This window comes from Eptatretus burgeri, chromosome 5 (assembly GCF_056783735.1).
Source record: "Eptatretus burgeri isolate ZD-2024b chromosome 5, Ebu_testis_v1, whole genome shotgun sequence".
Classification (NCBI taxonomy): domain Eukaryota; kingdom Metazoa; phylum Chordata; class Myxini; order Myxiniformes; family Myxinidae; genus Eptatretus; species Eptatretus burgeri.
In genome coordinates this window covers 30,793,045-30,865,133 of record NC_140965.1, presented here as the reverse complement: position 1 = coordinate 30,865,133, position 72,089 = coordinate 30,793,045, and the positions used below count along the sequence as shown (strand labels likewise).

The 72,089-nt window shown below is 43.6% G+C and overlaps 1 protein-coding gene and 1 long non-coding RNA gene across 2 annotated transcripts; both read left to right on the top strand.

The window, feature by feature from the left end:
• Window positions 1-28,400: 28,400 nt before the first annotated feature.
• LOC147026153 (uncharacterized) lies at window positions 28,401-29,062 on the top strand. Its single transcript, XR_015057907.1, has 2 exons — window positions 28,401-28,609; window positions 28,706-29,062. It is a non-coding gene; the product is annotated as an uncharacterized LOC147026153 (long non-coding RNA).
• A 39,293-nt stretch (window positions 29,063-68,355) lies between these two features.
• LOC147026152 (neurogenin-1-like) lies at window positions 68,356-70,237 on the top strand. The gene is made up of 2 exons (XM_085880290.1): window positions 68,356-68,472; window positions 68,957-70,237. Exons 1-2 carry the CDS (start codon window positions 68,357-68,359, stop codon window positions 69,489-69,491), a joined length of 651 nt encoding a protein of 216 aa, XP_085736416.1. The 5' UTR covers window position 68,356; the 3' UTR covers window positions 69,492-70,237.
• Window positions 70,238-72,089: the final 1,852 nt, after the last annotated feature.

The following is a 72,089-nucleotide window of genomic DNA, read 5'->3' as shown; positions in this document are numbered from 1 at the left end:
CCTCATCATCCCTTAAATCTCATGCACGTTCCATTTACTCTACGTAGCTAAGCTACGTCTCCACTACACATTTCCAGTCTGCCCGTGTCTCCAAAAATCCAAAAATTCCATTTCCTAAATCTAAACTAAAATCCCTCTATCTAATCCATTCCACGGGCTCCATGAGGTACAACCCATGTCTCCATGAAGCCGGTCTTACTAACTCCAACAACATCCTCCTAACTAGTACTTTCTGTGCCCCCAAACAAGGGGGTCTTCCACCCCTTGCCTGGGAATCCTGTTCACCCGAAGCGAGGCTTGCTTTTCTCAACTCTTCTTTTTTTCATAATGCGCACCACCAGCGCGGCAGTTCACAGCCGCGCTCTTTTTCCGTGACGTCATGGCAGCTGCTTGTGCCCCGCGCACCTCGTCCCTCTTGGAAGGTACCGTCCGGCAGGAATTCCCTTCTGCCAGATTCCAAACACACGTGCAGCCATGACGTCACTCTGCGCATCTCAAAGCAAGCCCCGCGTTTCAAGGGGTTCCCCATGTAGGGCTTTTGTTATGTAGGGCTTTTACCTAGTTCTTCAATTCCCTATTCTTTCACTTATTTTATTCGATTAATTTTATTTCACACATGAACCCTGCCATGCATGCACGCACGCCAGATCAGTGACGTTACTTGCGGAGCAGGAGTAACAAATATCACCGCAGCCTCATTTTCATATGCGTGCCGTTTCCCCGTTCAAACGGCGTGACATTAACCAACCGATGCCTCACCTCAGACCCTCAGCATGCTCACCATGATGCTACAATGCTCACCATGATCGCAACATCGCCTCCCAAAAATCTCCACAACAACCTACGCCTGACCTCTTCACCACAAATTCCACAAACGCTACCAACCACTTCAATCTCATCACGATAATCACCTCAATTGCTCCTAACACTTCGACAACTTTACCGCAGTCACCACAGCACTTCCCCCACCTCACTATAACTGCCATCAGCTTCCTGGATGCTCACAACAGTCAATGGGAATGTCCATCGGAGAGACAGCATACACACATTGATGAAACACCCTGCCAGTGAAACACTGGGATGACAGTTTATAGCTGGCTTGAGATTCAAATCCAGGCTACACAGAGCGAGCATGATTACCTCTCGGCTTTCCTGCCGTGATGTGGCGATTCATTACTTCATAACAACTGAAAACATTTTTTACTCATTGTGATCATATTATAAATTTTGCTTTCCTTCTTCTGGTATCGAACTGCAGTATCACCATTGAAACTTGAAGAACACGTGCCAAGTAGCTTCACCAAGCACACCACAAAATGGTTGAAGAAACTTTTAAAAACGAAACGTTCATTTTATTTATATTTATCAATGTTGAAGTGACAAGTCATTTAATGGAAGAGAGTAAAAAATGGGGAAACATCAGAGAAAATAAAATTTCACATTTTCAGCGAGCTCGCCAACCCCTGTTTCACTGCAGAACAACACGTGGCCAATGCAAACGAGTTCCCATGACCTTTGTTCAAGTTGATCGACATACAGTATTCAGTGATAGTACAACTATTGCAGAGGCTTGCCAAGTGGCTGAAGCACTCAAGGAAGCACTCCACTGAAACAGTTGATAATGAGGGGCTGGCTTGGCAAGCAATGATCTGTAATATTAATTAGACATTATTAGACAATAATCGTTAATATTAGCCTCCGAATTAGACAAATGAACACTTTTTTAGGAGTCAGAACTGTTGCTAAGTTCAATGCTTGAGCTTAACTTTTTAATTCAGCTTCGTTTAAGAGATTCCTCGAGATTATGGCATGTGCGGAAATGAAATAAAGCCACAAACGCTGGTGTCTCCGCGCTTTTATAAGCACTGCAATGTATTATGCGATTCGTAGTTATGATGAACAGGCATTTGATAATATGAGTGAGGAAAGTGGAAAAAAAAACGTTTTCGTGAAGAAATCGTTTGGCCTGTTCCAAGTCAAGGCATGGTTCAGCAGGCCAAAATAAATGGTGGTTTTAGACCCTGGTAATGTAACCCAAGAAATGGCTTTTCTTTTTGTAAACATTGCTGAGGCTTGAATGAGAGCTAACAGACAATGCACAACAAGGGAGGGGGGAGGGCAGGAGACAATAGGGGTGGGAGAGGGAAGGACAAAACAGTGGGGAACAGAGACATTAGGAGTTCTGTGGAAGGGAGAGGGATGGAGCGGGAACATGGGGTATACGAGATGGACACAACAGGGACTTTCAGGAAGGAAAGCAGGGAATTTGAAGGAGGTCGGATTGGGGTGGATTAACGGAGGTAGAAAAGATCGAGGATTTGGATGGGGGACGATAAGAGGTGGTGGTGAACAGCTGTTTTGAAGGCCTGGAGGGAAGAATGGGATTGAAAAGAGTGTGGGAGTTTCTTCCAAAAGCGGGAGAAAAGAGGAATGAAAGAGTGAAGGGGTTGCTGGCAGACTTTGAGCACCCAGTGGAAATATGAGGGGGGGGAGGGGATATATCGCAGACAAAGCAGGGGGTGAGACCAGAGAGGAGACGGTAGAAGACAGAAAGACCACCAACCTGCCTGCGATGAGAGAGTGAGAGGCCCAAAGACTCAGCCTCACCGCGGGAGATACCAGTACTCCTAAATGCCATGGTTTCCACAGTGTGAAGCCGAGAAAGGTGGGAGGCAGCAGCACCAGCCCAGAGTGGAGAGCAGTACTCCATCAGGCTATGGACAAAAGCTTTGTAAGTGGTCAGGAGCTCAGGTGGGCCGAGGAAGGAATTTGCACGACGGAGGATTCCCAGTTAGCGTCTGACTTTGGTAGCCAGGGTGGAAATGTGGCTTCCCAGGAACGATCATGGCAGTTAGTGAGACCCAGAAGCTTGAATGAAAGGAGTTCTTCCAGAGGATTGTGGAGAAAGTGGAGAAGGGGGTGGGGGTTCCAAACGGTCCTTTCGGAGAGATATAGTGAGAGTGTGAGACTTGTCCGGATTGAAAGATATGTTCCATGTGTTGGACCAGTTTGTGATTTTATCCAGATCTGCAGGGAGCAAAGAAGCTGCTGCTTGCCAGTCTGAGGGATGACAGATGGTACAGCAGAGGGTGGAGTCATCAGCAAAGAGATAAAGAGGATTTTCCAGAAAGTCCGAGAGATCATTGATGAAAACCATAAAAAGAACAGGGCCCAGAACGCTGCCTTGAGTAACTCCAGCCTCGACAAGAAGAGGGGATGAGAGAATTCCATTTAGGAATTGACCCGCAGTTGGGTTTGCTTTCCATGAAGCAAAGGCAAGTTGTTTCAGGAGAACTTAAGAGCCCATTCGGAGGGTGGCTGAGGATGCGCCTGATGAAGGATTAAATTAAATAAGGCTGTTAATTATCTTCAAAAAGGGTGTTTCAATTTTACAAATGTATACATATATATATATATATATATATATATATATATATATATATATATATATATATATATATATATATACATACATATATTATGGACACCTTGTTGAGACTCGTGTAAGAGCGAATACACTTTTCATATATCAAGGCAGGAGAGGGAAGCACAAAATAGTGGGGAACAGAAACAATTGGAGATCTGCAAAATGGAGAGGGATTGGGCAGGGTACACAGGGAAAACAACATAGGAATTTAAAGGGTAAACTACAGGGGCCAAATGGGGTAATCTACAGGGAATTTCAGGAAAGAACACAGGGAATATGAAGGAGGTGGGTTTGGGGTGGATTAGCGGGGGAGAAAAGGTCAGGATTTTGGATGGGGGAAGACAAGCGATGGTGGTGAACAGCTGTTTTGAAGACCTGAAGGGAGGAGTGGGATTTAAGACAGTGTGAGAGTTTGTTCCAGAGGCGGGAAAAACAGAGGAATGAAAGAGTGAAGGCGAGCAGTGATTCTTGATTATGACAGTTTCACCAGAAGGGGGTTTTTTGTGGACCTTGAGCGCCCTGCGGAAATCTGGAGGGGACAGATCACAGACAGAGTTTGGGGGGGGGGCGAGGCTGGAGAGGAGATGGTGGAAGAGAGAAATACCACCGACCTGCCTCCAGTGAGAGAGTGAGAGACCCAAAGGTTCAGCTTCATCACCGGAAATACTAATGATCCTAAAAGCCTTGGTTTCCACAGCGTGAAGTCGAGCTTGGTGTGAGGCAGGAGCACCACCCCAGAGCGGAGAGCAGTGCTCCATCAGACTGCGGATGAAAGCTTTGTACGTGGTTAGAAGCACAGGTGTGCCAAGGAAGGACTTTGCATGACGTAGGATGCCCAGCTGGCGACTGGCTTTGGAAGCCAGTTTGGAGATGTAGCTTTCCCAGGAAAGCTTAGGGCAGATAGTGAGGACCAAAAGCTTGAATGAAAGGACTTCTTCAAGGGGATTGTTGAGAAAGTAGATGTGGGGGGGGGGGTTCTAGACGGTCCTTTCGGAAAGATGCAGGATTGAAAGACATGTTCCCCGGGTTGAAACCGCTTTTGAATTCATCCAGATCTGCAGAGAGGGAAGAGGCTACTGCCTGCCGATCATAGGGATGACAGATCTTCAAAAGGGTGGGGTCATCCCACCGGAGAGGGTGGGGTCATCAGTAAAGAGATAAAGAGGATTTTCCAGAGAGTCTGAAAGATCATTGATGAAAGCCAGAAAAAGCACATGGCCAAGAACACTGTCTTGAAGAACTCCAGCCTGGATGGGAAGAGAAGATGAGAGAACTCCATTCAGAGCCAGGCGTTGACTATTACAGGAGAGGAAGTCTGTGAGCCATGAGTGGAGATTGCCTTGGATACCATGGGAAGAGAGTTTGGTGAGCAGAGTGGGTTGCCAGACCATATTGAAAGCTCGCTATATGTCGAGGGAGATGGCTCTTATCTCATGTTCGGCATTTAGGACCTCCATCCATTGTCGGGAAAGCAGAAGCAGCATGTCCAGGTTTGAGTGACCTCGTGTGAAGCCAAATTGATTGTCAGAAATTAAGCCATTGGAGAAGAGGAAGGATTTGATGTCAGAAGCGATGATAGATTCAATGACCTTGCTGATGATTGGGAGCAGGCTAATTGGTTTGTCGTTGCAGGGATCAGTTTTTGCACTTTTTTATACAGAGTGGTAATGTTTGCTGTTTTCCAAGCAGACAGCAGATGACCTTGAGTAAATGAGAAGGTGAATAGAACATAGAGAGGGTGAGAAAGCACAGCAGAGCAGGATTTTAGAACATAAGGGCTCATGCTGTCTGGACAGGATGCAGAATCTGAGTCAAGGTTTGGCAGCAAGCTCTCCACCTTATCAGGAGAAAAGCACACAGCATCCAGGAATAGCTGGGTGCGACTGGGTAAGGTGGGAACAGAAAGCGATGGGTTTGGGACACAAGATTTAGAAGCAAACAGTTTAGGAATTCAGCCTTTTGGTGTGCAGTGTCAGCTGTGCAGCCATTTGAGGTAAGGGAGGGGATGGAGGGGTAACGTACACCAGAAACAAACTTAATTAGACACCATCAGGATATGGAGGAAGGAGACAGGTTCGAGAGTTCAGACTTGAGATGAGAAAGATGTTGTTTTCTGGCTCTCCTGAGGGTAGATACACACTTATTCCGTGCTTTGTGGAAGGAACTGAGATTGCCTTCAGTAGGATTTGCCTTCTATGAGGTGAAGGCAAGTTGTTTCAGGACAATAGTCTCGCCACAAGCTTCAGTGTACCATGGGCAGGAGGAAGGGTAGGACAACTGAAGCTGAGATGGGATAAATCTGTGCATGAGAGAGAATGAATTGATGTCAGTGAGAGTAGAAATGGGAGACAAGTCTAGAAGTTTGATGGCTGCTTGAAGACCATGCCAGTCAGCCTGAGTGAAATGCCAGACTCGTTGGCGCTGAGGTGGTACTCTAATAACAGCCAGAGATATGATCATTTTAACAAGCATATTGTCAGAAGAACCGATTGGAGCAGAAAAACAGCAGACATTTTCTGGGAAATTGGTCCAAATAAATTCCAGAAGAGATGGAGTACCATTGGTTGAGATCCGGGTCGGGAAGTTGACAGATTATGTCAGTCCAAATGAGTCGCAGAAGTCCTTTGCTGAAGTGCCATGGCAGGTGAGAGATGTACACACACCCAGCCAACTGGCATGAAAGTAATTGAAGTCACCACATATGAGGAAGAGAGAGTTTGGAGGAGTGGATAGAAGTTGGTCCATGTTTTCAGTGAGTGAGGTGTAAATGGAGTCATCACTGTTTGGTCGACGGTACAACGCAAAGATAAACAAGAGGTGGGAGCGGAGTGGAAGCCGTAGCCAGAGGTATTCCTGGGGGTGTGGAGGAGTGAGGGCAATGCATGGAGAGTGAGGAATAGAGTTTTTGATAAAGGGAGCAACTCCGCCACCAGGATGAGGTTCAGGTCTATCATACTGGAGGCGCGACTTACCAGGGAGAGAAACTAAGGAGCCAGAGATGTCTTGAAGGAGGAAAGTTTCTGTTTAGCAGATTATGTCTGCTTTGTCAGTGGCAACCTGTATGGAGAGATCAGTTAGGTTAGAGCGAAGGCCCTGGATATTTTAGGTCCACACTCATAAGGAAGAGGGAGGGAAGGAGGCTTTGGATGCAGGGAAGGGGAGGGGGAGGGTAGTAAGAAAGAGGAGTGCTGAAGGTAGTGATAGTTGTTGACAGTTGATGACAGATTACAGAAGAGCTAGGGAAGAGGGTCAGATGGGGAGGAGGACAAAGGGTGAGGTGCTGAAGTGATGAGTAGCAGTGGGGAGTAATAAGAGATGGGGCAAAGGGAAGTGGATGATTGGAGGAGGTGGAGGAATGAGCTGAAGGAGAGGGTGGGGGAAGGAGGCAGCTTTGTGGATGTGAATGCAGGCAGCTTTGAGAAGGGGGAGTAAGGGGGAGATTTGAAAGAGAGGGTTGTGGGGGGAGAATTGAGGGATAAAGGTATGGGGGAAACTTTTGAGAAAGGTGAGGTGAAAGCTTGGGGGGAGAAGAGAGGAGTTTGCTTTGATGAGGGAGGAGGCGATTGATTTGCAATGGAGGGGTTAGAAGGAAGTTTTGAGGGAGAGGGGAGACGATGAGAGCAGGCACGGCCATGGGGAAGGAGGGAGAAGGGAGGGGTGGGGAGAGGGGAAGGATGAGACTGAGTAGAGGTATTGTGGAGATGGGAGTAGGTGGGGGAGGAACAAGATTTGAAGGGGTGGGAAGATGTGGAGATGTGATGACAGGAAAGCGAGAGCATGTTTGAGATATTGAGGAGTGTGCTGAATGAGAGTGTGAGACATTTGTTTGGTTGGAACAGAGAACAGAGATGTTTGAAAACCATACAGTTTGGGATACCAGATGGGGAGCTGTAAGCAACACAAAGGACAGGGAGAGATGCTAGGATGGTGGGGAAAAACACCCAATTTTCAGTCATGCATTTTCTTGGAGTTCCCTGAGTATGCATGCAAAGTTTCAAGCTGTTCGGTTTCATGGTTTTGTAGTTATGGATACGACAAACACACACACCCTGACATTTATTTAAGGATCTGACAGTCTTAACTTGGTCTAAATCTGAACAGTTAATTTTTTTACAACAACTTATATAATTACACTTTTTTGCATCAACAGAAAAATAGACACAGGATGGAGAGTAAGTGGCTGAAAGTAAAGGGTTGTGAGGTCGTGTTTTCTGGGATTCTTCCAAGATTAGGAAATGATATAGAAACTAGAACGGGCACTCATCGAGCGCATACCTTCGCCGCCACTACTTTTTTGTTCTTGGTAGAGTGTGGGGAACTGGTTTCATATGAATGGTCTTATGACACAAACCACATATCTATAATGTCATGACCTCCCCCCCCCGACTTTCGGGGGCTACGGACTAAACAACAATCAACTCACGTCATTTTGGCGAGTCTTCACTCGCAAGCTCGGTGAATACAACGTTTCAACAAGAGAAGGTAATCTCGTTTGATGCTGGTTTCATGCAAATCGAATAAGAATTGACTGAGTTATGCCGAAAACCGCATATTTTTCAAGGGCGTGACTCCCCCCCCCAACATTTTACCCCAACCGGTGACATGTGTTATGACGTCATTGTGTCACAAGATTGGGCATTAAATTCTGAACATTTTGGTGCTGGGTTCATGTAAAGCGGACAAGAATTGGCCGCGTTATGACAAAAACTGCATATTTTTCAAGGTCGTGACCCCCCTGACCTTTGACCCCTAACCGGCAACAAGAGTATGGGCGTCATTGTGTCATATTGCATATCACAAGATGAGGCGTTGAATTCTGAACATTTTGGCGTTAGTTGCATGCAAATTGAATAAAAATTGACCGTGTTATCGTAAAAAGACGATTTTGACCTTTTCGTGACCTTGACCTTGACCTTTGACCCGAACGATCCCAAAATCTAATCGAATGCTTCCTGGCTAATAACCAATCATCCCACCAAATTTCATGCAATTCGGTTTAATACTTTTTGAGTTATACGAATCACAAGATTACAAATAACTAAATAAATAAATAAATAAATAAATACACGTCGATCAAAACATAACCTTTCGCAGAATGCGAAGGTAATTATGAGCAGAGCAATAAATGTCAACCAATGGCTGGACGGATGGTGTCGGGAGGAAGGTTTTACATTTAAGAAGCAGTGGGAATCATTTCAGGGACAAAGGGAGCATTTCCAGAATGATGGTCATATGCTAAATATAAAGGGGGCAACAAAGTTTGCAGTGTGAATTGAAGAAGGTATTCAGGCTATTTTTTTTAGGTCAGTGGATGGTGGGGAAGCTATTAGGGAAGAAACTGATGATGTAATTGTGATGAGTAAGGCCTGGCAAGAAAATATAATTTCAGGAAGGGAAAAGTTAAACATATTCTCTACCAATGCCAGAGGTTAAAATAATGATATGGAAGAGCTTGAGGCCAAAGTAGAAAGCGAGTTGTATGATATAGTTGCAGTGAGTGCGACATGGTTTGATAAGGAGATTAACTGGAGGACTGGATGAGAAGGCTGCAAGGTGTATCGGTGTGATAGGAAGGAGAGAATAAGAGGAGGAGTAGTAATCTGGGTAAAAGCCTTTTACACAAGAACATCAAGAGAAAGGGGTGACATAAAGGAGGGAATTAATGTAGAGGATTTAGTATGGGGAGACGAGAGATTGTAAAAACAGTAAGATACTGGTAGGATGGTTTTATAGGGCTCCAGGTATGAAGGAAGAGTAGGAAGGAGAAGTACATGAAGAATTCAAAAGGGCATGTAGTAAGGGAAGAGATATTGATTATGGGGGATTTTAACTCACCAGGGAGAGATTGGGTCCAGGAACAGGGAAAGGGCAAAGCACATGAAGATTTCCGAGATTTACTCTGATAGCTTTTTAACCCAGTTTGTATATAAGTCTACTAGGAGGAGTGAAGTGTTCGACCTCCTTTTAAGTAACAATCCCAATATGGTGGAGGAAGTGGAGGTGGGGGAGCATTATGGATCAAAATGTTAAAAGCCCCAGTTTGCTATCAGGTCAGGTATGGGAGCATGTGCCAGAACAGCGCGTCGCTGCGTCCACTTTCCGCCGGTACTCCAGGGGCCTCCGTCTGGCCATCCCCCAGGCAGATGCCAGGCCCATCCCCATCTCCTTGAGATGATGGTCAACCTGCTGCAACCACGAGGCATGTGGTCGGCCCACTGGCCTTCTCCACTCATGAGACTCCCTCGCTGAGAGAATCCGGTGAGCAGGATCAGAGTCAGGAAAACGAGCCACATGTCCATACAGCCGCAACTGATGCTCACGGACTATGCAGGTAACAAATCTCATCCGAGTCTCTCTCAGCAACCGCTCGTTGGACACAAAATCCGACCAGCGATAGCGAAGGATTCTCCGAAGAGACCTGGTACCAAAGTAATTAAGTCTCCGTCTCAGATCATTGGTCAGAGTCAAAGTCTCGCATCCATAGAGCAAGACTGGAAGTACCAAGGACCTGAAGACTCGGACTTTCATGCTCCCGCACAGGTACCGGCAGCGCCACACCCCATGATCCAGTGAATCCATGACTCCCCAGGCCTGACCCAGATGTCTATTGACCTCTGACTCACAGCCAGCAGAGACATGAATATCACTGCCAAGGTAAGTGAATCTCTCCACGACCTCAACATCCTCACCACAAACAGACACAGACAGGAGAGCAGCAACCAAGATGTCACCGAAAGCCTGGATCTTAGTTTTGACCCAAGAAACCCGTAATCCCAGCGGCTCCGACTCCTCATTCAGCACCTCGAGGGCCCCCAAGAGGATGTCTAAAGTCTCTGCAAAGATGACTGCATCATCTGCAAAATCAAGGTCCGAGATCTTGACATTCCCAAACGATGCACCGCAGCTTGATCTCTCCGACATCCTCCCTAAAATCCAGTCCATACAAGTGCTTAAAAGTCTGGGGGCCAGTACACACCCCTGACGAACTCCAGTAACAACTGGAAATAAGTCAGAGATGGTACTACCACACTTAACAGCACTCTCAGTACCAGAGTAGAGTTCAGACATCAGATCGATCAGTTTTGGTGGCACCCCACGAAGACCAAGAATCCTCCAGAGGACATCCCGATTCACTGAATCGAACGCTTTACGGAGATCAACATAGGCTGCAAGCAGCCGATGTCGAAACTCTCGTCTGCGTTCGGTGAGGACATGAAGAGCAAGGATACGGTCAATCGTTGACCTCTTTGGTGTAAAGCCTGACTGCTCTGGACGCTGGTGCTCAAGCAGATGGTGGCGAACCCTATCAAGAATTATCCGAGCAAAGACCTTGCCCGGCACTGAGAGCAGCGTCACCCCTCGGTAGTTGTTGCAGTCTGAGCGATCACCCTTCCCTTTCCAGAGAGGAACAACAAGGCCCCTCTTCCAATCAGTTGGGATGATGCCTGTGTTCCAGGCAGAGCACAAAACTGCAAGCAACGACATGAGTGCAGCATTTTCACCAGCCTTGAGAAGTTCAGCATGGATGCCACAGATCCCTGGAGCTTTACCCCGTTTCAACCGGTTCACTGCAGCCCATGCTTCCACAAGCCAAGGTGGACCACAGTTGATGTGAGTGTCAGCAACAGGGATTGTAACACCCTTGACGTCCAACTTGACAGCTGGGGGATCAGCCTGGTACAACCGCTCAAAGTAACCGGCCCAGCGGGCCTTCACTTCAGACTCCTCTGTCAAGAGGCTACAACTCTCTGCTCTAACTGCAGTGCTCCGAGGGATGGGCTTGGATGAACGCAATGCGCAAATTCCCCTGTAAGCGGGATGAGAATCACCTGTCCACAGGTGATGCTCTACCCCATCAAAGATTGCTCGCACATAGGCCTCCTTATCCACCCTCAGTGCGCGTACAGTTTTATGCCTCAGCTCCCTGAACAGCTCAGCTCTGCCATTCAGCCTGGCCCTGCGACTCTGGTCAATGGTATCCAGTGTCCCTTGAGAGACAAAATTCTTCTTTGCCCTGCGGTGAGTTCCACGACATCCACCAGCAACATCAAGGACGGTGGTCTTGAAGGCACTCCACAACTCTTCAGGACCCCCCAAAGCACCCAGACCCCCCAAGTGTCCACTCAGCCTATTCGCAAACTCTTCAGCTACTCTCTCATCCCTGAGCTTGGCAACATCCAGCCTAGGCTGGGATGGTACCATTCTCCAGGATTTAAGGTGCAGCTTTAGAGTTGCTACAACAAGCCTGTGTTCAGTATTGAGGAACTGAGCACTCCGGTAGACCCTGCAGTTCTGGATCATCCTCCAATGACCATCAATGAGGACATGGTCAATCTCCTTTGTCACACCACCAGCGTTGGAATACCAAGTCCAGCGATGAGCTTGTGGGCGCTGAAACCATGAACCAGCCACTCTAAGTCCATGACTTCTTGCAAAGTCAAGGAACTTAGTGCTATTCTGGTTCATAGTTCCTGACCCATGGGGACCAACACACACCTCATAACCATCCCTATCATTTCCAGTCGATGCATTGAAATCCCCCAAGACTAGAAGTGTATCTCGTCTGGGGCACTGATCAACCACAGACTCGAGCGTGGCGTAGAATGCATCCTTCACGGTGAGATCACTCGCCTCAGTCGGAGCATAAACAGAGACCAGGGAAATGACACCGAAGGAGTGACGAATCCTTAATCTCATAATACGCTCGTTGACCAGTGTTACCTCAATTATCATTGGGGTCAGCTTATTGGACACAGCTACAGCAACTCCTTGGGTATGGTAACCATCAGAGCGACCAGACCAATAGTAGGTGTAACCACCCACCATTATCTCGCCGCAATCTGGTCTCCGAACCTCAGAGAGAGCTGCAATCCCGATGTCCAAACGCTTGAGCTCAGATGATAACAGAGACAGGTGATCATCCTCTCTTAGGGATAGGACATTACAGGCACCCACCCGAAGGGACCGCCTCAGGTTAACCCAAGGAGACCGCCGTCCGGTGGACGACACCTCAGCACCACTCCGACACACTCTCCCGCAATCTGACCCAGGGATGTTACCCCGTGGTTTCCCTCCTATCATCAAAGATTGGGGGTCCCGAAGGCTTTGCCCCAATCCCGTCATCTGGTGAGCTGCCCTGCGAAGGGAAGCTGCACAGGAGGTACTCCCATGGAGTGGGTTTTCAGATTTTTTTGCGTTTTTGTGTTTTGCGGAATAAAGGGTTTTACGGTGGCCGGAGTGCAAATCCTGCCACCAACCTCCTAATAAAAAAGTAACCCAACTGCAGGAGGACGTCCGCAGACACAGTTGGGCACTAGTGTTCACTCTCCATAAACCAGTCTTTCTTTTGAACTTCAGTGCCAACTTACCCCTCTCACCACTCCCTCTCAAAACAACCATCACACTCTTCTCTCTCCAAGCCTCCCTCTCACCTTTCTCAAAAAACTCCCTCACCTTTCTCCCTCAACTCTCCCCACTCACCCTTCTCTCACAATTCACCCCCCTCACTCACCCTTCTCAAAGTTCCCCCCCCAACACTCATCCACAAAGCTGCCTCCTTCCCCTGTCCTCTCACCTCCATCTCATAACTCCACCTCCTCAAATCCTCAACTGCCTTCTGCCCCCTCTCTTGTCCGGCCCCTCTCCCCCAGAACCACAGAGCCTTTTCTCCTCCTCATCCAGCCCCCTCCACAAGCTATTCTGCAACCTCCATACTCTTTCAACAACCCTCTTTACCTCCACCCCTCCTCCCTTGTCCGACCCTCCCCCTCCCCTCCCATCCCCTGCACCCAAAGCCTCCTCCCCTCCCTCTTCATTAACAGTGTGGACCTCAAATATCCGAGGCCTTCGCTCCAACCTTACAGATCTTTCCAGACAGGTTGTCACTGACAAACCAGACATCATCTGCCGAACAGAAACTTTCCTCACTCAAAAAGTCTCTGACTCCCAAGTATCTCTCCCTGGTTACTCCCTCCTCTGGTATGACAGACTTGAGCCTCGCCCTGCTAGAGGAGTTGCTCTCTTCATCAAAGACTCTATTCCTCACTCTACATGCACTGCCCTCACGCCCCCACACCCCCAGGAATATCTCTGGCTACGGCTTCCCTCCACTCCCACCTCATGTTTATATGTGTACTGTACCATCCACCAAACAGTGATGACTCCATTTACACCTCACTGTCCAAAACATGGACCATCTTCTATCTTCTAAACCAAACTCTCTTTCTCATATGTGGTGATTTCAATTGTCATCATACCAGTTGGCTAGGTGTGGGTACCTCTCTCACCTGTCATGGCACTTCAGCAAAAGCTTTCTGCGACTCATTGGGACTGACTCAATCGGTCAATTTCCCGACCCGGATCTCAACCAGTGGGACTCTATCTCGTCCTGGATCTGATTTTGACAAATCTCCATGAAAATATCTGCTATTCTTCCTCCACTCCAATAGGTTATTCTGACCATGTCCTTGTCAAAGTGGATATCTCTCTGGCTGATATCAGAGAACCACCTCACCGCCGTCGAGTCTGGCATTTCACTCAAGCCGAGTGGCAAGGTCTCCAAGCAATCATCAAATTTTTAGACTGAACTCGATTGCTACTTTCTACAACATCAACTCATCCTGGGAATTCATTCAAAGAAACTTGCTCTCCCTCATGCATAGATGTCCTACCCTTCTCCTACCCCCCTCTCGTCTTCAGTTGTCCTACCCTTCCTCCCACCCATGGTGCACTGAAACTTGTGGTGAGGCAGTTGTCCTGAAACAACTTGCCTCTGCCTCATGGAAAGCAAAACCCAACTGAGGGTAATCTCAGTTCTTTTCATCAAGCTCAGAACAAGTGTGTATCTACCCTCAGGAAAGCCAGAAAACAACATCTTTCAAAGCTCAAGTCTGAACTCTCAAACCTCTCTCCCTCCTCAAAATCCTGGTGACATCTAATCAAATCTGTTTCTGGTGGATGTTCCCCCTCCATCCCCTCCCTTACCTAAAATGGTCACACTGCTCATACCGCAAGTGAAAAGGCTGAATTCCTAAACTCGATGTTTGCATAGAAATCTTGTGTCCAAAACCAATCGCTTTCTGTACCCACCTTACGCAGTTGCACCCACTGTCTCTGGACTCTGCGTCCTTTTCTTCTGACAAGGTGGAGAGCTTGCTGTCAAACTCGACTCAGATTCTGCAACCGGTCCAGACGGCATCAGCCCACGTGTCCTAAAAACCTGTTCCTTTGCTCTTGCTCTCACTCTCTCTGTTCTATTCACCCTCTCATTTGCTCAAGGTCATCTGCCATCTGCTTGGAAATCAGCAAACATTACTGCCCTGCATAAAGAAGGTGCAAAAACAGATCCCTGCCACTACAGACCAATCAGCCTTCTGCCAATCATCAGCAAAGTTATGGAATCCATCATCGCTTCAGATATTAAATCCTTCCTCTTCTCCAATGGCTTGATTTCTGATCATCAATTTGGTTTCAGACCAGGTCACTCTACCCTGGATATGCTGCTTCTGCTCACCCAACAATGGATGGAGGTCCTCAATGCCGGACATGAAATGTGAGCCATATCCCTGGATATATCACGTGCTTTTGACACGCTCTGGCACCCTGTCCTGCTCACCAAACTCTCTTCCCATGGTATCCAAGGCCATCTCCATTCATGGCTTACAGACTTCCTCTCCTGTCGCAGTCACCGTGTGGCCCTAAATGGAGTTCTTTCATCCCCTCTTCTTGTCCAGGCTGGAGTTCTTCAAGGTAGCGTTCTGGGCCCTGTTCTTTTTCTGGTTTTCATCAACGATCTCTCCAACTCTCTGGAACATCCTCTTTATCTCTTTGCTGATGACCCCAAACTCTGCTGTGCCATCTGTCATCCCTCAGATCCACAAGCAGCAGCTTCTTCGCTCACTGCAAGTCTGGGTAAAATCACAAACTGGTCCAATATGTGGAACATGTCTTTCAATCCGGACAAATCTCACACTCTCACTATGTTTCTCTGAAAGGACCATTTGGAACCCCCCCCACCCCCTTTCTCTACTTTCTCAACAATCCTCTGGAAGAAGTCCTTTCATTCAAGCTTCTGGGTCTCACTATCTGCCATGATCTTTCCTGGGAAAGCCACATTTCCAACCTGGCCTCCAAAGTCAGTCGCCGATTGGGAATCCTCTGTCGTGCAAAGTTCTTCTTCGGCCCACCTGAGCTCCTGACGACATGCAAAGCTTTCGTCCGCAGCCTGATGGAGTACTGCTCTTCCCTCGGGGCTACTGCTCCTGCCTCCCACCTTTTTCGGTTTCCGCTGTGGAAACCAAAGCATTTCAGATCATTGGCATCTCCCGCGATGAGGCTGAGTCTTTGGGCCTCTCGCTCACTCACCGCTGGTAGGTCGGTGGTCTTTCTGTCTTTTACCGTCTCCTTTCCAGTCTCGCCTCCCCCCACACCCCCTTGCTGTGTCTGCGATTTGTCCCAACCATATTTCCGCAAGGTGCTCAAGGTCCGCCAACAACCCTCTTCTGGTTAAACTACCAGAATCACGAATCACTGCTCACCTTCACTCTTTCATTCCTATTTTTTTCCCGCCTTTGGAATAAACTCCCTCACTCTGTTCAATCCCATTGTTCCCTCCAGGCCTTCAAAACAGCTGTTCACCACCACCTCTTATCGTCCCCCATCCAAATCCTCGATCTTTTCAACCCCCGTTAATCCACCCCAAACCCACCTCCTTCAAATTCCCTGCTTTCCTTCCTGAAAGTCCCTGTAATGTCCATCTTCTATTCCCCATGTTTCCCGCCCCACCCCTCTTCCTTCCACAAATCTCCTAATTTCTCTGTTCCCTACTGTTTTGTCCTTCCCACTCCCACCCCTCTTGTCTCATGCCCCCTTGCTGTGCGTTGTGTGTTAGCTCTCATACGAACCTCGACAAGGTACACAAAAAAAAAGTGACCAAAACATCGTGTGTGCAAGGATTCTCTTCAGTGGTCGAGTTCAGGATAGTTGAGTAAAGAAAATTACATTTCAAGAAGGCAAACCTTGAGGATATGAGTGGAGAGTTTGGTGATATAGATTTGGAGAATCTATCCAAATAATTTTAGCTCTTTCACAAGCCTTGAAATGGTATACAAAAAAGAAAAAAAAAAGCTAACAATAGGACAATTCGCATCAGAGAAATGGGAAACCTTCAAGTAGCAAATGTGTAGAGTGCAGAGGAAGTACATTCTGATGAGGTGTAAAAGTAGAAGCAGAAAGAGACCAGGGTGGATCAGCAGTGAGATAAGGAACGCTATTAAGGAGAAGCAGAAGGTATTTATTAGGTTTAAAATAACAGGACTGGAGCTAGATTTATATCACTATTGGAGTAAACAGAGGCAAGTTAAGAAAATAACTTGGCAAGCCAAAAGAGAGGATGAGAAGGACATGGCTAAGAATATTAAACATAATAGCAAGGCTTTCTTTAAGTAAATCAGGGGAAAAGAACAGGTGTGGACCAGTGTGGGCCCATTGAGGAATAGCACCGGGAGAGTGGTTAGTGATGAAAGTGAGATGGCAGGCTTATTAAACAGGTATTTGCTTCAACTTTAACACAAGAACAGTCAGGACAATTGCCAATAGCTGAGAGTATCTATTGATGAGGTGAGGAAGGGCTTTTACAGAAGATTCAGGTTGGAGTGGAGGAAGTAAAGGAACAGCTGGGTAATCTAAGAATAGATAAGGCTCAAGGACCATAAAATATGTACCTGAGAGTATTGAGGGAGGTGGCTGAGCAGGTAAGTGAGATGTTGACGGATATTTTCAATCGCTCACTGGAGTCAGGACAGGTACTGGAGGATTGGAGAGAAGCAAATGTAACACCATTATTTAAGAAAGGATCCAGAGAAGAATTTGGAAACTATAGACCTGTTAGTTTGACCTCAGTTGTGGGGAAGGTGTTGGAGACATTAATTAAGGACCAGAGGAGGAAACATTTAAACAAATACAAACTAATTAAAGGTAGTCAGTATGGGTTTTCCAAAGGTAGGTCTTGTCTAACAAATCTTTTAGAGTTCTGTGAAGAAGTGCCTGATTGGGTGGATATGGGAATGGCAGTGGACATAGTGTATCTAGATTTTAATATGGCATTTGATAAAGCACCACAATGGAGTTTGTGAGCCAAGGTGAAGGCTTTTAGAGTGGCTGGTCAGGTAGCTAATTGGATTTCAAACTGACTTAGTGGTAGGAAGCAAAGAGTAGCTGTGAGTGTGAGGATGTTTTGCTGGGAGGATGTAAGTAGTGGGGTACCTCAGGGATCAGTACGAGAACAATTATTATTCATAATTTACATCAACGATTTGAATCGTGGGTGAAGAGTTGACTTTCCAAATTTGCAAAAAGCTTGGAGGAAAGGTAGATTGCAGAAGGGGTCATGATCAGATTTAGGAAAGTATTGATACTTGTATAGAATGGGCAAAAGATTGGCAGATAGAATTTAACCTGAGCAAGTGTAAGGTGTTGGGGATGGAAAGAACAATGAAAATAGAGATTACAGGATGCAAGGGGTAATTTTGGAGTGTGTCACACAGGAGAAGGATCTGGGGATGGTAATAGATATGGGAGGTAAGCAGGCAGCACAATGCCAGGCCACTATAGGTAGAGCAAAGAGGGTTTTAGGCTGTATTCAGAGGAGGATCATTTATATATCAAAATAGGTGGTGTTAACATTGTACAGGAATTTAGTGAGGGCCACATTTAGAATATTGTATACAGTTTTGGTCACCACATCTTAAGAAGGACATAGTTGCCAGAGAGAGGATTCAGTGCAGGGCTACTAGTTTGATTATAGGCCTAGCTACACTCAGTATGAGGAGCAGCTGAAGGACACGGCTTTATACACTAGAAAGGAGGTGGTTATGAGGTGATATGATAGAGATGTTTAAGATAATAAAGGGTGTAGACAAAATAAGTAATGCCTGGTGTTGGCTTAATGGTAAGGGTGGTGGGCTTAGAAGCCTAGGATCCTGAGTTCAAATCCCACTTAACCGTTGAATTAATGCTTGGTGGGGTTGACTCTGCCTGTCATTCTTCTGAGGTTGGCAAAATGAGTCCCAGCTTGCTGGTATCCTGTGTTGGAGTGGTGACCCGTCCAGGATTGTGCTCAATAGCTAAGGAGACTGCTTTGGCAGCACCAATGCTCTGCACAGAGTATGGTCCCGATGGATGGACAGGCAAAATAAGTGCAGATTAATTATTCAACAGAGTATACAGTGATCGGACCAGGGACCATAGCCTGAGAGGAAAGAAGAGGAGATTTCAGATGGTTGTAAGGCAGCGGTCTTTTACTCCGGGAGTCGTTAATGCATGGAATGGTCTCCCTGGAAAGGTCGTGGCAGCAGAAAGAGTAGATAAGTTTAAATTGGATAGGTACCTGGAAATTATGGAGATCGAGGGGTATAGATAGGGATGTTCGCAGGACTTTTAGGTAGCTTGAGCTTTGATGGCTGATTATATGCACATGCTTGGAGTGTTGTTTGTGGGGGTTTCGTCAAGGGGTATTGTGTGGTTGATGTGTGTTTTTTTTTTTAACAAAGACCATCTTCGTCCACACCCCCTCCCCTGGAAAAAGACAAAAAACGATACCAAAAAAACTACAAAAAAAACCAACCCAAAAAAACCTTAATGTTAATCATAATAAAAACATTTTGTATTTCTCTTGTTTTGATCTGGTGTTGGTAAATTGGTGTGGTGTTGGTGTTGCACAGGCATGATGTTCCTTGTGTATCCTTGTGTGTACAGTATCTGTCCTGAAGGGAAAATCGGCTGGAAGGCCAAGAATGTGAAATGAAAGGGTGAATACTGTTATGGAGGCATTTACCAACAGTCCTAAAACGTCAATTAGGAGAGTATCACTTAAATTAAACGTTATGATAAGCTCTGTTCATTATATCCTTCATAAAGAATTGAGGTTTAAATGTTATAAAATGCAAACAGTTCATAAACTTTCGAAGAGGATTATGAAACAAGAGTAAATATTTGTCATTAATTAATTGGATGGCAAGAATCAGACGAAGATTTATTTATGAAACCTAATTTTTAGTGATGAGGCTACATTTCACAAATCAGGCAAAGTTAATCATCATAGTTGTAGTAGTGTATGGGGAGAAGAAAATCCACATTAATTGTATGAACACATAAGCTATCTGCCTGAAGTAAACGTTTGTCGTGCCACGTCATGATCTCACATCCATGGACCCTATTTCTTTAATGAATGCACTGTCGCCAGCATTTCGTACCTCATCATGCTACGAGAGTTACTTATTCCATAACTCCAAGAAAATCCCGACTTGTTACAAAGAGCTATCATTCAACAAGATGGAGCACCACTTTACTTTGCTCTAATTGGTGAAGTGTTTTTAAATCAAACTTTGTCAAACCATTGGATTGGTTGAGGACGACCTATGAAATGGCCCGCTCGCTCACCTGACTTACGACCTTTAGATTTTTATCTCTGGGGTTTTTAAAAATGTACAGTCTACACTTAGCAAACCAAGGGACCTTGAAAACTTTCAAGCATCATGTTGTTGATGCTGTATCATCCATCCCCAACAGGTGTGTTGGAAAATGTTTTCTCAGAATTTGAACGCTGAATTAGATTGATAAAAGTGAATGATGGACGACGTGTAGAAGTTATTAAAAATTTGAGAATATCGAAACAATACCATAAAAACATGAAATAAACTGAGACTTACAATTCCATTACATGTCTTCATATTCAATTTATGTTAGTATCTCAAATAACAATAAAACTATTCAACGTTCTTTTTGGTATATCAATTTTCAGACACCCTGATATATTAGTAGGTACATGTGGAACATCTGTGCAATGTAAAATGTGACCTCAAGTAAACTCCCTCTTTCCCCCCACAAACCACTGAGTCATCAACAACCCCTCCCAAATCCCAAATCATCAACCTGTCCCTCCCAACTCAAAGGCTTCAATCCCCTCCCTAATCCAAGCCTTCAAACCTCCCCAATACTCCTCAACCCTCGCCCTCCCCAAGTCTCAACCTCTCCCATCCAACTCTGTGCCATCTTTGCTGCCCCTCCGAACCCCAATTCTCTGTACACCCATCTCCCCCTCCCCTCATCCTGCCCATAAAAGCAAAAGGGTGAAGTGTACCTGCTTTCATTTCCTACCAACCCGTGTTTTGTCGCATCTAATTTGCCATGCGTCATGTCGAAATCTGCGAAATATTGAGGGACAGATTCATCGATATGGCCAAAATAAGTCATGATTTTGATGCTTATCCTCATCATCATGCAATGAATCTGGGGTGTGTTCAATTACCAAGTTTCTTGGAGAGTGCTCGCCAAGTGGCCTAAGCACTCGAGGAAGCACTCCATTTGAAACCGTTGATAACAAACGGATGGTCTGGAAAGTGCGAGCTAGCTGCTTGCTAACTGAACACACCTCTGCACATCTTGACAGCAGACAGTACATACAAAACGCAGACAAAAGGACAGTTTTTTTCAATTAAAGACAATATTAATCATGACAATATTCATTGTATTGAAATCGTACCTTGTTCAGTTTTCAATGTGTTGTTTTAGTTTTGAAAATGTACATAAACTCAGTGGTGATGTTGAGTGTACAAAAATAGATGTGTACATTCCAGAGAACTTTAAAGTGTACGTGTACATTTCAAAGTGGAGGTGTACATAACTTTCTTTAAAGTGTAAAAATGGTCCCTTTATTTAATGATATCAGACACGTTGGTCGGTCTTCAAATGTACACCATAGGCATATAAAGCTTCAGAGATATGCGGAGCGAAAAATATGGCTGCGATTTCTGTGCCGATGGTGGTCCAGCTAATGGGCGGTGCTTGTGACGCTGGGGGAAAGGAGTGGAAGCATGGCCTGTAGAATGGGTAGCATTTGTGACCCACAGGCAGGAACTGAGCTTTATGTATGACTGGCAGGGTACCCATCACTGAAGGGTTTGAAGACGTCTCACATCAAATGAGTGTGTTTTGGTAGAAATGGGAATTCTGTGTAAATACTCAGTGTGTAGATATCGCAGTGGGTGGAACTGGTAACAAATGCATTACATTTGCACTTATCAAACACACACCTGAGACACCCTCAATATTTCTCCCCCCCTTTCCTAAGCGTTCTGGGCTGTGCAGTTCTGCTGGCCACACCAGGTATTGAGAGGTCGATAATCCTCAACTGTTTCTTACTCTCTGGGCTATCTCAAATTTTCCTTTGACTGTGTTTGTGTTTGTGTTTGTGTTTGTGTTTGTGTTTGTGTTTGTGTTTGTGTGTGTGTGTGTGTGTGTGTGTGTGTGTGTGTGTGTGTGTGTGTGTGTGTGTGTGTGTGTGTGTGTGTGTGTGTGTGAGATGGTGCCTGTCGTAACATAAGTTAAGACTGGAAAAGAACTTTCGGGACAAGTCTGAAGACGACAATGGTTGACGAGCAGTATTTGATGATGTAGATTGTTTTAGAAGGCAAGGATGAGACAATGTGATAATCTTTGACTGAGTTATAAAAATGATCAACATGATGTGGTACGAGTGACAGGTTATTCGCTGCAAAATGTCGAAAACTTGGTTTCGTTCAACAACTTTAAAAATTTGACCTTGCATAACCTTAAAAGGTCACAAAACAATGTTGTCGACATTAAAATAACGAAACAGGATACGTGCTATAGCTCATTGGAGTTAGTTCGTCGAAGAAGATCGAAAACCCGGTTCGATTCCCACAACTTTGAAAATTTGACCTTTGTGGCCTTTAAAAGTCAAAGGTCAAAGATTATGACCTTTGGTGCAAAACTTCCTCTGGAACATTCCAGGAACAATATAACGTCATATAGGCTATATGGCATTTCACACTCCAAGGATTATCCATACTTTGATGAAATCAGCGGAAAAAACAAACTTGAAGGGGGCGCCACCGGCAAGGTGTTCGAGATAGAGCAAAATGGTTTCAAGACTTTAGGTGGGGAATGACCTCAACATTATGCATAAAAAATATTGTCATCCTAGCTCTCAAAGTTTGAGCGGTCGTATGATTTTTATGTCAAAATTCGCAATTTTCTAAGTTTTTGACCTTGTGACCTTGACCTCGGGACGAAAATGAAAAATTGGACGACAAGTTTTGGACAATTCATTTTGCTATTCAAATACTGAAGGACCCATTCCATTCAGTCAATTCCCTCAGAGAAGAAAAGATTTTTAATCCGACTACCCCCTAAAAATGGCTATTTTTTGGGCGTGGCTCTGCCCACAATGGGCGTAACATGCCCTCATCCAGGAAAACACGAGATATTGATATCAAACATATAACCAAGTTTCATCAAGATCGGATCAAAGTCCACGGAGTTATGCTCTGGACAGACAGACACACAGACAGACAAGCCGGTAGGTGACATGGGTGGTCACTATATAATTGCATACTAGTCATAGTTTTTGACGGATCGAGCTGAAAATTTTTGACAAAGAGGTTGATTATAGTGTGCATAAAATTTCCAAAGCCGATTTTTGATTTTTGAAAAAAAAAAAATTTTGGATTTTTTCAAAAATTTCAAACTCCTGTTGCTAGGCAACGGTGGCGTCCATAGCAACGGTGCTCAAAGGCATACAACTAGATCCTGGTATGAACCTACCAGTCAAGTTTCATCAAAATCGGTTGACTCCTCAGGCCTCCAGAGCTGTCCATTACATACAAACAAACAGACAAGCCGGTAGGCGACATGGGTGGTCGCTACATAATTGCATACTAGTCATACAGTTTTTGACGGATCGGGCTGAAAATTTTTGACAAAGAGGTTGATTATAGTCCGCATAAAAGCGCGAAGCCGATTTTTGATTTTCGAAAAAATATATATATATATAAATATTTTTCGGATTTTTCCAAAAAATTCAAAGTCCCGTTGCGAGGCAACGGTGGCGTCCATAGCAATGGTGCTCAAAAGCATACACCTAGATCCTGGTATGAACCTAGCAGTCAAGTTTCATCAAAATTGGTTGACGCATCTGGCCTCCAGAGCTGTCCATTACATACATACAGACAGATGGAAAACCTGAGAATAACGGTAGTCTAGCGACCACCCAACAGACATACAGACAGACGGAAAACCTGAGAATAAGGGTAGTCTTGTGACCACCCAAAAACCTGAGAATAAGGGTAGTCTAGCGACCACCCAACAGAGAGACAGCACACAGACATAACGAATATAGTGGTCACTCTGGCTGGCGCTCGTGAACAAACAACTCTGCACTGTGTCTTCTTTTGTAATATTGTTTGCCTTTTGCCGCACCCCACAAATTCCTTGCTTTCCCTTCTGTACATTTTCAATAAAACCCTCTAACCGTGCCACATAACTTTCCTCACATCCTGGTTTCAATAGATCTGCTTGTAGAAATGTTCCCAGCTCGTTTTTGTCTTTTCCTCCATTGGTCCAGCATGACTCACACTCCAGCTCAGCTGGAATGTTATTCCCCACGAATATGTTCTGTAGCCGGTATGTACTTGGCAGCTCCGCTTGAATGCACCTGATGCGGTAAGTAATCTAAATAACGCAAGTACGCACCGAGGGCATGATTCCCCGATAAGGTCACGTGTCCTTAGATAAACAGTTGTTAGACGGAGGACAGTAGAGGATATATGGGGCTTTGAGGCAGCCATTCAAATGAATGGGAAAAAGGGAAAAACTTTCTGACTCAAGGCCCAAAAGCCCAAAATAGGAGACTGATTTCCTCCCCCTCCCATACAAGCAAATGTAAAATTGAGACTGACTCAAGCCCCAAAAGCCCAAAATAGGAGACTGATTTTCTCCCCACCTATTCCCTTTCCTTCCATACAAGCAAATGTATAATTGAGACACTGATTAAAGCACTTCTTTCCTTTCATATTTTCATTCCATTTAAAGAGTGAACCAATGAATATTTGTCCATGTTCTCCTTTAGGGAATAAATTAATTTTCTTATTATATTCACTTTATCTCTTCAAGCACGAAAGAAAGGGCTGTTAGGGTGAGTTTTGTAAAATGGGGTAGTGTTTTTAGAACACAGTCATGCCGTGAAAATGAGGAAGTATTCTGTGCCCTTGTCTCTCATGGTTATATTTTAAATCATCAGAACACCAACAGAACAAAGTTTAGTTAAAAACAGCTTTTAAACGTAGGTTTTATAAAAAAAAATCATTCAAAGCAAGATGTTTCACCTTCGTGTGAAAATGAGTCAGTTTTGAAGTCAGCCAAGCTGCCTCGCCCGAACCAAGCCAAAAAAATTCCGAAGTCATTTCCGATGTGGGGAACACACCCTGGAAAAACATTGTTGTGAAATCTCCCATTACGTCATCAAGTTGGTTTAAATAAGCAACTTGTGTGCAGTTCATGTTTTAGTACGAAAAGGGAGCATTCAGATTCTTACTACAACCTTGCAGATCAATCGTTTTCACAAGATGACAGTTGAGATCTCAACCCAATTCATTATTTGTTGTTTAAAACAGAATTAAATCACAATACAACCAATAATTATTGTACATCTTTTTTCCAACAGGTTGTCCCCAATAAGAACATCGTTAATAACTGATGTTGAAAATGAGTTATTTGAATATCACGAGGAATGGATAAAAATGAACGACTTTCTTGAAGACATTTATTCGTTTTGAAAAGAAGTGAATGATATTATTGTAGACTGGAAAGAATTACTCTCACGTCCTCTGACCTAGAATGAGTCGAGTCCAAGGTGAGGAATTATCACTCTGTCTCTGTCTCCGTGTGTGTGTGTGTGTCTGTCTTTCTGTCTCTATCTGTCTTTGTCTTTCTGTCTATCTGTATGTCTCTGTCTCTCTCTCTCTGTCTTTCTGTCTCTGTCTCTCTTTCTGTCTGTCTCTGTCTCCGTCTGACTCTTTCTGTTCTCCTTATATACAACCTTTTATTTGGTATGGTGGTAATTAATTTAAAAGCAATACCACAACTTGGTGGTAATTTTTTGAATACTTGCTTTTTATTTTCAGCATTAAAACTAAATCATACATGGGTGGTGAAGCGAATGAATTTCGCAACCTTGAATAGGAAGATGTTGAAATTCCATGGGGTGACGATTCATTTCAAACTTGTTCCAGTTTAAATCCTCATCTGGATGAAATGGACACAAAACTCGATCTTCCGGAGGTAAATGTTATATTTATTATTTTATTAATATCATAATATAATCATCTTTATATACCCTAATTGTTCTTCACTCTTTGTTTTGAACAGAATATGTTGATTGAGTTTAAAAATCACAAGACATCTGAAGCAGACTGCTGGGAAAGATTGTTCATTCTCGCAACTGAATATTTACCCCGCAAAAAATGTTTAATATTTTCAATCTTGAATTATATTTGCTTTGCTTTCAATTATTTAATTCTTAATTATAAAAAAATAATAAAGGAAGTGCAAAGGAGGGAAGGGGGGGTTGGTGCGCTCCTCCAACAACCCATCACCCCCCTCCCCTCCCCTCCCCATGTATGTATGGGGAAGGGTGGGGGTGGGATGAGGGGGTGGTGGGTCAAAGGTGGGGGCGTACAGGGGGGGTAGGGCTTGTGTGGGTGGGGGTTGTGTGGGTGGGGCTTGTGTGGGTGGTACTTGTGTGGATGGGTGGAGCTTGTGTGGGTGGTGGGAGCTTGTGTCGATGTGGTTTGCATGGGTGGAGCAATTTTTTTAAATTAAATAAACATGTTGTGTTTGGGGAACTAATTAACTAATCACTAATTATGTGGATATGATGAATGTGGATGTGGCTTCTGTGGGTTGGGTTTGAGTGGGTGGAGCTTGTGTGGGTGGGGCTTGTGTGGGTGGGTGGGGCTTGTGTGGATGTGGCTTATGTGGGTGGGGCTTGTGTGGGTGGGGCTTCTGTGGGTGGGGCTTGTGTCGGCGGAGTCAAAAAGGAGCGGAGTCAAATAAATTCAATTTATCTTTGTCTTTTGTAATTCGTGTGAATAAAATGAACCTAAAATCTCTTCCCCTTCTAAATCATATTCCTTATAAATCCAAGGAACTGTATCGATAACATCAACAATTTAAAAAAGTTCATTTGTCCATCGCTTTGTATAACCTTTTTGAAAATGAGATTTCCACCTATATATTCTTAGTATATCACCAACTTTGAACTTAGGCTTTCTGACATTAATCTCTTTTTCATATTTTAATTTTGTAAATGTTTCTGATGGTTTGGTATTCGTTGAGGTGTGAATCGTATCATTATACTTTTCTATAATATCCTGAATTAAAGATAACCATTGTTGGGAACCGAGTTGAGTGAATTTTTTATATAGTCTCTCTTTTAAAGTGCGATTGAATCGCTCAATAACAACCACTTTTCCTTCATTAAAGGTGCTGTATAATATAATGTTGTTATTTTTAAGAAAAGTCATAAATGTTTTGTTGTAGAACTCTGTACCCTCATCAGTCCACAATTTTTTAGGTTTTCGCTTACTTTTATTAAATACCTGTTGGAAGGCTAACATGAGTGTATTCCCAGTTTTGTTTTTCAAAGGGACAACCCACGCATATCTACTCCTCAAATCAATAACGGTTAAAGCATACTTGTACCCCTTATCATTATTGAGTTCAATTAAATCAGCGGACCAGATGTAATCAACTTCCTTGGAATAAACCTTCGTTCTCTGAAACTTTGTGATTATTGGTTTATGTAATTCATCAGCTAATTGCTCTTCAATCTTAATGACATCATTAGAGCCTATAAGTTTTTTTCAATTTCCAAGCCCAAGTTTCAATTCAGCACTGATCATCTTCTTCACGATGAACCTATTAACTTTTTCTCTCAAGGTTGGATTTTGTATCAGAGACAAATTATACAACATTTCTCTATCGGCTTCATGTTTTCCTTCCAACGTTGTGAGTAGGGTAAGAATACTGATTCTGGCTCACTTTTCCCCATGTAAATGAATGGGGGATTTTCAGTGATTCCTATTTTTTTTCCCTAAAAATAAACCCCCTTTTTATCCCAAGGTATATTTATTTGTCTCCCCTTTTAACCTGGAGGTTGAACCTCATTGAATTGAACACCTGGGGGTTGAACAGCTCACTCATTGAACCTATAAAGATTTGTTCATTCTCAAATTCCTTCAATAGTTTAATTTTCTTTGCACAATAATCCCCATCTAAAATATTGACAAACAAAACATTTGAATCTTTATATTTTTTAAGATACCCCTTTTGTGCTATTACGAAATGATAAACTTCTCTTAATGCTCTTGTTTGACCACCTCCTGAGCCACAGGTTATTTTTTGTTAAGCCCCGCCCACTTTTGCTAAGCCCCGCCCACCCCCTGTGGATTTTTATAAGCCCCGCCCACTTTTCTTTAAGCCCCGCCCACTTTTGCTAAACCCCGCCCACCTTTCATGAGGTATTTTCTAAGCCACGCCCACTTTTCTTAAGCCCCGCCCACTTTTGTTAAGCCCCGCCCACTTTTCATGAGGTATTTTTCTAAGCCACGCCCACTTTTCCTAAACCCCGCCCACTTTTGCTCAACCCCACCCACTTTTCATGTGGGTTTTCTAAGCCACGCCCACTTTTCATAAGCCCCGCCTACTTTTGTTAAGCCCCGCCCACTCTTACATCATTTCCAGTTCATCTCTGACTCACAAAGAAATCACTAGAAAATTACAGGATGTTATGGTTTTGAAAAATTTCCCAATGAAGGCTTGCCTAGGCTTGCCCAGGGAATTTCCAAAGGAAACCACACCCACTAGTCTTTCCCTATAAAAGCTTCAAGCCCAGGCTCCATTTTAAACATTTGTTTTTGCTGGCAATGGTGTGCTGTGTGCTTGCCTGGAACTCTGTCTTGTATGGAACTAAACCTTCAAGTTGATGAACTGGATTCAAACCTCTTATCCATTGAGGGAAGATTTTTATTTTCCTATTTTCAAACTTTGATTGAAGCATACTCATTTAATAATTAAATAACTTAATTAATACATTATTATTTTCTCTCACAGGAAATTGTGTCTGAAATACGAAATGAAAATACTGCTTTTGCTACAACTTGGGGCGAAATTGTTGGCTTGGTTGAAGACCTTGTGAGCGACCAAGACCTACAGAACGAGCAAGACCTTGAGTGGGATGACTTTGGGGTTCCTTGGAACTCTCTGTCTTGTATGGAACTAAACCTTCAAGTTGATGAACTGGATTCAAACCTCTTATCCATTGAGGTAAGATTTTTATTTTCCTATTTTCAAACTTTGATTGAAGCATACTCATTTAATAATTAAATAACTTAATTAATACATTATTATTTTCTCTCACAGGAAATTGTGTCTGAAATACGAAATGAAAATACTGCTTTTGCTACAACTTGGGGCGAAATTGTTGGCTTGGTTGAAGACCTTGTGAGCGACCAAGACCTACAGAACGAGTTCGTCCTTGATGACTCAACCAAAGAGTTATACCTTGGAGACCAGCAAAATCCTGAAAAAGAGTTTTACAGCAATAGTACTCATTGTGAGTTATCAAGACAATACCCACTGAACAAGTTATACGTTGATGAGCCAGAATACAAGTTTTACCTTGGAGACTCACAAATTTTGAAAAAATCAGTAAATGAGTTCTGCCTTGATGGTTTAAATAACTACCTTGGAGACTCAGGAAAAGGGTTCTGCCAAGATGGTTCTAAATATGGGAACTACCTTGGAGACTCACAAATTTTGAAAAAAATCAGTAAATGAGTTCTGCCTTGATGGTTTAAATAACTACCTTGGAGACTTGGAAAGTTGGGTTTATTTTGAAGACTTGAAATGCTACCACTCTTTGGGATTTAAACCTATCAAGAAAGTTCTTACTCCCTCTTTCTATGTCATCAAACCTGAAAGCCTTAAAAGACAGAATTGGAAGAAGAGAAAAAAAAAAACGTAAAATATATATATATATATATAGGTGGAAATCTCATTTTGAAAAAGACATTGTGTTGGGTGAGGATTGAGTTGGGGTTGAGATTTTGAATGTGAGGGTTGGGGTTGAGATTTTGAACGTGAGGGTTGGGGTTGAGATTTTGAATGTGAGGGTTGGGACACACACACACACACACACACATACACATCAACAAACAAAAGTTAAGCCTTGACTATTCAGTTGAGGATTCTGTGTTTGGGGTTCACAGATCTAAGAACGTCCACCCCTTGACACACATTATATACTGTTATACACCTCGGACTTGTCCCTCTAGTGTCCACAAAGGTGTATTATCTGCTTAGTTTTGTCTTTTGTAATTCCTGTGAATAAAATGAACCTAAAATCTCTTCCCCTTCCAAATCATATATTCTATAAGTCCAAGGAACCGTATCTATTACATCAACAATTTTAAAAAGTTCTTTCGTCCATCGTTCAGTAAAACCCTTTTCAAAATGAGATTTCCACCTATATATTCTTACGATATCACCAACTTTGAACTTAGGTTTTCTGACATTAATCTCTTTTTCATATTTTAATTTTGTAAATGTTTCTGATGGTTTCATATTTGTTGACGTGTGAATCGTGTCATTATACTTATCCACAATATCCTGAATAAAAGATGACCATTGTTGTGAACCGAGTTGTGTGAATTTTTTATATAGTCTCTCTTTTAAGGTACGATTAAAACGTTCAACAACAACTGCCTTCCCTTCATTAAAGGTACTGTATAATGTAATACTGTTATTTTTTAGAAAATTCATAAACGTCTTGTTATAAAACTCTCTACCCTCATCAGTCCACAATTTTTTAGGTTTTCTCTTACTTTTATTAAATATCTGTTGAAAAGCTAACATAAGAGTATTACCTGTTTTGTTTTTAAAGGGACAACCCACGCATATCTACTCCTCAAATCAATAACGGTTAAAGCATACTTGTACCCCTTATCATTATTGAGTTCAATCAAATCAGCAGACCAGATATAATCAACTTCCTTGGAATAAACTTTCCTTCTCTGAAACTTTGTGAATATTGGTTTATGTAATTCATCAGCTAATTGCTCTTCAGTCTTAATGGCATCATTAGAGCCTATAAGTTTTTGAATTTCCAAGTCCAAGTTTCAATTTAGCACTGATCATCTTCTTCACAATGAACCGATCAACTTTTTCTCTCAAGGTTGGATTTTGTATCAGAGACAAATTATACAACATTTCTCTATCGGCTTCATGCTTTTCTTCCAACGTTGTGGTATTCCCATAATCAATATCGTGTCTCATGCACACTTCATCAACTCTATTGATTGGTTTACTCCAGGATTTAGGATTGTCTGCCTCATCTAATCTTTTATCCAAGTTTGTGCCTGGACCACAGAAAGAATACCCTGGTAGATGTAATTCCCCTGGTATTCCAGTAGTTGTAAATTTACTTCCTGATAAAAACTTTTGTATATCTCCTCCTCGTTTGTGTTTGGAGATAAATTGATTTTTTTTGAACCACACACCGAACATATACCTTTTTGGATAACCCTGTTATTTTTACTTTTAATATATGAAATATTTTTAGTATTAGTTTTCTTTTTACATTTGAGACAATAACTCATTTATTTATGTGAAAAATTCCTGCAGAGTGCAAAAACCTTTTTAGTTTCCAACATGCACATTTGAATCTTAATTTTTAAAACATAAAGAATCCTAAGAAATGCCTTCACTCTCTCCTCCATTTATTTAAGAAAAAACTTGAATTAAAATGAATAGCTTGACGATGTCAATAGTCTTGAAGAAAATATTGCAAATAGACTTGTCAATTCTTTGTTTTCCTCCTCGGTGGGTTGAGTTATTTTCTGTAATACCACCAATCTTTTTTGAATCTCACTGGTTTCCATATTTTGATATTTATTTTGTCTCGCTCTTTCCTCCCTCTCTCTCTCTTCTCTCTTTCTCCTTCTCTCTCTTCTCCTTTTCCTCCTTCTCTTTCTTCTCCCTCTCTCTCTCTCTTCTCTCTTTCCTCCCTCTCTCTATTCTCTCTTTCCTCCTTCTCTCTCTTCTCCTTTTCCTCCTTCTCTTTCTTCTCCCTCTCCTCCTTCTCCTTTTCCTCCTCTTCCCTCTCTTCTTCAACTCCTTCCTCATCCCTTACTATCCTTGAATCGTTTACACCCCATAGAATATTATACATATATTCATCAGGATTTCTTGTTATTCCTGTATCCAAAATAATTTTTTTTACAACAGGAAACCAATAAAATTTCTTTTGAATTTCTAAAAGAGCCTTACCTTTTCTTAACTTTATAATTTTTTCATTATTTAACATTCTAATTAAATCTAAAGTTGTCGGTTTATCAACATCAGCATAATGCCAATCTTTTATTGAAAATACCTCATTCTTATGTTGAAGAACATATTTATTAAAATACCGAATACCCTTTTCTTGAAGGTATGCTTGGACACAGAAATGATAATTTTCTTGAAGCCTTCTTGCTGTCATTTATGTATTAGAAATATTTGTTAGAATAATATTATGGCATGAAACACCTCCCCATCTTCCCATAGTTAAATCATTTTGTATTTCCTTACTTATTATATATAATCCTGTTTTTTCTGTTTTCATGAGATAAACAAGGGCAAAACCATTATCATATTTACCCTTATTAAATTCTTTTATTTGTTGTTTACTAATCGTGGCTCCACAAAACTCATTCTCGATACCAAGTGGATAATATTCTTCCTTACGAGACTGATTTAATTGTTCCAGGTCTTCGAGGTTAATTTTAAATGACCAATTATACCCTAAATCATTCATATCATACCCCCATTGTTCTATTCTCATACAAACGATACGCCCTTCTTTATAAAAATTTATTTTAATTCGAACTGTGAATTCTGTATGACCTGGAGATAATATCAACACTTCTGTATCTTTGGAATACACAGCCGTTTTATTTAAGTATATATATTGTGATAAATCGCTTAATCTCACCAAGTCATTCGCGTCAGTCGGGCTTGAATAATTTTTTAATTTATAAGCATTTTTCATGTTAATATTTTTGTTTATATTATATTTATGTCGTTCAGCCTGTGCCTTTGTATAATAATTTGATAAATCAATATCCAGTTCTTGAGATACACCAAAGATAGAACCATCTTTACCAACATAAGTCATTTATATTAGATTAAAAATAATATCATAAAATTTTTTATTTTTGTTGAGTTGAAATAACACATATAGACATAATTGACCACAACACTTGGAATTTAATTCTTGGACTTGAAATGTTTGATAAACACCATTCTGTAAGAATTTTATGACTTCAACAGGTGGTGGAAGACCAAAACTATCAAAATAATATTTGTCTTGACTATTAAAAATACAAACCCAATGAGAACCGTTCCCATCATTATCTTCTAAGTTCATAATAATATTCTTTGTATGTTTCGGCACATTTGTTAATTCATCTCTCATACAAATAACCACATTATGAATTTTTAATTTCTTACAATATTTGGCAAGTTGTAAATTTGATGTTGTATTCTTTCCAAATTCTTTCAACCACTCATCAATGCTCATTTATTTATTAGAAAGATATAATCCATTACCTCTTTTCGTTAATTTTACACCTGCTTGTGCTATAGAAGAAAGCATATCTCCAACTAACAATCTCGCTTTATCAGGCAGACCTTCAAGTTTTTCAGCAAAATCTACAATTACACCAGTTCCACTAATTTGTTTCTCCAACTCTTTGTTATGTCTTTCCAATTCTTTTTGAGCCTGGAGTTGAGCCTTCCTTTCGTTGGCAGTTTTCACCGCTGTTGAAATACCACCCGTCAATGCTCCAACCGCACTTAAACCAGCAAATAAAGGAATTAGAAATGGGAGAAATCCTCCACTCGTCTCTCTTATTGAATATTTTTTCAACATTGGTTTTGTCATTTTAATTTTAAGTGAGCCAGTGTCATTCAAGATTTTAACCTGTTCTCTTGTGAGCAAAACATCAATTCTTACTGCTCCTTTTCTCTGAATTGTATTAACGTTAATCGTACAAGGCTTTTGATTTTGAACACAAGATGATAGTTTATGAAGATTGATTTGATTAACATATACCCCAGTTGGTACTTTGCCACTCATTTATTTAACAAAAAATTATGTGAGACTAATCATCACACCATTATCTGTATTAATCTGCAATTCTGTTTCTTCCAAAAGCAAACAAAATGTATCAACTTCTTCACTCTCTCCTCTTTCAATGTATAGGGAAGTATCCACTCGATTAGACTTTATAGTTTCCTTTTGAGCGCTCAGGTCAAACGCATAGATTGTATACAAACTTTTAAATGCTGTCATATCCAAAATAGGTTCTTTATTTCCATTACTTTCACACACCTTTTGGTAAGACTTGTATGCTTCAGCAAAATCATTTTTTTCCCAATTAATTTCCAATCTATCTCGTGGATAAAATGTTCCATCTAGAGAAACGCGAAGTTGTTTCACCTTAGCATTATCACTCAATGCATTATTCTTATCAGTCGCAGTATCACCATCTGGCTTTTTAAAAATCATCCACAGATATCGTGGCTTTCCTTCCAGAACACCCAAATTCCACGTGTAAGTAGTTTGGTTGAGTTTAACGTGTTGACATCTTCTTTTGAGGTATGATACACTGAGTGGTTTCTTTGAGTTAAGTCTTCGTTTCAACATCTCTTCTGTTTTAAGATTAGGAGTATATTCACTGATATACCAACTCATCTCCTCAATTACAAATTTATTCTGTTCACCAAAAGCACTACCAACACCAAAAAGCAATCTATTTTCATTATCATTCCTTTGTAGTTGAAATCTAATTTTAAGACCATACAGAACTTTATCATAATCACAAAATCCAAATATACCTTTAAGAGGAACTGCCACAGTAAAACTATTTTCTGCTTTTGTATCATCATTATACATTCCTTTCCTTTGAATATTTCCAGGGTCTGTGTTTGTTCCCGTTGACATATCAGGAATAAAACCTTCGACAGACCCCTTTCCCATTCTATCACTGAATGTATAGAGTGTAAATTTCATCATTTCAGATACAGCAGAGACATAATCAACCGCTTCAACTTCTTGTGTTCCAATATACAATCGCACACTATCAAACATTTTCCAGAAGAAATCATTTACAAGTGTAGCGTTTGTGTTATTCCCAGCCTTAGTGAATTTAAATTTACACAACAAGAAACTTTCGGAGAGATTCAAATAGGTTTGTTGATTATTTATTTCAAAACTTTTTGTACCATTTGTATTCCAGTCTGTTCCAGTTATTGCATTTACCTTGAAGTAATCTTCTTTTTTAGTGGAGTTTGAGATAATAATAGTATCATCCAAATCATAGATACTATCAATTGCTTCCATACTTGTATTTATTTAGGAAAAAAGATGTTAAAACTTTTGAAACCCTGATCCAAGTATTTGAATTATTTTCTGTCGTTCTTGTGGGACAACTGAGTTTTACCTTTCTTAATTTCTTTTATTGCTTGTAATTTATGAGATTCCTTCTGAGCATCTTTTATACTCTTTACAGCACCTGCTACATTTCCCACAGCAGAAGCAGTTGAACCAATTAGGTCTTTATGTTTAAGAATAGTTGAACCAATACCCATGAGAGTATCAATTATCCCATCTCCTCTAAATTGATGTCCGACACCCCTTTGTCTCTTAGGTTTATAGTATCCTCTACCAAGATACATACCTTCACCCTTGTAGTACGGGGAAAGGAACATCCCATCCCCTGTAATTATTTTATATTTTCCCAACTCGTGTTTCCTCACAATAACCATCGTATTTATTTATTGGAAAACTTCACGTAGGTGAATTCTGATAGATATAACTTCTCCATTCAAAGAAATCACACGATTATCTTGGTCGGTTATCCTAAAATTTACTCTGTGTATGGTTTTTCCTGACACAGGTAGATAAACCAAATTTTTAGGTTCCATATTGAATTTATAACCAATTGGGGTTGAGTATGTGCTGAATGAAAATATTGTATTTGTTTTTTTTCCATCATTATAAGCACCATCAATCAAATCACAGTGAATTAACACCGAATTTATTCCTGAGGATATTTGAATGACATTATCACTGTAAAACGTCCCATTAGTTTCAATCTTTTTTGAGGAGAAACCCAATAACTCTCTAAATGAATTATCAATTGTGAAATCAACCTTGTAGTTATTTTTAACTTTAATCGTTGATTTTGAAGTATGTTTTTGAATGTTTATAACAATATTTTTTGGTTCATCACCCTGTTCTTTCATAAGACGAGCAATTTCGGAAGATATTTGAGAAATCTCGTATGCTCCCGGTGAGACTGTTATCGTTTTGTATCCACTTCCCGGATTATAACTAAACTTGTCATTTTTCTCGGTTATATTAAATAAGGTATTATAAGTTTCCATGGACAATAAAGATGCCTCATATTCTTTTGTTGTGTCAAGTTGTAGTGGGTATGGGAATGAAGATGTGTGGTCGCTTGTTGTGAAATTAAAACTCAGGATTGTGCTTCTCATCTTATTTAATATGAGATAAAATGTCTTTATATTGAGATTTATTAATTATTTTCATGTTCATCAACTGGTCTAAAATGGCTGATGCTTCATTAAAACAATTGTTATTTCCAGCCTTCTTACTGCCTAACAACAATAACAGTCTATTAACTAATTGCGATGGGTCATTTGGAAGAAAACTAATACCTGAACCAAGGATACTTAAAGCCTGAATAATGTGTTTCTCCTTCTCATTCTTCCTACTTTTACCAGAAAGAATAACCTTATAATTTAGAGTGTTCAGCAAATCAATATATACTCTATCATCATTATTTTCCATATCCAATGGTTTATCAATATACTTTGATTCATCCCTCACAGTTGAACCTTGTCTTCCATCTTTTGTGAGAAGAAACATTAATCTCGGAGTTAGTTTAACAGGCGGTTGAGCAGAACTTAAGAACCTTAATTCATCATTAAATATCAATACCTTTTCTTGAACAAGATGAAATATTGCTGGTTGTTCTGTTGGAATGAGTCCTGCTTTGGTTTTTGAATCCGCTGAATATTCATTGTTTTGAACAGCATTCACAATATAATCAGGGGGTTGATTAATCTCTTCCAGTTGTTGAAATAAACCTTCATCATATTCTAATTCTCCAATATGCTCTAATTCTTCCTCCGTCATTTGACTGAAATCTTTTAACATTTGGAGCTTTCTGGGAGTATATTCTACTGTGGGAACTGTGGAAACATCTTTCATTTTTTCTTGGGAAGTTTTTAAAAGTGGTTAAAAATTTCTCTTGTTTTCTTTCAAATACTTCTTCGCCCGTTAGTTTCTGTCTGCGTTTCTTCTTTATGTCTTCCTGCTGTTTTACAACTTTTGAAACCAACTCTTGATGTTCCTTAAATCTTCTTGCTCTTTCTTTTGTATCCATTTATTTATTGTAAAATATCATTTAATGAATTGTAAAGATTAACAGGGAAATTTTCCTTTTCTTCATCATTCAAGTAGATGTGTTCAAATAAATCCTTTTCTTTAAATATTTCATCAAATTCTTTATTAACATTAATGCGAGTTGTAATTTCTTCTTCACTAATCCTTGCATCTCTGCTTTTCATACGTTTGCGTTGAGTTTCTTCATCAACATCAAAACCGAATGATAAAATCTTCACCCCGCTCAGATATTTAATAATTTGTCTCGTTCCTTCTGGATTAGTTTCTAATATCCCAACACCACCAGATTTTAGTTTCCTTAACTCACTCTTACAATGTGAATATTTTGTTGTACCAAGAGAAACCTCCTCAAATATTTGTCCTTCATTCCTCAATCGCATATGTTCCTCCACTGAAATATAGTGATAATCTTCACCTTTTACTTCTCCAGGTCTTATTGCTCTAGTTGTTGTTGATACAATGCGTATCACGGGTGTTTTTTCAGTAAATTTACAATATTCTCATTTGTACTACACAAGAACCTTGATTTATGAAAGTTTTTTCCAGAAGCAGATTTACCCACAAGATTTATAATAATAGTTGTCATTTATATATGTAATTGTTTATAAAACAAAAAATATATCCCTTAATATCTCATCTTGTTTCACAACAATATATTTATATTTTTCAGTCGTGTGCTTCATGTAATCCTCAAATTTCTTTTTACTACATAATGTAGAACAATTATCTCTCCAAAAATTATTGATATCTATTGAATTTAACTTGAATAAAATAAAAGTATTAGCATTGTTTCTGATGGAACGACGAGGAAGTTGAAAGTACGATTGACTAAGATAAATACAATTACAAGAAGAATGTCTCCCTCTTGTGTAGTAGCTGTCCATTACCGTTTGGTTTCTCTCATTAACACAATCATCAAAGATAACGAGGTTCTTTTTTGATTTATCCAAATCTTGGGGAGACGGTATATCATCCGTATTATCACTAAGAATACAAGTTATAGGATTTGATTTCTTTTTACATCTCTGTGTATCACAAAATAGTTGAATTATATCTTCAATGTTATAATCATTTAGGTTTTTTTGACGTTTAAATAAACCGATTATATCTTCTTTGTGAAGACCAGCATTAAAACCTTGTGAGAGTAGTTGATACTCTGGTTGAAAACTCGACTTTGTGAAAATTATTAAATTATCATAATCTAAAAAGTTGGGAGTGAGGAGCATTTTTAAAAGTAAGCAGGTTTTTCCACATCCACTTGAACCAACTATGAGACATCTTAATGAATTTGGGAGATTTTTATGGTTGTTAAATTTTATCTTATTTTCCCAAATAGGTAAAAAATCATTCATTTATATATTTAGAAAACAAGTTATTTAATTTATTATTGGCTTTTTTAGAAACTCTATATTTTATCCTAAGTTCAGGTTTAATTTCAAGATAATCCATTATTTAATTTATACAATATCTTGTGTTGATATTTCCCTGAAAATTACATCCATGAATAATATATAACAACAATCCTTTGAACATTTCTCTTATACGTTCAGTTTCTTCCCTTGTAAGGAAAGGTGTGTTATCACCCTCATACTTTACATTCATTTCTCTTATCAATCTTGTAAAGTAATTCATTTTTGGTGTAAATCTAAAAGAATTATTTTCCTTTTTATATTTTTTATTATCATTAATTAGAAGATAATCACAGAATATGCATTGTTTATAGGCTTTCGACTCTGTGTTTAATCCCCCTCTTTCACACGCAGGACAATTCTCAAATTTGTCATATGAAGAATCAGGAAAGTCTAGCATATTTATAAAGTAAAACTTTACTTAAACTGAAATTCATCTATACTTTCAGTTGTATATTACCATCGATATCGATATACTTTTTTTCATTATCAGATTCAACGACAACATTTTTTATATTAAAGGTAATTTTAAAATTATCGTTAACTACTATTGAACGAAATGTCATTTCACCTGATATATTAACATCCTTTATTTCATCAGGATTTACATCTTTAGGGTTGTTGAAAAAAATACAAATTTCTCCTTGCATATTACAGATGGTCTTATCTTTTCTTTCTAAAGCTTCATCCAAAAGGTTTTTGTTCTTTGATACCTTTTCTTGTTTCATTGCTTTTTCTAGTTTTGAATATATTACTAGAAGGAGAGGAGAAACTTTTGTTAGAGATACTTTAATTGATGTTCTACCAGGTATACTAAAAGCCCTTCCACTGAAGGAAATTGAAGAACTCATATTATTTACCATAATAGTTTTTATCCAATAGTTGTTATATTTATCTTTGTTCAATTTTACATCCTTGACATATTTCTCAGTATCTTTAACAGATGAAGAGATTGATTGAAACTTGTCTTTTGTGTCTTGAAACATTGTATTTATTAAGTGAAAAAGTTGGAGGATAAAATGTTTTTAAGCACAGATTCACCTATAAATTAAACGAAATTTTCATCAAGAAAATTTTAGTTTAAGCAAAGTTTTATTCTATAAATATGGTGAATACAACGTACTGCGATGTTTGTAATCACGAATATAAACATTATAGAAAACACCTCCGAACCAACAAACACACATTTAATCTATTACATCAAATATCTCCTCTTGAGTTGGAAAGAAAACATTATGATATCTGTTCAAAGGATGTTTTGAAGAGTAGTTATAATAAACATCTTCAATCACAAAAACACAAGAAAAATGAGTTTAAAGTAAAGGGAGACTATTATATTGAAAACACTGATGGGGCATTTAAAGGGCATATAAAATAAGGATTTTTCAATTTGGAGAACCCGGTCCATCATCAATAGCTGAATCAATTGAAATAGTGAAACCCGATGTTGAAAAATTTATTAAAAAGACATTAAAAGAAATGAAAACTTTAAAGTTTTATATGGGAGTGAAAATGAATATGAAAAGACAAGATGAAGAACATACTCCTTATATGAGAACAGGTCTTCATTTTATAATATCATTTCAAGATTTTTTGAATACTGGGGTTTATGAAGAACTATCTAGACAAGAGGAGGATGTTGATAATACAGTGGTAGGAAGTGGATTCAATATTAAAAAAAATCATCTTTTTAGATATACACATTCTAAAATCAAACCCTCTTAAAGCTTCTTCTTATATTGAATTACCAAAAGAAATAAAACTAAAGAAGGCAGTTGTTAATATTAAGAACAATGATAATAAATGTTTTCTCTGGTCTGTTCTTGCTCACTTTCATCCACCAAAATGTAATTCAGAAAGAGTAAAACAATATATGAAATATGAGACTACCTTGGACATTAAAGATTTTAAATTCCCAATGCCACTAACAGATATTCCTAAATTTGAGAAAAAGAATAATCTTTCTATTAATGTATATGGATTAATGGATACAAACAAAGTTCAAATATTAAAAATTTCAAACAACTATAAAAATGAAGAAACACACATTGACCTTTTATATTTTAGTGTTGGAAAGAATTCACATTACACATACATCAATAATTTATCAAGATTAATCTCTTCTCAGGTATTCAGAACAGCAAAAAAAATATATCCTTGTAAGCGATGTCTTAATTCATTTCATACAAAAGAACGATTAGAACAACATTCAAAATATTGTAGTAATCATAAATCAGCTGTAATTACAATGCCTAAACCTGGTGAAAAGATTTCTTTTGAAGATTATAATAAATCTATCATGCACCCATTTGTGATATACGCTGATTTTGAATGTATCCTTAAAAAGATAAATACTGCTTCTCCTAATCCAAAAGAACCATATACAAATAAATATCAAAAACATATTCCTTGTTGTTTCTGTTATTATATCAAATCATCTGTTGGAGAAAAGTATAACAAACTTGAACATTATCGTGGAAAAAATGCTTCACAAGAGTTTGTAAAACGATTAGAAAAGGATTGTATAAGACTCACTAAATTAATGAAAGAAACAAATGAACCGATGAAATTAACCAAAGAAGAAAAATTAGAATTTAGAATGAACAATATCTGTCATATTTGTGAGGGGGAATTAAGGAGTCTAAAGTTAGAGACCATTGTCATCTTACTGGTAAATATAGAGGTCCCGCTCATTCCTGTTGTAATCTTAATTATAAATTACCTTCTTTTATTCCAGTCTTTCTTCACAACAGCGCCAACTATGATACACATCTATTTATAAATGAACTTTCAAAAACACCAGGGAATATTTCTGCCATAACAAACACAAGTCAAAAGTATATTTCATTTTCAAAAATGATATTCACAAAACCTTTAACTCATATTAGGTTTCTAGATTCTTACAAGTTTATGGGAACACCACTAGCCGACCTCGCATCAAATCTAAGCTCCACGGACTCTTTTCCAAATCTTAATTCATTCTTTCCAAAAGAGGAAATTCTCACTAAAGAGGAAATTCAGATTAAAGAGAGAATTCAAAGTAAAGAGGAAACTCTAATTAATGAAGAAATTCTAACTGAAGATGAAATTCTAATTATAAAGAAAATTCGAACAATGAATGAAATTCTAACTAAAGAGGAAATTCAGATTAAAGATGAAATTCTGATTAAAGAAGGAATTCTTAGGAGAGAGGAAATTCAAACAAGGAATGAAATTCAAAGTAAAGAGAAAATTCTTACAAGTAAGGGAATTTATCCTTATGATTATATGGATTCATTTATGAGATTTAAAGAAACACAACTTCCTTCAAAAGAAAGTTTCTATAATAACCTTTATGAAGAAGAGATAAGTGATAAGGAATATAAACACGCACAAGAAATATGGAAAATATTTAAGATAAAGAACCTTGGAGAATATCATGATTTATATCTAAAAACAGATGTTTTATTGTTAGCTGATGTGTTTGAGGCTTTTAGAGCACTCTGTCATAATAAAAATTGTTATGGATTAGATCCTGCCCACTATTTCACAGCTCCTGGTTTAGCTTGGAGTGCAATGTTGAAAATGACAAAACAAGATATAGATTTAATCAGTGATGTTGATATGCTTTTGATGATTGAGAAGTCCAAGAGAGGTGGAATATCACAAGTATGTTCAAAAAGATATGCGAAAGCAAATAATAAATATCTCCCAAATTATGATAGTGAAAAAGATAGTAATTATTTGATGTATTTTGATGCTAATAATTTGTATGGATGGGCAATGTCTCAATCTCTGCCTTATGGTAAATTAGAGTGGGTGGAAGAAAAGGATTATGAAAAGGCTTTGATGAATATTGTTATTTCTTCTCAAGAGGAATTGAATGACGAAGAAGAAGGTTATTATTTTGAAGTTGATTTGAGGTACCCGAGTGTTCTTCATAATAAGCATAAAGACCTTCCTTTTGCATGTGAGAAAGAAACCCCAAAGAAAGAATGGTTCAGTGATTATCATAAAAGTTTTAATATTAAAGGCAAATCAACAGAAAAGTTATTAACAACATTCTATGATAAAGAGGGATATGTTTTACATCAGAGAAGCTTAAAACAGTTTTTGAGAGAAGGATTGAGAGTAGCTAAAATTCATAGAGTTTTAAAATTTAAACAAAGTCCTTGGGTGAAAAAGTATATTCAATTCAATACAGATATGAGAGCAAATACAAAAGTAAAATTTGAAGGGGACTTTTATAAATTAATGAATAATGCTGTATTTGGAAAGACTATGGAAAATGTTAGAAACAGGCAAAACATTAGATTCGCAACATCTTGGAAAGAAGCTTCGAGATTGATAAATAAACCAAGTTTTGAGAGAGAAGAGGTTTTTTCAGAGAACTTTTCTGCAATTCATATGAAAAAGGAAAGTATTGTAATGGATAAACCAATTTATATTGGAACAGCAGTTCTTGATTTATCAAAGATATTGATGTTTGATTATTTGTATAATGACTTAAAGAAAGAGTATGGTGAAAATGTTTCATTGTTGTATATGGACACTGATAGTTTTATCCTAGATATAAAAACTGATGATGTTTATGAAGATATGAAGAAAAATATTGGAGTATATGATACAAGTAATTTCAGCAAGAAGAGTGAGTTATTTTCCAAAAAGAATGAAAAGGTTATTGGTAAGTTTAAGGATGAGTTGGGTGGAAAAGTAATGAGTGAGTTTATTGGATTGAGAGCAAAGGCATATGCTTATAAGTATGGTGAACAGATTGATAAGAGGTTAAAGGGAATAAAGAAATATGTAATAAAGAAATCAATAACTTTTAGAAATTATTATAATTGTTTGATGAATAAGAAAGAAGAATATAGGAAAATGAATACAATAAGAAGTTATAAACATAACATATATAGTGAAGAAGTAAATAAAAAGGCATTAGGAGCCTTTGATGATAAGAGATTTATTTTAGATAATGGAATAGATTGTGTTCCATATGGATATTGTATGATAGAGTAAATAGAATAGATTGTGTTTTAACGATGGGAAGATGGGTTAGGGTTTTTTAAGGGCTACACTTGTGGTTTTTCACAATATATAAATGGTTAAACCAAGTATTAATCAAACTAAAGAGTGGAGAAAATCTCAGTCTTGGTATATAAATGGAAAACATAATGAATGTGAAAAATATCAAATAAGTCTTATTGAAAAAATAACTAAAACAAAGGTAAATAAAACAAATAAGCGAATCAATTTAAAAACTAGTAAGTTAGAGGATGTAAAGAAAAAAATGAATATCCTTGAATGGACTGAAAACTTTGATGGTTATCAATTGAACAATGAAAAAACAATTTACTATAATCTCAAAATGATATGTAGCTCAGGAGGTGGCCAGATGAGAGCATTAAGAGAAGTTTATCATTTCGTAATGGCACAAAAGGGGTATCTTAAAAAATATAAAGATTCAAATGTTTTGTTTGTCAATATTTTAGATGGGGATTATTGTGCAAAGAAAATTAAACTATTGAAGGAATTTGAGAATGAACAAATCTTTATAGGTTCAATGAGTGAGCTGTTCAACCCCCAGGTGTTCAATTCAATGAGGTTCAACCTCCAGGTTAAAAGGGGAGACAAATAAATATACCTTGGGATAAAAAGGGGGTTTATTTTTTTCGGGAAAAAAAAATAGGAATCGCTGAAAATCCCCCATTCATTTACATGGGGAAAAGTGAGCCAGAATCAGTATTCTTACCCTACTGTTGTGGTATTACCATAATCAATATCATGCCTCATGCACACTTCATCAACCCTATTGATAGGTTTGCTCCACGGTTTAGGATTGTCAGCCTCATCTAATCTTTTATTCAAGTTTGTTCTTGGACCACAGAAAGAATACCCTGGTAGATGTAATTTCCCTGGTATTCCAGTAGTTGTAAATTTACTTCCTGAAAAAAACTTTTGTATATCTCCCCCACGTTTGTGTTTGGCGATAAATTTACTCTTTTTAGAGCCACATGTAACTTTTTGTACAACTCTGTCACTTTTACTTTTAAAATATGAGATTTTTTTTAGTTTAAGTTTTCTTTTTCCATTTTAGACAATAACTCATTTATTTATGAGAAAAATTCCTACAGAGTGCAAAAACCTTTTTAGTTTCCAACATGCACATTTGAATCTTAATTTTTAAAACATAAAGAATCCTCAGAAATGTCTTCACTCTCTCCTCCATTTATTTAAGAAAAAAATATAAAACCAATTAAAGTCAATCACACCAAAGAAAACGATGTTAATAGTCTTGACGCAAATATTTCTAATGTACTTGTCAATTCTTTGTTTTCCTCCTCGGTGCATTGAGATTTATTTTCTATAATACCCCCAATCTTTTTCTAATCTCACTGGTTTCCATATTTTTATGTTTATTTATTCTCTCTTTCCTCCCTCTCCCTCTCCTCCTTCTCTCTTCTCCCTTACCTCCTTCTCTCTCTTCTCCCTTGCCTCCTTCTCTCTCTCTCTCTCTTCTCCCTTGCCTCCCTCTCTTCTCTTCTCCCTTGCCTCCTCTCTCTTCTCCCTTGATCCTTCTCTCTCTTCTCCCTTGCCTCCTTCTCTCTCTTCTCCCTCTCCTCCTTCTCTCGCTTCTCCCTCTCTCTTTCTTCTCCTTCTTTGTCTCAGTTTCTTCAACTCCTTCCTCGTCCCTTACTATCGTTGAATCACTTTCACCCCATAGAATATCATACATATATTCATCAGGATTTCTTGTTTTTCCTGTATCCAAAAGAATGTTTTTTACAACAGGAAACCAATAAAATTTCTTCTGAATTTCTAAAAGATAAATAAAGGAAAAGACGAAGCGAAACGGGAAAACAGTTCAACATGAAGCACATTTATTTCGCGATGAACGGAAAGCACACATATACAATTACACCAAAAGCAAATGTAAAAGAAGAAGAAACACGATAATACACAAAAAGCAAATGCCACAATGCAGATCTAACCGACTACCGAGCAGACGGCAACACTTATACAGTTTTACTTCACAGACGGCGCCAACAACACATACACTCAAAGTAAAAGAAAAGGACCACCCTCAAGGATGAGGGGGGTAGGCGGGCCTGGGGCCGAGACCGCGTCGGGCCTACCCGTCTGGTGATGAGCCGCAAAATGGCGCTGGCGCCCCGACTCCGCGGGCCTCGCGGACAGTGTCTGGTAGGGGGTCGGAACGGGGCCCCCTTCTCGCACTATCTCAGCGCAGGGGGAAACAGGAGGGGGTTGTTGATGCTCGGGGGAAGGAGATCTCCCTGTCTCGGGTCCTGCGACGAGCGTCTCCACCACGACCTCGGTCGCGCCGCCGGCCTCTCCCTCCGCAGCTCGCCGACTCCGACACGAGCACCCCCTCGACCGCCTTCGCCGCCGCCACCTCTCCACAGCTCCGTCCAACGGCCTTCTCCGACTCCTCTCTTGACTCGTCCCAACTCTTCACTGACTCCGAACTCTTAACTGGTTACTACTGCTTCTTCTTCCCAACTCCACCGACTCCGAACTCTTAACTCAACTCCGAACTCTTCACTCAACTCCGAACTCTTAACTGGTTACTACTGCTTCTTCTTCCCAACTCCACCGACTCCGAACTCTTAACTCAACTCCGAACTCTTCACTCAACTCCGAACTCTTAACTGCCTTGACTGACGAACGCAGCCCCTTATATGCCCCGTGGCTTCGCTCCTTCACCTTCGACCCTTTACCTCCGACCCTTCACCTCTAACTGGCTCCCCATTGGACCGAGGAAAAGTGGGCGTGAATGCTTTTTGATCCATGAATTTGCATATAGCGATATTACTCCAACGCACCTGGAGGCGGGGCCAAATCGCCCCACGCTCGCCGATAGGACGGAACAGAAGTGGGCGTGAGTCGTTTTTGATCTGTTTTCTTCGGAAAGGCCGGCGCTTTTGCACCCCTGCTCGGTGCGCGCCCTGCACGAGTCCAGTATCGGTGCCCACAAGCGGCGTGGGAATGACGGTGATGCGATGGTTGAGAGGGCGAGTTGTGACGGTAAAGGTCGTGGCTGTTGTTGTGAAGCGGCGTTGCGGTTGGTGGTTGTTGTGTGATGGCTGTTGAGACGTGGTTGGTGGTGGTAGTAATGGCGGCTGGTCCAAAATAAAGATAGTAAAAGAAAAACGGCTATCTAGAAGGGTCGCAGCCCGCATGAATGACATTTATTCCCTCTAAACAACGGGTTTGGGCCTAACTACACATATACTTACAGAGATATCTCACCTAAGGGAGCTGAATGGTGGTTTGCGAATTTCGTCAACCACAACAATATATATATATAAACATATACATTTTCAACATACATATATATATATATATATATATATATATATATATATATATATATATATATATATATATATATATATATTGTTGCGGATTCGCGCCCGCCGACGTGCGGACGGCCACGTAACTCGAATCGCAGCACGTCGCCCACCGGAAGGACTAACGCCGGGAACTAGTCACGGGTGGACCTTTCAGTCTCACCACGATCGTGCCAATCGGCCCCCGCGTGGGATAGGGTTGCTCGCCAAATTCGACATACCTAAGTACCCACACGGAGGGTAGACCGGGCGATCGCACCTCGCCGCAGGTCGACTTCGGACACGGGCCACTTTAAGCGACCCGTTCCGTACTATCGGGAAAACCGAGCGGTGTTATTCGTCGGCCTCAACGGTTCGATTAATTATCGGGCGTTTTAGCCCACGACCAACCCTTTACGTGAAGCAAGATGGAGATTCAATGAAAGAAAAGACGAAGCGAAGCGGGAAAACAGTTCAACATAACTCACATTTATTTCGCGATGAACGGGAAGCACACATATACAATTACACCAAAAGCACATGTAAAAGAAGAAGACGAAAAGCAAATGCAACAATGCAGATCTATCCGACTACCGGGCACTCGGCAACACTTATACAATTTTACTTCACAGACGGCGCCGACAACACAGATACCCAAAGCAAAAAAAAAAGAACCACCCTCCAGGATGAGGGGGGTAGGCGGGCCTGGGGCCGAGACCGTGTCGGGCCTACCCGTCTGATGATGAGACGCAAAGTGGCGGTGGCGCCTCAACTCCGCGGGCCTCGCGGACAGTGTCTGGTAGGGGGTGGGAAAGGGGCCCCCTTGTCGCACTATCTCAGCGCGGGGGGAAACAGGAGGGGGTTGTTGATGCTCGGGGGGGAGGAGGATATCACCCTGTCTCGGGTCCCGCGACGAGCGTCTCCACCTCGACCTCGGTCGCGCCGCCGGCCTCTCCCTCCGCCGCTCCCCGACTCCGACGCGAGCACCCCCTCGATCGCCTTCGCCGCCGCCACCTCTCCACAGCTCCGTCCTCTTCTTCCCAGCTCCACCGACAACTCCCAACCGCGAACTCGAACTCTTGGCTTCTCCCCTCCGAACTGCCTTGACTGAGGAACGCAGCCGTTTATATCCCCCGTGGCCTCGCTCCCCCACCTTTGACCCTTTACCTCCGACCCTTCACCTCCAACTGGCTCCCCATTGGACCGAGGAAAAGTGGGCGTGAATGCTTTTTGATCCATGAATTTGCATATAGCGACCTCACTCCAACGCCCTGGAGGCGTGGCCAAATCGCCCCACGCTCTCCGATAGGACGGAACAGAAGTGGGCGTGAGTCGTTTTTGATCCGTTTTTCTCGGAAAGTCTGTGATGTTTCTGAACGCGCTGTTCGGTGCGCGCCCTGCACGAGTCCAGTATCGGTGCCCACAAGTGGCGCAAGAATGGTGGTGATGCGATGGTGGCGAGTTGTGACGGTAAAGGTCGTGGCTGTTGTTGTGAAGCGGCGTTGTGGTTGGTGGTTGTTGTTGTGATGGCTGTTGAGACATGGTTGGTGGTGGTAGTAATGGCGGCTGGTCCAAAATAAAGATAGTAAAAGAAAAACGGCTATCCTGAAGAGTCGCAGCCCGACTGAATGACATTTATTCCCTCGAAACAACGGGTTTGGGCCTAACTACACATATACTTACAGAGATATCTCACCTAAGGGACCTGAATAGTGGTTTGTGAATTTCGTCAACCACAACACTACCCCCTCCCCTTTTTACAGACTCGTCCCGAGTCGTCAAATTTTCGTGTGCCATCATGTGTAGTTTTCCCCTAGTACATTTTACCTACGGATCATGAGTACGACATTCATGGTATTCGTGTCCCCAAAATAAATAACCTGAGGGCTGAGTAACTACCTAAACAAACTCACTCACACGGATGACTTAAATAAAATTGCCGGCGCTAAGAAAGACATGCCGGGGGCGCACTCATATTTACAGTACATCTTACCTTAACTCACAAATTTTACACTAAACATGGCCCAGGATCACTGAACTCTGCAAAAAGAAAACAGTTAGCAGGGAGCCAGGCTGCTCGCATGCAGTCTCTGGCTCAAACAATGCAGGTGACAGGGAACGTGGCCGGCTGCTCACACGCAGTCCAAGGCCCTCCCTTTTGAACTGAACGCAGTGAACCACAACGGTGCATGGGCTGCACAAACGTAGTCTCCGTGCCAGCTCAAGTGGCACACGCAATGAACACAATGAATGGATGGATGAATGGATGGACGCAAACACGGTGCACGGGCCGCCACTGCAGGCCCGTGTTGTAGCTGCCTACAGGGCAGTTCTCGCAGCTTGCAAACTGTTGCTTTCTGATCCTGGCGCACATGGCAATGAACAGGGGGGGCAAAGCAAAAATTGAACGGGGCTGGTGAACAGGGGCAGTGGGCATGGCATGGCAAAGGCAGCAGGCAAACACAGCCCGCAGAAGAAGGCCGCTGCAGGCAAACACAGCCGGCAGATGAACTGGCCGGCACAGGCCTTGAAGTACCACAGCTGCAGATAATCCGGCCGGCACAGGCCTTGCAGCAACACAACAGCTGCCGATGAAGTGGGCCGGCACAGGCCTTGAAGAAAAACAGCGAGCCGGCAGATGAAGTGGGCCGGCACAGGCCTTACAGCAACACAGCCAGCAGATGAAGCTGGCCAGCCTTTGCCATTCAGTGGAGGTTGGTGGAGGGAGTGCGGTGGTGCTGGCCACTCGGAAGGCGGGCTCGGACCTACCCTACGGTCTCCCTCCCAACCCTTCGCCTTTGCCTGTCACTGTCTATACCCACTCCCTTAATTTGTCAAACCCCAATTTAGCCCCAACTACTTTTTTTTTTTTCATTTTTACTTCACCACTATAAATCGTCCGCTAACCCCCTTTATCGTCCTTGTTCGGCTAACCTATCCTGTCACCTAGCCTACTCCCAACCCCTACGTTCCCTTCCCGGAGGGGAATAAGGGAGAGCTAACGTCCTGTGTCGAGGCCCAATTCAAGCCTCAGGATGGCCTCCCCAGAGTTCAGCGATCTATAACACAAAGTGGGTCCAGCGGCCCACAACGAGAGCGAGGGGATGGATGGTGCGGAGGGGTACACTTCCTAATCTACCCTATCCATTTAACTGTTAAACTACCCCGGGGCTTTCAACAAGCCCCTCTCGCTTAAACTATTGGTTCTTTAAACCCAGATTCCCGTCGCCTGTGTTGGTGTCCTCACAATTTCGGGCCTCGCCCCCCAATTTTCTCTCCGTGCCCTCACACGGTCTCATGGCTGGGAAACGTGGCTCCCTTTGGCAGGCACGACCCTCTGCCGAATCTCCCGCTATGGCACCCCCGGGCACTACACTGCCTCCGAGCCTACCAGCTCCCTAACACCGGGGAGTGCCCCCCATGGCACCTCCCCTGAAACGCACACGTGGCAGGCTGGCTTCCCAGGCCCCTTTCCGAGGGTCACCCGTGCCCACAACACTGCCCACGCGGCTAATGGCGCCCCGGGCCCCCGCACCAAGCAGGCGCACCCGTGCCCACTACGCTATCCCGGCCCTCCATGGGCCCTTGGCCTACCACGGCCGACTAGCCTGGTGCCCGGGGTACCCACTCAGCGATACTCACCTTTCGCAGCCACGCTCCCAGCCCGTCAACAGGGCTCCTGCACCCCTCCAAACGGGTTTCGAGCCTACTTCCCCACCAACAACAAAACGACCTCCATTTTTCAATTTGACTAACCCAGCTAACTCACTTTATACTGACCCCGGGGTCCCTTGGGCGGGAGTCACTCCTCCCCCCAATCACTCATCGCACCATGCATTCCCCATTCGCTCCACTCACACAGACCCGCTGGCCTCACTCACTCAACAAGTGCTCACCTCACAACTCACCAACTCTTCAACACACTCACCGCTGAACTCTGCCATCCTCCTAACTACATCCCCTTACTAACTCGTGCTCCCACGTCGTCCCTTAAACTACAGCACGTTCCTTTTAACACTACGTAGCTAAACTACGTCCCCTCTACACATTCACAAGTCTGTCACTGTCTCCAAATCTCTAAAATAACTTTCCCAACCTAAATCTCGCTACAATCCCTCGAACTAATCCATTCCACGGGCCCCATGAGGACTTACCCCTGCCCCATGGAGCCGGTCTAGCTAAGCTAACCCTTCCCCCTAACTAGTTTCCATCCTGTGCCCAGGTCAAGGGGGTCTTCCACCCCTTGTCCAGGAATCCTGTGCACCCGAAAGTGAGGCTTGCTTTTCTTTTTTTTTTTTTTTTACATGCGCATCACCAGCGCGGAAACTCCCAGCTCGCGCACTTTGCACCTGCCCGTGACGTCATGCAGCTGCACGTGTTCCTCGTCCCTCCTTGGACGGTACCATCCGGCAGGGATACCCCTCCTGCCGGATTCCAACCCCACGTGCAGCCATGACGTCACCGTGCGCATAAAAAAAAACACAAGCCCCACGTCTCGAGGGGTTCCCCACACGAACACATGTGCTTTGCCCGTTGGAGCTTAACACACACGATCGCGTGGAGAACCCGTCCGGTCCAAATCCATAATCCTGCCTTAACTTTGTCCGTCGCGGGATCGGCAACATTCACCGCGGGCGTTTCCGGACCGGGACTTCACTCTCGCAAGCGAGCACGTGGGGGTCTCGTGCGTTGCACAGCCCGGACCTCGTGCTCACTGCTGGGTGAACCCGGCACGGTCCCCGAAACAACTACAGCCGCTACTCGGCTTTCTTTCTTCACATGTCGCCGTCGTCGCCATTCGACCCACGCACACCTGCGTGTTACGACGCTCACACACCTCACCATTAAACTCACACCGGGAGACGCGGCTGCATGTTCACACATGCTAACCGACATCTCCCTTTCATACCGCTCTCTCACACACACGGTCTCCCTTGCACTCGGCCGTTCACTCACGCATGCCATCTCCCTCGCACACGTGGCTCCACTCACTCGCGGCCTTTCACTCACTCGTGCCATTTCCCTCACACAAACCACACCACTCACACACGCGGGGGCACTCACCCGCGGTGCCTCATCCACACACCGTCCCTCACTCACACACGCGGGGGCACTCACCCGCGGTTCCTCACTCACACACCGTGCCTCACTCACACACGCGGGGGAACTCATACACCGTGCCTCACTCATACACGGCGTGCTGGGAAGCACACACTCCGGCACACTCGCCACCACACCACTCACACGTGGTGCCTCACTCATACTGGCCGTTTCACTCACACACACGGCCTCTTTCACTTGCGGTGCCCCTTTTACACACGGCGTGCTGGGAAGCACGTACTCCGGCACAATCGCCACCACACCACTCACACACGGGGTCGCTTCCACACACGGGGACGCACTCACACCTTGCACCACACACACAGGGACAACCACACTGGGGATTCGTGTCCCCACAAGGGTCTCCGGGGCCTCTATACCCCCCAAGCTCTCCGTGCACCTGTCCACAGCACCCGTCCCCTCAACCTCGCAAAGCACGACCGAACTCACCTGGTCGTGACTCGCCTCAAGGGGGCATACTCCCTCCCCTCGTTCCTGGAGGAGGCCATCCAGCTGCTCGCACCGGGCCCCCACCCAGTCCACCAGCTCACCCCCATTGTCCTCCACTACCTCCGTGTGTGTGTGTGTGCGTCACTTACCCCGTCTTCATCGTGCAGTCTTCCCTCTATCGTTCCCATCTCCCGTGTCTCTGCCAACTCAGTCACCTCTTCACCCTTTACCTCCCTTGTCTCAACGATTATTTCCGTCTCTTCCCTTGTTATCTCCCTCGTGCACGTCTCCGTCTCCCCAATTAGTTTGTCCCTCTCGGTTACCGTCACTTTTTCTGTCACGACCCTCGCCCAACACGCCCCCCGAATTATTTTGTCACCCGCCTCCACCGCGGGCCCGACAGCCGTTGCACCCCCTTCCAGCTCGTTCGCTCCCACACGTGGAGTCGCCATTTTTAGCTCCCTGCTAACGGCCTTCATGCCCGCCTGCAGGCATCGGCCCATGTTCTGCGTCTCACCCCGCAGCTTTTTCGTTTCTTCCTTCATTTGCTGTGTATTCGCATCAATCTTTTCGTTCATGCTTTTTATTTCGTTTATAAATTCATTTGCGTTTGTATCCATCTTTTCGATCAGTTCCGCATTCATTTTTGCCAGCATGGTGAATAGCTGGGCCATGTCGGGTGCGCTTGGGTGAGCCGTTTCGGCAGGGATCGGGGGGTTTTGGTGGAGAGGGGGAGGGGAGGTGTCATACACCGCGGTCGCCGCCGCACCTATTTCGGGCTCTGGGTTCAGTTGGGTGAGTCCGTGTTCCTGCACAACCAACATTTCCTGCACGAGGATTTCATCCTGAGCCATGGATTCTACACATTCTACATCCATTTCTAATACCCCCGGCTCCCGCTCGCCTTGAGACGCCATCTTATTTCTCGTGAAGGGTTAATTTAGCTCGCTCGTAATTTGGAGGGAATCGGGGGTCGCTCCTCTCACCCCTGGACCGATTCCCGTGAATTTAGCTGGAGACAGGAGAGCCCGTTGTCCCGTTCTCCGATACCAGTGCCGCGAGGAGGGCGATGAGTTTATATCCCACTCCTGACACCAGTGTTGCGGATTCGCACCCGCCGGCGTGCGGACGGCCACGTAACTCGAATCGCGGCACGTCGCCCACCGGACGGACAATCCAGTCGTGACCCTCTCGGACTAACGCCGGGAACTAGTCACGGGTGGACCTTTCAGTCTCACCACGATCGTGCCAATCGGCCCCCGCGTGGGATAGGGTTGCTCGCCAAATTCGACCTACCTAAGTACCCACACGGAGGGTAGACCGGGCGATCGCACCTCGCCGCAGGTCGACTTCGGACACGGGCCACTTTAAGCGACCCGTTCCGTACTATCGGGATAACCGAGCGGTGTTATTCGTCGGCCTCGACGGTTCGATTAATTATCGGGCGTTTTAGCCCACGACCAACCCTTTACGTGAAGCAAGATGGAGATTCAATGAAAGAAAAGACGAAGCGAAGCGGGAAAACAGTTCAACATAACTCACATTTATTTCGCGATGCACGGGAAGCACACATATACAATTACACCAAAAGCACATGTAAAAGGAGAAGAAACACAATATTACACAAAAAGCAAATATAAAAGAGAAACACAATGCAGAGCTATCCGACTACCGAGCACACGGCAACACTTATACAATTTTACTTCACAGACGGTGCCGACAACACAGATACCCAAAGCAAAAGAAAAAGAACCACCCTCCAGGATGAGGGGGGTAGGCGGGCCTGGGGCCGAGACCGTGTCGGGCCTACCCGTCTGATGATGAGACGCAAAGTGGCGGTGGCGCCTCAACTCCGCGGGCCTCGCGGACAGTGTCTGGTAGGGGGTGGGAAAGGGGCCCCCTTGTCGCACTATCTCAGCGCGGGGGGAAACAGGAGGGGGTTGTTGATGCTCGGGGGGGAGGAGGATATCACCCTGTCTCGGGTCCCGCGACGAGCGTCTCCACCTCGACCTCGGTCGCGCCGCCGGCCTCTCCCTCCGCCGCTCCCCGACTCCGACGCGAGCACCCCCTCGATCGCCTTCGCCGCCGCCACCTCTCCACAGCTCCGTCCTCTTCTTCCCAGCTCCACCGACAACTCCCAACCGCGAACTCGAACTCTTGGCTTCTCCCCTCCGAACTGCCTTGACTGACGAACGCAGCCGTTTATATCCCCCGTGGCCTCGCTCCCCCACCTTTGACCCTTTACCTCCGACCCTTCACCTCCAACTGGCTCCTCATTGGACCGAGGAAAAGTGGGCGTGAATGCTTTTTGATCCATGAATTTGCATATAGCGACCTCACTCCAACGCCCTGGAGGCGGGGCCAAATCGCCCCACGCTCTCCGATAGGACGGAACAGAAGTGGGCGTGAGTCGTTTTTGATCCGTTTTTCTCGGAAAGTCTGTGATGTTTCTGAACGCGCTGTTCGGTGCGCGCCCTGCACGAGTCCAGTATCGGTGCCCACAAGTGGCGCAAGAATGGTGGTGATGCGATGGCGGCGAGTTGTGACGGTAAAGGTCGTGGCTGTTGTTGTGAAGCGGCGTTGTGGTTGGTAGTTGTTGTGATGGCTGTTGAGACGTGGTTGGTGGTGGTAGTAATGGCGGCTGGTCCAAAATAAAGATAGTAAAAGAAAAACGGCTATCCTGAAGAGTCACAGCCCGACTGAATGACATTTATTCCCTCGAAACAAAGGGTTTGGGCCTAACTACACATATACTTACAGAGATATCTCACCTAAGGGACCTGAATGGTGGTTTGTGAATTTCGTCAACCACAACAATATATATATTCAGTGTCCCAACGGGGCTTGAACTCAGGACCTTTTGGGTCCCAAGCCACTGTCCTTACCACTGAGCCAACACCAGGCTATGTATTAGAAATATATGACAGATTAATATAATGACAGGATATACCTCCCCATCTTCCCATTGTTAAATCATTTTGTATTTCCTTACTTATTATATATAATCCTGTTCTTTGTGTTTTCATGATATAAACTATGGCAAAACCATGATTGTTTTACCCTTATTAAATTCTTTTATTTGTTGTTTGCTAATCGTGCTTCCACAAAACTCATTCTCGGCACCAAGTGGATAATATTCTTCCTTACTAGACTGATTTAATTGTTCCAGGTCTTCGAGGTTAATTTTAAATGACCAATTATACCCGAAATCATTCGTATCATATCCCCATTGTTCTATTCTCATACAAATGATACACCCTTTTTTATAAAATTTTATTTTAATTGGAACTGTGAATCCTGTATGACCCAGAGATAAAATCAACACTTTTGTATCTTTGGAATACACAGCCATTTTATTTAAGGATATATATTGTGATAAATCACTTAATCTCACCAAGCCATTCGCGTCAGTTGGGCTTGGATAATTTATGAATTTATAAGCATTTTTCATATTAATATTTTTTGCTATACTATATTTCTGTCGTTCAGCCTGTGCCTTTGTGTAATAATTTGATAAATCAATATGCAGTTCTTGGGATGCACCAAAGATAGCACCATCTTTACCAATGCTAGTGCATGCCCGTAGGTGCGTGCCCGTACGTGCGTGGCCGTACGTGCAAACAAAACAAAACAAAAAAAAATTCAAACCGCGTGCCAGAAACAACCACCGCACAGGACGTTCATTCGCTCTCATGTGCCTGTACGTGCGTGTCCATACCCGTTTCTTCTGCACGGCGCCTTGCCTCGCGTCCAGTGTTGTCTGCCAAGCGAGCAGGTGGTTCTTCATCTGTTTCTTCTGCATGACGCCTTGCCTCGCGTTCAATGTTGTCTGATAAGCGAGCAGTTCGATCTTCATCCGTTTCTTCTGCATGACGCTTTTCCTCGCGTTCAATGTTGTCTGCTCAGCGAGCAGTTCGTTCTTCATCCGTTTCTTCTGCACGACGCCTTGCCCCGCGTTCAATGTTGTCTGCTAAGCGAGCAGTTCGTTCTTCATCCGTTTCTTCTGCACGACGCCTTGCCTCGCGTTCAATGTTGTCTGCAAAGCGAGCAGTTCGTTCTTCATCCGTTTCTTCTGCACGACGCCTTGCCTCGCGTCCAGTGTTGTCTGCCAAGTGAGCAGTTCGTTCTTCATCCGTTTCTTCTGCACGACACCTTGCCTCGCGTTCAATGTTGTATGCTAAGCGAGCAGTTCGTTCTTCATCCGTTTCAGCTGCATGACACCTTGCCTTGCATTCAGTGTTGTCTGCCAAGCGAGCAGCTCGTGCTTCGTTAGATTCCATTGCACATGCATGACGCGCAGCTTCATTCCTTCGCTGTCGTAAACGACGACTGGATTGGGGCATTGTGTTTAAGAAAATCGAGAAAGAAATCGAGAAAGAAATAATACAGTAAGTCAATAAATCGAGAAAAAATCGAGAAAGAATACAGTACTCGTCACTATCCGGAAATCCAGAAGTTAAGTCCTCACTGTCCGGAAGTTCGCATATCGCAGTTAGGATTATTCGCAATTTAGTTTTAATGGCCAATTATTCAAGTAGCGCCAATGTGTTTTGCCTTTTCCCAATGTCGTCGCAAGGAAAAACACAAAGAGAAGAGAAGAGGAAAAAAAAAACCCTTCGTGCAAAAAAATAAAAAATAAAATTACTTCCTGCTTCGGAGCATACCAGCTCACTCTGATGTTACCGAAATTTATGCACCGTCTGATATGAAAACGATCATAACTTGGGGCATTGTGTTTATCTATAAATGCGCATAAGAAATCGAGAAATTATGAGAATACACGAAGTCATCTTTATCCGTAAGTCCGTACGTTGTAACCCGTAATGGGGAACACGGCTGAGGTTCCCTGCCCCCATCGGCCATGCCCACGTAGCAACGTGTCTTGTCATTGGTTGGTAAATAAATGGCCATAACTTGGGAACCGCTTGTCCGATTAATATCAAACCTTGAAAAGGCACATCCTCAGGTCCCCAGCAATATATCTGGCAAGTTTCAATTAGATCGGACCGGTGGTTGTCGAGAAACAGCGGTCACAGACACACACACACACACACACACACACACACACACACACTGCTGGAATTATAGATAGATAAGTCATTTATATTAGATTAAAAATAATGGCATTAAAAATTTTATTTTTGTTGAGTTGAAATAACACATATAGACATAATTGGCCACAACACTTGGAATTTAATTCTTGGACTTGAAATGTTTGATAAACACCATTCTGTAAGAATTTTATTACTTCAACAGGTGGTGGAAGACCAAAACTATCAAAATAATATTTGTCTTGACTATTAAAAATACAAACCCAATGAGAACCGTTCCCATTATTATCTTCTAAGTTCATAATAATATTCTTTGTATGTTTCGGCACATTTGTTAATTCATCTCTCATACAATTAACCACATTATGAATTTTTAATTTCTTACAATATTTGACAAGTTCTAAGTTTGATGTTGTATTCTTTCTAAATTCTTTAAACCACTCATCAATGCTCATTTAGTTATTAGAAAGATATAATCCATTACTACTTTTAGTTAATTTTACACCTGCTTGTGCGATAGAAGAAAACATATCTCCAACTAACAATCTCACTTTTACAGGCAGACATTTAAGTTTTTCAGCAAAATCTACAATTACGCCACTTCCACTAATTTGTTTCTCCAACTCTTTGTTATGTCTTTCCAATTCTTTTGAGCCCGGAGTAAAGCCTTCCTTTCGTTGGCAGTTTTCATCACTGCTGAAATGCCACCCGTCAATGCTCCAGCCACACTTAAACCAGCAAATAAAGGAATTAGAAATGGGAGAAATCCTCCACTCGTCTCTCTTATTGAATACTTCTTCAACATTGGTTTTGACATTTTAATTTTAAGTGAGCCAGTATCGTTCAAGATTTTAACCTGTTCTCTTGTGAGCAAAACATCAATTCTTACTGCTCCTTTTCTCTGATCAGTATTAACATTAATCATACAAGGCTTTTGATTTTGAATACAAGATGATAGTTTATGAAGATTGATTTGATTAACATATACCCCAGTTGGCACTTTACTACTTTTATTTATCAAAAAAATTACGTGAGACTAATCATAACACCATTATCTCTATTAATCTGTAATTCTGTTTCTTCCAAAAGCAGACAATATGTATCAACTTCTTCACTCTCTCCTCTTTCAATGTATAGGGAAGTATTCACTTGATTAGACTTTATAGTTTCCTTTTGAGTACTCAGGTTAATCGGATAGATTGTATGCAGACTTTTAAATGCTGTCATATCCAAAATAGGTTCTTTATTTCCATTACTTTCACACACCTTTTGGTAAGACTTGTATGCTTCAGCAAAATCATATTTTTCCAAATTAATTTCCAATCTATCTCGTGGATAAAATGTTCCATCGAGAGAAACACGAAGTTGTTTCACCTTTGCATTATCACTCAATGCATTATTCTTATCAGTAGCAGTATCACCATCTGGTTTTTTTTTTAATGAGCCACAGATATTGTGGCTTTCCTTCCAGAACACCAAAATTCCACGTGTAAGTGGTTTGGTTCAGTTTAACGTGTTGACATCTTCTTTTAAGGTATTATACATTGAGTGGCTTCTTTGAGTTAAGTCTTATATTCAACATTTCTTCTGTTTTAAGATTAGAAGTATATTGTTACGGATCTGGAAACCATTTGAATTCAACATACAGGTCCCAAAAGTCAGTTGTCCCATAAAGTTCATATGTAGTCAGATCCCTTTCCTTTTGTCTCGTGGGAGAATCAAAAACATGCGTTGCGACTTCTTTTAGTTAGGTTAATAAATCTTTACATCTAACAACCAACAAGCCATCTGCATGACCCCTCGGCCCGTCACGATCCACCACCAACCAGCTGCACCACCAACGTACCTTTGCAGCATTATACTCTTACTCATCAAGTTTGCCTTTTATTAGTGTCAAAAATGATGTCAACCCCATTCACTTTTTATTCCCATTATTGATGCAAAATATAATTCCAAAAGTCCTCGGCTATTGGCAGAGACAATGGAGAAAAACATAAAAGATGGTTTCGTACTCCGAGGGGTGTAAGACCCTGACCGTTAAGTCAGAGGGGAATGATGTAAAGGGAGCGTAAATGTGACTTACTCCAAGCTATCTGGAGAGGGCAATTTAGTTCTGATAGGAAAAACCTTTGGCAAGTTATGTTGGAAAATGTTAAAATGTCTATAATTAGGTCATCACCTTAAAATTAGGTCAAGGTGAAAAAGTCAACCCACATACTTTCTATCTATACTAATAAAAGGCAATGATGCGGGGCCCGGGGAGCCATTGGCCGCGTGGGCAGTGTACTGGGCACGGGCGACCCTTGGAAAGGGGCCCAGGGCGCCAGCCTGCCACGTGAGCGTTTCAGGGGAGTCGCCAGGGAGGGCACTCCCGGGTGTTTCGGGAGCTGGTAGGCTCAGAGGCAGTTGTAGTGCCTGGGGGTGCCATTGTTTGAGAATCGGCAGAGGGTAGTTCCTGCCAAGGGAGCCACGCGTCCCAGCCATGAGACCGTGTGAGGGCATGGGAGGAAAATTGGGGGGGGCACGGCCCAAAATTTGAGAGGACACCAACACAGGCGACGTGAAACTTGGTTGTTAGAACCGACAGTCTAAGCAAGAGGCGCTTGTTGAAAGCCCCGGGGTAGTTTAAGGAATAAATGTTAGGGTAGATTAGGAAGTGTACCCCTCCGCACCATCCATCCCTTCCCTCTCGTTGTGGGCCGCTGGACCCACTTTGAGTTGAGATCGCTGAAGTCTGAGGAGGCCATTCTGAGGCTTAAATTGCGCCTCAACACAGGACGCTAGGTCTCCCTTATTCCCCTCCAGGAAGGGAACGTAGGGGTTGGGAGTAGGCTTGGACAGTAATAGGTAAGCCAAACTGAGACTGTAAAGGGGGTTAGGAGATGGATTATAGAGGGAAGTAAAAATAAGAATAAAACAAAAAAATAATTTGGGGCTAAATTTGATTTTTTGCAAACTGAGGGATTGGGTATGAACAGAAACAGGCAAAGGCGATAGGTTGGGAGGGAGACAGTAGGGTAGGTCCGAGCCCGCCTTCCGAGTGGCCAGCACCACCGCACTCCCTCCACCAACCTCCTTGAACAAGGCAAGAGGCTGGCCAACTCAATCTGCCGGCTGTTTTGCTGCAAGGCCTGTGCCGGTCGGATCATCTGCCGGCTGTTTTACGACAAGTCCTGTGCCGGTCGGATCATCTGACGGCTGTTTTACTACAAGGCCTGTGCTGGACAGCTTCACCACCGGCCCGTTTTGCTACAACGGCCTTGTTTTGCCTTGCCATGCCTTGTCTGCCTGCTTTTGCCTTGGCCCCATGCCTGCTGCCATGTTGCATTTGCTCCCATTCATTGCCATGTGCGCCAGGATCATCGCCCGTGCTGTGGGGACTGCCCTGTAGGCAGCCACATCACGGGACTGCACTGGCAGCCCGTGCACCGTTTGTTTGCTGCGTCAGATCGTCGTGCATGCTGCAGGGACTATCCTGTAGGCAGCCGCATCACGGGGCTGCATTGGAGGCCCGTGCACCGCTTGTGTTCACTGCGCTCATTTCAAGGGGGAGGCCTAGGACTGCGTGTGAGCAGCCGGCCACATTCCCTGTCACCGGCATTGTTCCATGGGCCAGAGACTGCGTGTGAGCAGCCTGGCTCCCTGCTTTTTCCCACAGAGTCCATAGATCCTGGGCCATGGTGTAGTGTATAATTTTATAAGTAAGGTTAAGAGATGTAATTGTCAATGAGTTGCGCCCCCTGCATGTGTGTCTTAGCGCCGGCAATTTCTTTAGGTCGTCTGCATGAGTGGGTTTGTTTCGTTAGTTACTCAGCCTGTTACTCATTTTTACTTTATCTTTAGTTACTCATTTTGTCAGGTCAGGTTCGATCTGTGACCTGCTGCAGGTACCATGTAAACCTGTACTAACCTGTTCCATGGTCGGGTTGTCGGCGACTAAACCGTCTCCCCCACCAGGTTTTCTGGTGAGGAGGGTGTTTGGATATGGACACCCAGCAGGATTAAAAACAAAACCTGCCAAAGGGCGGAGGAGCTCCTTGTGAGCCAACGGCCATCCATATCTAGTGCCCAACTGTGTCTGCGGACGTCCTCCTGCAGTTGGGTCACTTCTTATTAGGAGGTTGGTGGCAGGATTTGCACTCCGGCCACCGTAAAACCCTTCATTCCGCAAAACGCAAAAACGCAAAAAAATCTGAAAACCCACTCCGTGGGAGTACCTCCTGTGCAGCTTCCCTTCGCAGGGCAGCTCACCGGATGACGGGATTAGGGCAAAGCCTTCGGGACCCCCAATCTTTGATAGGAGGGAAACCACGGGGTAACATCCCTGGGTCAGATTGCGGGAGAGTGTGTCGGAGTGGTGCTGAGGTGTCGTCCACCAGACGGCGGTCTCCTTGGGTTAACCTGAGGCGGTCCCTTCGGGTGGGTGCCTGGAATGTCCTATCCCTAAGAGAGGATGATCACTTGTCTCCGTTATCATCTGAGCTCAAGCGTTTGGACATCGGGATTGCAGCTCTCTCTGAGGTTCGGAGACCGGATTGCGGCGAGATAATGGTGGGTGGTTACACCTACTATTGGTCTGGTCGCTCTGATGGTTACCATACCCAAGGAGTTGCTGTAGCTGTGTCCAATAAGCTGACCCCAATGATAATTGAGGTAACACCGGTCAACGAGCGTATTATGAGATTAAGGATTCGTCACTCCTTAGGTGTCATTTCCCTGGTCTCTGTTTATGCTCCGACTGAGGCGAGTGATCTCACCGTGAAGGATGCATTCTACGCCACACTCGAGTCTGTGGTTGATCAGTGCCCCAGACGAGATACACTTCTAGTCTTGGGGGATTTCAATGCATCGACTGGAACTGATAGGGACGGTTATGAGGTCAAGAGGTTATGAGGTTATGAGGGAAGAACTGCAGGGTCTACCGGAGTGCTCAGTTCCTCAATACTGACCAAAGGCTTGTTGTAGCAACTCTAAAGCTGCACCTTAAATCCTGGAGAATGGTACCATCCCAGCCGAGGCTGGATGTTGCCAAGCTCAGGGATGAGAGAGTAGCTGAGGAGTTTGCGAACAGGCTGAGTGGACACTTGGGGGGTCTGGGTGCTTTGGGGGGTCCTGAAGAGTTGTGGAGCGCCTTCAAGACCACCGTCCTTGATGTTGCCGGTGGATGCCTTGGAGCTCACCGCAGGGCAAAGAAGAATTTTGTCTCTCAAGGGACACTGGATACCATTGACCAGAGTCGCAGGGCCAGGCTGAATGGCAGAGCTGAGTTGTTCAGGGAGCTGAGGCGTAAAACTGTATGTGCACTGAGGATGGACAAGGAGGCCTATGTGCGAGAAATCTGTGAGGGGTTAGAGCATCACCTGTGGACAGCTGATTCTCGTCCGGCTTACAGGGGAATTCGCGCATTACGTTCATCCAAGCCCATCCCTCGGAGCACTGCAGTTCGAGCAGAGAGTGGTAGGCTCTTGACAGAGGAGTCTGAAGTGAAGGCCCGCTGGGCCGGTTACTTTGAGCGGTTGTACCAGGCTGATCCCCCAACTGTCGAGTAGGACGTCAAGGGTGTTACAATCCCTGTTGCTGACCCTCAAATCAACTGTGGTCCACCTACGCTTGTGGAAACACGGGCTGCGGTGAACCAGTTGAAACGGGGCAAAACTCCAGGGATCTGTGGCATCCATGCCGAACTTCTCAAGGCTGGTGGAAATGCTGCACTCGTGTCGTTGCATGCAGTTTTGTGCTCTGCCTGGAACACAGGCATCATCCCAACTGACTGGAAGAGGGGCCTTGTTGTCCCTCTCTGGAAAAGGAAGGGTGATTGCCAAGACTGCAACAACAACCGAGGGGTGACGCTGCTCTCAGTGCCGGGCAAGGTCTTTACTCGGATAATTCTCGATAGGGTTCGCCACCATCTGCTTGAGCACCAGCGTCCAGAGCAGTCAGGCTTTACACCAAAGAGGTCAACGATTGACCATATCCTTGCACTTCGTGTCCTCACCGAACGCAGATGAGAGTTTCGGCAGGGGCTGCTTGCAGCCTATGTTGATCTCTGTAAAGCGTTCGATTCAGTGAATCGGGATGTCCTCTGGAGGATTCTTGGTCTTCGTGGGGTGCCACCAAAACTGATCGATCTGATGTCTGAACTCTACTCTGGTACTGAGAGTGCTGTGAAGTGTGGTGGTACCATCTCTGACTTATTTCCAGTTGTTACTGGAGTTCGTCAGGGATGTGTACTTGCCCCCACACTTTTCAGCACTTGTATGGACTGGATTCTAGGGAGGATGTCGGAGAGATCAAGTTGCGGTGCGTCATTTGGGAATGTCAAGATCTCGGACCTTGACTTTGCAGATGATGCAGTCATCTTTGCGGAGACTTTAGACATCCTCTTGGGGGCCCTCGAGGTGCTGAATGAGGAGTCGGAGCCGTTGGGATTACGGGTTTCTTGGGTCAAAACTAAGATCCAGGCTTTCGGTGACATCTTGGATGCTGCTGTCCTGTCTGTGTCTGTTTGTGGTGAGGATGTTGAGGTCGTGGAGAGATTCACTTACCTTGGCAGTGATATTCATGTCTCTGCTGGCTACGAGTCAGAGCTCAATAGACGTCTGGGTCGGGCCTGGGGAGTCATGGATTCACTGGATCATGGGGTGTGGCGCTGCCGGTACCTGTGCGGGAGGACGAAAGTCCGAGTCTTCAGGTCCTTGGTACTTCCAGTCTTGCTCTATGGGTGCGAGACTTGGACTCTGACCAAGGATCTGAGATGGAGACTTAATTCCTTTGGTACCAGGTCTCTTCGGAGAATCCTTGGCTATCGCTGGTCGGATTTTGTGTCCAACGAGCGGTTGCTGAGAGAGACTCGGATGAGATTTGTTACCTGCATAGTCCGTGAGCGTCAGTTGCGGCTGTATGGACATGTGGCTCGTTTTCCTGACTCTGATCCTGCTCACCAGATTCTCTCAGCGAGGGAGTCTCATGAGTGGAGGAGGCCAGTGGGTCGACCACGTGCCTCATGGTTGCAACAGGTTGACCATCATCTCAAGGAGATGGGGATGGGCCTGGCATCTGCCTGGGGGATGGCCAGACGGAGGCCCCTGGAGTACCGGCGGAAAGTGGACGCAGCGACGTGCTGTTCTGGCACATGCTCCCATACCTGACCTGACCTCAGCCCGTAAGTTATTTATTTTTGGGACACGAATACACTAAATGTCGCACTCAGGGATCCGAAGGTAAATCGTACTAGGGGAGAACTTACACATGATGGCACACGAAAATTCGACGACTCGGGACGAGTCTGTAAAAAGGGGAGGGGTTAGTTTTGCAGCTGTGGAAATTCGCAGAACACCATAAAGGTCCGTAGTTCAGTTAGATCGATAAGTCTGTGTTCGGTTGATTTCTCCACTGTTGTTTCATGGGATTTATTCGTATCACAGGTCTGTGATCCTTTGAGATGGCAGTTTTTCTCAACTATCGTTATTTTGGACCAACAACCACAATCGCCTCAAACCACAAGAACCACGATCGCCTCAAACCACAACAACCATGATCGCCTGAAACCACAAGAACCACGATCGCCTCAAACCACAACAACCACGATCGCCCCAAACCACAACTCTATCGGTGGCACGCGGATTTTCCCGCCTGCTTTTCCCGCGCTTTGGTGTGGGGGAAGTGCGATGCGGGTCAAAGTTCAAAGGTCATGTGAAGGAGGGGCCTGATTTGGGGGGAATGAATCTCCCAGGACCTGTGCCAAGAATGATTCTCTCGGCCCCCGCGAGGAGGGGGCGAGAGGGCACGCCCTTTTTCTGGAAGCTTCCCGCAGGAGCTGGAAAGGGGGCGGAGCGATAAACGGGGAGGAGCGAGGCGTTGGAACTGTGGGATAAAAGGGCGCGCAGGATACCAAGTAAAGAGTTGTTGTTGTTGGGGGCTTTTTGTCGTTGTCGAGGTGGTGCCTTCTCTTTGGGCGTGGCAAGTCGTGTGTGTTGTGTGCGGTGGTCTGGGTCGTGGCGCGAAGGACGCGAATGGGAAGCGCCGCTTTGCAGCTCTGCCACGCAGCCTGCGCACCCGGGAGGAGAGCGCCGGAGAGAGCTCGCCACCATCGCACCACGAGGGTGCAGGTAACCTGCAACGGTCTCATGGGGTCCGTTCGGTCATCCAGGCTCCACGCCATAAAGGGCTACAGACCCTGTCTGGCACCCTCGTCTTTGGGGGTGAGCTTTTCTTTCCTTTTGAATGAATGTTTGTGGCGCCGTGTCCTGTAAGTAAAAACTGTTAAGTGACTAGATAATTGCTGATAGACGGTCATAGTGCTTTCACCTTGCTCATGTCTTTGCCCCCGTCCCGTGCATGATTGTTTGCCTGTATACGTGTTTTTGAATACCTGCATTGATTGCATGGCTGTATATGTGCTTGTGTGAATGTTACCCGTTTGTCGTGTCTTTTTTTCCCATTGGAACGCAATATTGCATCGCGGAATATTAGTTGGGTTTTAATACCCCTTTAAATAGAATCGGATCCAGCGAGGTCGGGCGAGAATACCCACTTGGTTATCACTGCAGAACGGAACAGACCGCTTGAGCGGTTCATGTCCAAGCTGACCTGCGCCGAGGTACGGTCTCCCGGTAGGCTACCTGCGCAGGTACTTTGGTATATCGATATTCGGCGATTGACCCTATTTTGCGCGGGTAGAAAATTGACTTGGCCGTGGTGGGGTTGACAACCCACCCGTGACAGGGTTCCCGCGTTGTTCCGGAAGGTCATGACTGAATTGTCCGTCCGGTGGGCGAGTGGCTACTATTAGTGAAAAGCGGTCGTTCGCACGCCGGTGGGCGCGAATTCGTTACAATATATACATATATATATGCATTTGTATATATACATATATGGATATGGATATGTTTATGTATGTATATGTATATATATATATATATATATATATATATATATATATATATATATATATGTATATATATGCATATGCATTTGTATATATACATATATGGATATGGATATGTTTATGTATGTATATGTATATATATATATATATATATATATATATATATATATATATATATATATGCATATGCATATGCATATATACATATATGGATATGGATATGTTTATGTATGTATATGTATATATATACTGTTACGGGTGTGGAAATTCACAGAACACCATTCATGTTTCCCAGAGATCAGTTATGTCGATAAGTGTGTGTTCAGATTAGATTTCCCCACCGATGTCTAAAGGGCTGTGATCTTGGAGTCAGCCATTATTCTTTTGCTATCTTTATTTTGGAACAACCACTACTTCAACAACCACAACCGCATCTCAACAACTACGCCATCCCCACCACAGCACCAACCACGACATCTCCTCACAATCTCCTCAACAAAATCTCCACAAACGAACAACATCGCCTCACCTTCATCTCCAATGTGCCGCCCTCTTTTCGCCAGCCACGGCGAATCCCCACGAACAACACCATCCGCCGACAGACGCGGGGACTCCCTCATTAGGGCGGGAGCTGATGATGTCTGCCACGTCTGCTTTCCACAGCCGGTGATCTCTGCCACGTCCGCATTCTCTGCATTTCGCGACGAGATCGGATCAAAATACCAAAAGGGGCAGAGCCAGTGGGGGGTGAAAGGTCGAAGGTGGGGATCATACTCACCCCCCCCCCGGACCCCATAAAAGGTGGGGCTGAACCGCCGAGTTTCAGTTTTGCCTGGAGTCAGTCTGGGTTCGCCAAGAAGTCTGTGAGCAGTCTGTCAAGGTTCGAGTCCAGTGGAGGGCAGTCGGGGTCATCGGAGCCGAGCGAAGCCTGGAGCGCAGCCAAGCCGGCAGTAGGGTGCAGAACCGTGGGTCAGTGGACACAGCCGGAGAGAAGTCGCCAGCCGGCACCGAGACGGTCCGAGCAACGCTGATGAGCGGGTGGGCTTTTAAAAGAGCATCAACTCGTAAAAGAGAGCAAGGCCCGTTCATTCCTCTGAGGCGTCGTCGGCTTGGACAATCCACCAGGCCGCACGGCGGGGCCTGGACCGACCGAGCTGCCGTGTTTACGGCAAAACATCGAGGGTCACCCAGCGAGTCACCACGAGGGTGGCAGGTAACCAGCACGGCCTCTCGGAGCTCTTGCGGTCTCCACAGCTCCGCGAACATTAAAGGTCTACGGGTCCAGTTGTGCCCTTTCCTTTCCTGGGGTTTTCTTTGTATGAAAGTTGTGGCGCCGTGTCCATAAGTAGAACTGTTAAGTGATTGTGTAAATAATAAATAGACAAACTGCTGTAGGTCTTTGTTTGCTCGTGTCCTGTCCCTTACCCCCATTGCATTCATTGCCTTGACTGCATACGTGTGTAAATAAATGTCCTTGTTTAAATGCTCACCTGCTCGTTGCGTCCTCTTCCTCCATTGAGCTGCTGTAATTACGTACGGAATAGTAGTTGGCTTTGAAATAGCCGATAAAGTAATCGGATCCAGTGGGGCTTGGCGATATACAACCGCTCAGCAAATCACAAACGGCGCGAGCTGCGTACAACGGCTCGTATCCGTACGGGTCCCGTCGAGGTGTAAATCCCCGGCATTTCTGTCTACGCGCATACTTAGGTAAATCGACAATTCGGCGATCGGACCCTGTCGCCCGTGGACAGAATAGTTGGCTGATTTACGGTGTGATTAAAAACACACCCGTAGCTGGATTTCGGCATTGATCCGAAAGCTGCGACTAGGTTTGCCACGTCCGGTGGGCGCGCGGCTGTGATTAGTTAAAAGCAGTCGCTCGCACGCCGGCGTGGTGGAAACCACAATATATATATATATATATATATATATATATATATATATATATATATATATATATATATATATATATATATATATATATATATATGTATATATATATATATATATATATATATGTATATAAATATATATATATATATATATATATATATATATATATATATATATATATATATATACATATGTGTTTGTATATATACACATGTATGAAAAAATATATTTCTGCTGATGCATAATCTACCTTTAAAACACCTCCCACTCTCATTTTCATCACTCATTGCTCTATACCGAAGGTCCAAACGCCTCCAATTTGCTCTCCCACCACCCACCCACCGTCCCCACGTGGCTCCCTCCCTCCCTGCCAGGAGACAATGCGAGGGTCCACGCGCGCGAGCCGATGATCCGCATGCGGCCCCGCGCGCGCCCCTATAAAGCGCGCTCGGGCCGAGTCGCGTGCCGTGCTCGCTCGCACCGCACAACGCCACGCGACGTCGAGCGCAGATCCCCTGCACAGCTGCCAAGGTAAGGAGTGCTTTGGACAAGGCTCGTCCGTCATTCTCACGGCTCTACGTCACGGCTCTTCAAGGGACACAAGTCCACCTCACTCAGCATGAACTCGGTGTTTCAAAACAAAGCTATAAACACGCAAAAATAGTAAAATAATATACTGGGGAAGTTTATCAGTCATCCTCACTATGCATTTGCTGGAGAGTTGTTCTTCAAACTTGATGGTATATTTTGGGCTTCTTCAACGATACCAAATATAAGAATCTCTAGATGCTCATTTGTGTCGACCACAAAAGACCAAACAATGTGTAAGCATTTATATATACCATATGACGTTCTGCGTGTTCATGCATTTATCAACTTCATCACGACATGTGGCATTTTCTCTTTCCTTTCATGGAAAACTTTCCTTCACCAAACTGTTTCTGATGAGAAACCCTTTTTGTTGCATTCCCTCCTCATTTCACTCATTTTGTTTCCCGAACCTGTTTCTTCTCAGCATGGCCTACCAGGCTCCATATGGAGGCACTCGATTCTTCAACTGTGAAGTGTCTCTGAGCCCTTCAGCTTCAGAGGACGATACGGGCTGCTCGTCCTCTGGCCTGTCTCCAGGTCTGCCGTCATCTCCTTACACGCCATACTCGGAGGGAGCAGTGGAGCAGGAGGGGCGAAGCTCTTCGTGCGGGTCCATTGGCGGGAACGAGTTCCGAATCGGACGCTCGCACGGCCGGCTGGGTCGTAGCAGGGAACCGGGAACGAATGGAGTGCGGAGAACACGTCGACTCAAGGCGAACGATCGAGAGCGCAACCGCATGCACAGCCTGAACGAGGCACTGGACGATCTCCGCAAGGTGCTGCCCGCATGGCCCGGCGACGATACCGCGGGGGACGCCAAGCTCACAAAGATCGAAACCCTTCGTTTTGCGTACAATTACATCTGGGCGCTCACCGAGACGCTCAGGCTCGGTGGCGAGGGTGACTCCGGAGTCGGACAAACGCTACACATGATCCCACGGGGGGACTACCTGATGTAGTGTGTGTGTGTGTGTGTGTGTGTGTGTGTGTGTGTGTGTGTGTGTGTGTGTGTGTGTGTGTGTGTGTGTGTGTGTGTGTGTGTGTGTGTGTGTGTGTGTGTGTGTGTGTGTGTGTGTGTGTGTGTGTGTGTGTGTGTGTTTTGAAGCCACACGATCCGAAATGCTGAAGATCTACAGAATATGATGTAAGTTTCCCAAATAGCCGTTGGACAAAAAAACAGTAAAGACATTGGTGGTGGCGTCGTCGTTGTTTTGCCAAAAAATGCATATTGATTTGTTGTTCATCCGAATTGAGTGGGATTGTGCCGATGTTTTAAATCAGTCGGTCAGTGTTTGGAAGACATCACCACCACCACCACCACCACCACCACCACCACCACCACCACCACCGGTGCTTTAATAAATGGCGTTGCGAATATAGTAAACGTGCAGTGGGTGCAAAGGACTATTCTTTGCTCATGGCTCGACCAAAACCATTGAACAGATGAGCCCCACGTCCTGCATTATTAATTTATTCTGTCCCTGGGACATCGCGGACTCAGCATCGCCCAGTGTCTGCAGCCTCAAGCGCTCTGCCCTTGAGCGACGACGCTTCGCTCCAGGAAGCCTTTGTGACGTATTTATTGCCTCAAGCCTTTTGAAGAGGTTTTATTTTGTTATCTGTATAAAGAGATATATGGGGGGATTCTTCCATCCGAGTTATTACTGTTTGATACAGTTTCTAATTAATAAAATAATTATATTCAGTTATGGACATTCGACTCTGCTTTTGTTTTTTTTGCATTTTTACTGCTTTTGTAAATCAAAATGTCATGTTGGTTTATCTTTCGTGGGGATCATTGTGGACCACAAGGATGTCATTTTATTATCCATATCGAATATTCAGCTATTGCAGTCGGCCGAAATCAACAGCATTCTCTCGATGGGGAACTTTGAGGTTTGGACAACAAATCTGGAGTGCGCTCCAGTTAATGGTTAACTTTAATGAAGCACAAAAAAGAGCGAATGACTGACGCGTCTGTGTCCACACGATCTCGTACGAGTCTGTGCTGTCACAAATCGAAGCGTCCTCTTAGATTTCAGACGGTTATCAGACTCTTGGGTGCTTCCGCACTGTCGGTGATTAAAGCTCAGACGTCATACGAGAAAGGACGCGCCATTTGTCACGTGACATGCACGCAAAGGCCATGGCGCGTGGCGAACACCGTCTCGTGCCAGGGAGCGCGCGGTGTTGCTCGCGGCGCGTGCACCCGGCGGGGGGTTCCGGGACCGCCACAGCTGCGCGCGCGCGTTCGTCACGCAAGCGGGGAGTCTGGCTTTGGAAAAGGAAAAGGGGGGGAGGTTGTGGGGGTGGGGAGTGGGGGTGTACAGAGAGAGAGAGAGAGAGAGAGAGAGAGAGAGAGAGAGAGAGAGAGAGAGAGAGAGAGAGAGAGAGAGAGAGAGAGAGAGAGAGACAGACAGAATGGAGTGGGAAGAGGAACTCACGGGTGGGGGAGGGTGTAAGGAAGACAATCGTAGCTTGCGCGTGCCACTTGCGACCCCCGGGAGAGCCCGTGCGAACAGTATCCCAGCCCCATTCGGCGTCGCTCCTGTCCCTCCACCCGTCGATCCGTTGTCTCTCCGAGCGTGTCTTGTCCCTCAGGACCGAGCTTGCCCTGCACTCTTCCCGTGCCTGGCGCCGCGGGCAGAAAGAGCGAAATGGGATCGATGACTCGGACAACAATTATCTGATTTGCACGCCTGACAGATGAGCAGCATTGGCAAAAGATTTGCTCTGCGCACACACACACACACACACACACACACACACACACACACACACACACACACACACACACACACACACACACACACACACACACACACACACACACACACACACACACACACACACACACACACACACACACACACACACACACACTTCACAGTTCCCATTAGGATACACGTACAGAGTCCATCTCTCTCTTTCTCCCCATCACTCCTTCTCTCTGTCCCCAAATATCGACCTCCATCTCTCCCCATCGGTCTCCGAGTGCGGGATTCAGCTTCGTCGGTGACTGAGGTAGATTTTAACTCATTTTCTCACAGGAAATAGCGGTGCAGAGACACAATCGTGTCGATATGTAAGTAACTATCATGGGAAATGTTACACACAACAGATGGGATTTACAAAAGCAAAGCATGTATACATCTCCTCAGACTTCAAGAGCAGGGTCTGTGAAATGGAACGCCGACAGAAAAGAGTTACAAAAGGAATTCCTCACCGAGGAAAAAATAACAATGCACTGAAGAAAAGCGGGTGATTTAAACCCCACGGTGCTTTCAGCGTTTCTTTCTTGACCACTTGACCGCCGAATGAGGTTTGCAAGTGTCAATCGCTGCCGGAAACAGCGTAGGGGTCGCAGAGAGCGAGACGTGCACCTTACGTGCGTTCGTGCATGGACAGCAGGAAGCTATGTGTGGATATCATATATATATATATATATATATATATATATATATATATATATATATATATATATATATGTATATATGTAACAAGCTCAAATGAGCTAAGATCCTCGTCCTCTTAATGATGACGTCATTGTGATGTAT

Bases quoted from the DNA above. Each gene is read 5' to 3' on its own strand.
- LOC147026152 (XM_085880290.1), top strand. From the start codon at position 68,357: ATGCGGCCCCGCGCGCGCCCCTATAAAGCGCGCTCGGGCCGAGTCGCG. The intron at 68,473-68,956 runs GTAAGGAGTGCT...GTTTCTTCTCAG, and splicing joins TCCCCTGCACAGCTGCCAAG to CATGGCCTACCAGGCTCCAT.